The 60,948-nt window shown below is 43.8% G+C and overlaps 1 protein-coding gene across 1 annotated transcript; it reads left to right on the forward strand.

The window, feature by feature from the left end:
* The first annotated feature begins 45,013 nt into the window (after positions 1-45,013).
* Positions 45,014-60,337, forward strand: LOC124711999 (cuticle protein 19-like). The gene is made up of 3 exons (XM_047242284.1): positions 45,014-45,072; positions 53,356-53,454; positions 60,044-60,337. The coding sequence occupies exons 1-3, from the start codon at positions 45,055-45,057 to the stop codon at positions 60,284-60,286; spliced, it is 360 nt and encodes a 119-aa protein (XP_047098240.1). The 5' UTR covers positions 45,014-45,054; the 3' UTR covers positions 60,287-60,337.
* Positions 60,338-60,948: the final 611 nt, after the last annotated feature.

A 60,948-nucleotide genomic window follows, 5' to 3' on the forward strand; every position in this document is an offset into this window, starting at 1 on the left:
CAAAGCATCTATGACCTTGAACTAAAATCTGTTCCACACATTTTATTGGTCTCTTATGCAGATGTAAACAGTAAAATTCCAGTTTTATTGCTTGATTAATTTACGAGCGAACGTACATTATAGAAACAATGGTAATTAAAATTCAAATCCTTATAAAATATATGTCGACATGCATTTTCAAACAAAACCGCACAGACTATCAAGCATTATATTGTACATCATTGTCTCACGTTTTACTATTTTAGCTGTAGTACTTTTAGGAACATATATGTTTAAAAGTACAAGAACGTATTTTTCTCTATGACTGACCTTAAAAACAATTATTTCTTTTGTAATGTAAACATTGCGATTATCTTTGAGGTTTTTCTGTTTTATGTCTTATCACTGCACTGATTGTAATATCTGGATGCTCTTATTTGCCTCTGTGGGTGAAACGTCTGTACTGTTGGAAATTATGTATCTGTTGTCTTGAAAACATACGTTATCAGAATGAGATTTTCACTCTGCAGCGGAGTGTGCGCTGATATGAAACTTCCTGGCAGAGTAAAACTGTGTACCGGACAGAGACTCGAACGCAGGACCTTTGGCTTTCGCGGGCAAGTGCTCTACCAAATGAGCTATTCAAGAACTGCTCACGACACGTCCTCACAGCTTTACTTCCGCCAGTACCTCGTCTCCTACCTTCCAAGCTTCACAGCAGCTCTCTTGCGAACATACGTTATGTTTGTTGCAGAGATATATGATTTTATTTATGTAAAAATTAATATCTTTTCTCTGCATAATTAATTTCAGTTGGGATATTCATTGTTGGTGGCCATTACTGTCTAGATTACTATTTAATTTTGTTTTTGAGTCCTCAGTCTTTAGGCTGGTTTGATGCAGCACACCCTGAACTCCTCTCCAGTGCCAGCCTCTTCATCTCTGAGTTACGCTTGCAACCTACCTCCTCAGTTATTTGCTGGATGTATTGCAGTCCCTGTTTTCCTCTGTAGTTTTTACCCACTACAGCTCTCTCTAGTTACATAGTAGTTATTCCCTGGTGTCTTAACAGATGTCCTATCATTCTGTCTCTTCTTCTTGTCAGTGTTTATCATATTTTCGTTTCCTCTCTGATTCTGCTCAGAACCTCCTCATTCCTTACCTTATCAGTTCATCCTATGTTCAATAGTCGTCTGTTGCACCACATCTCAAATGCTTCGATTCTCTTCTGTTCCGATTTTCCCACAGTCCATGTTTCACTAACATATAATGCTTTGCTCCAAACGTACGTTCTCAGAAATGTCTTCCTCAAATTAAGGTCGATATTTGATATTAGTAGATTCTCTTGTATAGGAATGCCCTTTCTGCCTGTGCTAGTTTTCTTTCGATGTCGTCCTTGCTCCCTCCGCCAAGGGTTATTTTTCTGCCTAGGCAATAGAGTTCCCAAACTTCATCAATTTTGTGATCATCAATCCTGATGTTAAGTTTCTCACTGTTGTCATTTCTTCTACTTCTCATTACTTTTGTCTTTTTCTATTTACTCTCAGTCCATATTCTGTACTCATTAGCCTGTTCATCCCATTCAGCGGATCCTGTAATTGTTCTTCACTTTCTCTGAGGATAGCAGTATCATCAGCTCATCTTATCATTCTATCCTTTCACCTTGGATTTTCATTGTTTCTTCGATGTGTAGACTGAACAGTAGGAGTGAAAGACTACATCGCTGTCTTACATCCTTTTCAGTACGAGTAATAATTTGTTTAAAGACGGCTGAAGTGGCTAGCTTATTCAGAGAAAAATTGCATCATTATTTCACGACGAGTTATTTCCCAAGTACTCTCTTAAGGTTGTCCAGAATTTCAGCAGGTTTTAGATACACCAGAATGCACACTGCCGAGTATATTCCTGCACTGACGCCGCTAACACTTTTATCTTCTGCCAAAAATGTTAAACTTTCTCTTTAGGTTCAAGCAAAAGTAACATTACATCGGCAACACATATAAAGAACCATATTTTCCCTGTAAATAAGAGAATAGGAAAGCATCATACTCTTGACTGAAAAACTGCTGCTATGTGAAGGGCGCCTCTTTTTTTAGGAAATCCTACTTACTGGAAGGCGAACAATATTACAGTATGAATTCATATAACAACGCTATAATTCTATCTCTCTTATGACCACGCGGGCATGAACTGTTGGCAATTTGTGTATAAAAAGACCGAAACTGCAAATAACGTTAAATAGTACAATGAATATCATTTCATATTAATACATTAGTAAAACTAATTACAGTGCTTACATACAGAGCCACATTCCTTGCTCAATGACACTGTCAGTTCTAAATTGTGAAAATTAACAAACATTTACTACACTTCTCAAACTTTGTTGTCGTGCCAACTCTATTCGATAAATACACCAACACAGCGAAAGAAAGTCAAATTATGATAAGGACGCTTGACCGTGACGCTATCACCACACATCCTACTGCAACTTAAGTATATTAAGTATAGCTCACTGGCGAATGCGCAGTGACCTGTTTTCATTCAAAGCGCTGGGCGAATTCATTCGTTTGTTTGGAAGGGGAGGTGGATAAGTATTTTCCACCTTATGGCCGGTCGACGATGAGAGAACTGAGACGCACGTCCTGCGATCTTTCTCAAACGATTTTACAGAAACTGTTCGTTAGTTACTTACAGCTTTGTATGTCGGTTTCATTATGACGTGCCCATCATTTCATTAATGGTCATAGTTGCTGTAATACTGACATGGAAGTAAGACATTGCGCGAAATTCGGAAAAGGGTGCAAAGAAAAATAGAGATCGCTATGATTTTGTATTTGGTGCATATTACATAATATGTTGTTGCGTATGAAATTTAGCTAATATACTGAGTTTTACTTTAGGCTTGGATAGAAGTATCTATCTGTCACCAATCTCGCGAAAACTGATCTGATGTAGCACACTCATTTGCGATCGCTCCACGCCACGGATAAAGCCAGAGTAAATATCCACAACATTCCACATATTTCATAAACGGTTTCAGATATCGAAATGAGATTTTGGTAAATGATAGCACACAAAGAGGGGAGTATTTTGCCATATCGTTATTATGTAAAACTTCATTATCTACCGTGTTATTCCAATAACTACAGACTCTTTTTTGTGAAAGAATGTATTTTTAAGGGCCATTAATAGCTGATGAAACGAGATATGCTATGGGTTTTGGAACAACATATGCAAAAACATTATACGTTTTTTTTTTTTTTTTTTGTACTGAGGATGTGCTTTTTCATAAGCCACTAGCTTTACTTTACTCAGTCCCTCACTTAATAAACATAATAAACCACTGTTTCAGAATTCTCTCGCAATTGCGTCTGCACATGTTAATGAAGTGAGACTGTGTAAACTCCGCTGTGTTTTGGCAAAAGAAATAAATCTTGACATTGGCAACCAGAGAAATGTGTAGGTTTTACTCAAAATTCGCCACTCATGACGTTTCTCTAAACCTTACAAAGGGTTAACAAGCCAGGCGAAAATAAATCGCTACATTATCGGTGGAATTCTTTTTAGATACTAACCAAAGCACAGGTCCCCACCGAGCGAGGTGGCGCAGTGGTTAGACACTGGACTCGCATTCGGGAAGACGACGGTTCAATCCCGCGTCCGGCCATCCTGATTTAGGTTTTCCGTGATTTCCCTAAAATCACTCCAGGCCAATGCCAGGATGGTTCCTCTTAAAGGGCACGGCTGACTTCCTTCCCTAATCCGATGAGACCGATGACCACACTGTCTGGTCTCCATCCCCAAACAACCAACCAACCAACAGGTCCCCAGGAAAGTGTGAGTGTGGAGGGGCCCCACTTAAGATTTACAGAAAATGTGAGCGTAGACTTCAGTTTAGAACGGCACTTTCCCTCTAGCGCTCAGCATTTCCCCTACAGCGTTCTGAGCGACCCCCTCCCCTCTCCCCCCCCCCCCCCCCCCCACATGCCGCTCTCCTCATGCTTCCCCAGCGGACGACCACGGCATTTTGCACGCACTATTCTCTGAATGCCCGTTGTTTCGTGCACGCCAGTGTCACTGAAGCCCGACACATTATCGACACCGCTTCGGTTTGGATAACTACTTCGTGAGAAGTTTGGAAGAACCGCGGCGCTTGCTGCAGGCAGGAAAGCCCTTGGGAAAGTGTATTAAGATGTGCATGTGCTCTGGTAGAGAAGTTCTTGTTCCCATATGAGCAAAGTGTTAATGTCAATCAGGAACCCATCGTTGGGGGGAGGGGGGGGGGGGGGCAAAGTGTCACTCTGCTGCCCGCATCTCGTGGTCGTGCGGTAGCGTTCTCGCTTCCCACGCCCGGGTTCCCGGGTTCGATTCCCGGCGGGGTCAGGGTCTTCTCTGCCTCGTGATGGCTGGGTGTTGTGTGCTGTCCTTAGGTTAGTTAGGTTTAAGTAGTTCTAAGTTCTAGGGGACTGATGACCATAGACGTTAAGTCCCATAGTGCTCAGAGCCATTTGAACCATTTTTTGTCACTCTGCTCCAGAAGGTTGAATTTTCAAATGGTTCAAATGGCTCTGAGCACTATGGGAGTTGAATTTTGCCACTGGCTCAACCGTTTAAAACAGGAGCTGTTGCCATCAAAGCAGCCACATGTACCAGAGTTAGCAGGAAGAGTTGGTTTTCTTACTGCGCTAGAGGACTAACCCCTTCTTTTCCAGTGAGAACTTTTCTACCGTATTTTTTGGCCTGTGGTTAGGAAGTACTAAATCTTTTAGAGTAGCCGCACAGTCTGAAGCGCCTTGTCACTGTCCCACGGCTCCCTCCGTTGGAGGTTCGAGTCCTCCCTCAGGCATGGTTGTGTGTGTGTTGTCCTAGTGTAAGATAGTTTAAGCTAAATTAAGTAGTGTGTGTAAGCTTAGCGGCCGATGACCTCAGCAGTTTGTTCCCATAAGATCTTACCACAAATTTCCGAATTTCATTTCTTGAATTTTTGCTAACTTTGGGTGGGCTGTACATACTTTTAGAACTAGCCTGTCAGTGCCATTTTTCTGTTTAATTGGTAATTCTGCTGTACCTTGTTTATATTTGTTGGCTGTCATGTGCCTTTAATAAATTGTGTGGCAAGTCGTAAGTCCGTTTTGGATAACTACTTCCTACCTCTAAGTTGTCGGAGTTAAACAAGGGGGACTGTGAACATGTTTCCTCATACTTCATTGGTTTTGCACGCAATTCTACTGTACCTTGTGTCAGCGTCTTATTTAAAGTTGTTTACGCTCGTATATCTTAAGTAAATTGTTTGGCTAGTCATTGCAGTTGTAACTCCTTTATTCTGCTGAGTGTTCGAAGTTGAACAGCGAGCAGCTCTGTAACTTTTTTTCTGGATAATTAACTGGCTTTATACATGCGTGTTGCTGTTGTTTTACAGTACGATTGACAGAAGGCTCATGACTGCGTGACATTTACATCTTCTGTTTAAACGGCGCGACCGACGCACGTTACTGGCTAAAGAATTTCGAGGAACTGTGTTGAGAAATGGCGGCCACAGTAGACTAGGTATTTCCTGTCTGAAATTATATTAGTCATCCTGTTGGGAATTAGCTGGCCGCTCGAGACTAAGGGGTTTTTCTACTAAGTATTTGGTTTTGCCAAATTTATGTTGTGGGTTTTGATTTACCGGTGTGTAAGTTGATATTGTTTTTGTTTGTTTCTTCGGTGTATGTGTTATGGTGTTGCTAAGGTCGAAGTCTTGTTGTGGCTTCAACACGTGCTAGTAAAGAAGGTGAAGCATTGGGCGCTGAGTGAAAGCAACCGAGTGAGTTAACTTCGTGTTACTCTTGTGATTACTCTGTTTCCGAACATGACTTGCTGCATATACATTACTGTGTCATTCTGCCTAGATATTGGTTCGCCGCCGGAGTGCTTCCCTTAATCTAGTACATGTTTTTCGCCGTCTTAACGACGCCGTGTTAAGCGTGTGGACGCTTGTTACTTCTTGTTTTGAAACGTGGTAAAATTCCGTTATTAGAATGCTATTAATGTGCCTTGAAATATTTTCTGTATGTGTGTAGCGATGTATAGTTCTTGGTTTGCCTTCCTAAGATTGTTGTTTTATGCGCCGTGCTACCGCTCGGTATTAGTCTTGGCGCCTGTATAAATTCTTTGAGCATTCTCTTGTTTCTGAAGTCCCGGCTTGTACGGCCGTTCGAAAGACGCTTTATCCGTATAATCAAGAGCAATTTCTTATAAGCACCTTGGCGAATGCAAACTCGACCACGAATGTTGTTAGCTCGAGGCCTGTGCTGGTCAGATAATTACTTTAAAAAATACGATATTGCAGTGCCTGTGTTATTCTGATTATGATGCAAAGTTTCTTTGGACACGCATGCATGCATGTTCAAAGGGACAGGCATTACGGCGACTTCAGCCGTTGTGAATGAATTCGCACTTGCGAAAAAGGACAGCGATCTGCATCGGCTGCAGAATGGAAAGACGACAATGAACATTTGTACCGGGCCGGGACTCGAACCCGGATTTCTCACTTATGGCGAGGGGTCGGCTTATCCTTTGGCTATACGTGCACGACTTAAGCCGTCAACCATCGGTCTACGACCTGTAGTCGTAAATCCACTATGTATATTACCGTACGGGTCAGACGTTGTACTTGAAAGTCGCTTGCCCAGTATCGGGAGATAAATACGATATTGCAGCGCCTGTGTTATTCTGATTATGAGTACAGGTCGTAGACGCATGGTTGACGTTATATGGAGGTTTGGCCGTGGGCTTGAGTCCTGCACGTATAGCCAAATGGTTTTCCGGCACGGTAACTCAGCGTGTTTGGTCAGAGAGCTGAATGGTTTCTGTAATGAAAAAAACTGAGTGAAAGGATCAACAACGAACTTCAACGAAAGTCATGTGATGTCCGCTACGGCCAAATACAACGAACAAAATACAAAAAAAAGAAAGGTAGGGCGAAAGCTCACGATAGTCGGGCAATCTGGGTTCCAGTCCCGGTCCGACACTAATTTTCACTGTCGTCTTTCCATTCTGCAGCCAATAGTTGTCCTCATTCGCAATTGCGAATTCATTTAATGCACTTTAAAAATTCTCATACTCAAATTCTTGTTAAATTGTTGCCAACCTGACGTAATTGTTAATGTACTATGTGTTGCTTATACTGTGGCTTGTTGCTTTGGGTTTCAGATCATGAATATTTCGGACCCTTGATATCACACACATCCATGCCCGAGGCAGGATTCGAACTTGCGACCGTAGCGGTCGCACGGTTCCAGACTGTAGCGCCTAGAACCGCTCGGCCACACCGGCCGGCAAAACGTCTTCATGAGAGGGAAATATTGACAACAGGATTACATGTTGTGGCAGAGATACGTTAAAATATAGCCAGAAGGCGTCAGTCAAATATAACATTTCACCTTCATAATAATTAAAAAATGATCATCATTGTTGTTATCATTTGGTATTTTCTCACCTATAAACAGCCTTCCGACTTTATTTTAATGTACCTCTGCCAGAACATATAATCCGGTACTCAACATTTCCTACTGAAGAAGGCATTCTTAAATGTGGTGATGAAATCTTCTCGGGCTCCCATCCGGGTAGCTGCGTCGAAAATCCGCGACGTTTCGATGAATGTCATTCTTATCATCTTCTGGCAGTATACACCAGGAAAGCCTACATTCACATATTTTGAAATGTTTAAACGATGGTAAAGAGGATTTAATAAACCATCCATTTTGCAACTGATTGGCTGTTTATTGTTTCTACAAGAATATTTCATTCTACGGTTGCTGCTCCAGACGTGTATAAATTTTTTTTAAAATATTGGTATTGAAATACTCATATTTCTTCCCATGGTCACTAATCATTCTGTTAGTAGCGGCGAACAATCACCGATTGTGCTGATTTTAATACCGCTCCCATTATTAAGACAACCCTATCTTCTCTTGTCGCTATTAATATAAAACAAATAACATCTAAATGATCACTAAAGGGAGGGAGGATTTATGACCAATGTCTGAAACCTGGAGAAACTAAAGCGTGCAATTAAGGACGCGTTCATGCTGCATCCTCGCTGCTGGCACATCGCACCTCACTGGTAGCCTCGCTGCTCGCTGCCCCCGGGAGTAATTACCGTGTGGCTGCTCACATACGGAGTAGAGTGTCAAGTGTGACACCGCTGGAGTGACCCCGAGGCAGGCAATGACTGCTTAGGTCTCAGGAAGTACAGCGATGGTCGGCCGCAGCGTGAACCACAGACTCAAAAATCTTCAAACGTGTGTGAAATCTTATGGGACTTAACTGCTAAGGTCATCAGTCCCTAAGCTTACAAGCCGGCCGGAGTGGCCGTGCGGTTCTAGGCGCTACAATCTGGAACCGAGCGACCGCTACGGTCGCAGGTTCGGATCCTGCCTCGGGCATGGATGTGTGTGATGTCCTTAGGTTAGTTAGGTTTAATTAGTTCTAAGTTCTAGGCGACTGATGACCTCAGAAGTTAAGTCGCATAGTCCTCAGAGCCATTTGAACCTTACACACTACTTAACCTAAATTATCCTAAGGACAAACACACACACACCCATGCCCGAGGAAGGACTCGAACCTCCGCCGGGACCGAAACACAGACTACCTTCATATCGCCGCCATCGACGACCGTATCGAGTTGCGAGTAGCGTGGAGAGCAGCGATGTTGTACGTTAAATGGGGCAGCAGCGAGCGATGCGGCAGCATAGTCGTACCCTACGGCGGAACGTCCAAGAAAACTATGACAAGGGAGTGCTGCTGCTTCATGATGACGCACGCCTCCACGTCGCAAATACCGTAACGCGGAAGTTATGCCAAGAGAAATGAGAGACACTCTATCACCTGCCTGCGGTCCCTTAAAAATGGTCTTGAAAGATCGACGATTTCTCTCAGATGAGTATGTGCAACAGTATTTTACGGACTTCTTCACGCAGCAGGACAAGATATTTTACCAGAGAGGTATCTTCAACCTCATGCGTCGGTGGGATGATAGCCTCAACGCTCATAGCAATTTTGTCCGACTCACATGGCGGTTCTAGACTTCGAGTGGAAACTTTTTGATCACCCATTATAATATATTAAAAAATTTATCCATTTTATTGCAATTAAATAATTTATTATTTTGATATTAAAATATTTTATATACTTTTATGCTATTGTAGGTATCTGTGGCACATAAAAATTGAGGGAAGGGGCAATTTATGTTAGAGGTTGGGAGGAATATAACAAAATACGACCCTTCCCCTCGTCCCCCTCTCCTTAGATCGAACCATGTATCGGCGCCTGTACTGCTATATACTTGAAGCTTTTTTTGATGTTTCCCGTTCCATGCATTCTCCATATGCAGCCACATTTGCCTGTTTCCTGATCGAATGCCATCCGCTAATTAAAATCGAGTCCATGGTAGTGGTTGGGACTGAAAAGGTTCCCTACTACCAAAAGCTCTTCACCCCGCAGATTCTCGTAATTTATGTTGCTGAGACTCCTCCGCGTCATCTTAAGTCTTTTAGAGAGGTGCAATAGAACCTAACACGACTCTTGCATGAGTTCCAGTACATTATTAATTACCGCTTTTCTTGTGGTAGTACCGAGTGGTTGTCCTCCAAACTCTTCCAAAAAAATCATATTTTGCAAAATGTATCAGGCTTTCTTGACTGACTTCCTGACGGTTCGAACCAGTGTAATTTTCGAGACGGGGAATGTTCTGCGTGTTAGTTTGTGCAACTAGAGTAACTTCCATTTTATAATTTGCTGACTATCGTTATGCAGCCTTGACTTTAGAATGCATTACCTAGAAAGCCCATTAGCGGCGGTGAGGCAACATCTGTCGCATGTGCCTGCTACCTTTCTCTTCCACAGTTGGTGGACCAGACTTGCATGCAAAGAAGTCTTTCAGTACACAGTGGCAACGACAGTAGACTATCAAATAGTTCACAGATGTGAAACACAAACCACTTGTATAGAGTTTCTAAAAAAATTCACGAAGAAAACCGGAAAGAATTTGAAATGTTTGTTGACGCTCTATATGTGCTGCCGAACCACTGAGGGCTAAGGCGGAACGAAGCCTCTCCCTCGTTACTAGGTTCCGGTTTAAAAACACAATACACAATATGTGCTGCCTGTACTGGTGGCTAAGTGCTTGTAATGTAATAAAATAAAAATTATTTGTGACTCTTTTTCTTTGCTATAAGTGTAATGTAACAAAATGAATATGAGCCGTGACTTATATAAAAAAGAAACACACATTAATGAAATGGCTCAGCATAAAAGAGATATAACTAATGTAGGAATGTTATTAACAGTGTAATATGTTGTTTAATTTAGCCCGACGTGTACAAACACTCAGTAAACTAGCTCAGTTCTCAGGGTAGTTACGTAATCGTCGATAATTAATTGTCCTTTTCTTATTTACCCAACACTACAGATATTATTCCAGGCTCATGAGAAGTCGTATGCTTATTGCACCAGAAAATATTTGCCAAGTCTGTTTGATGTACACTATTGCAATACGTAGCTTAACATCGTGGTTTCGTCTCGATTCCCCGATATAAGAGAACAAGAGTAGCATCTACAAATGAAATCCGATAATAGAGCTGGAATCCTGTGACCAGACCTTTTCTGCCTGGGATGTTATCTCGTTATATAAAGAAAATCTGTAAGTAAAATTGTTAAATTATTAGTAGCTGCAACCCGGTCTCGTGCGATCTGAAATAAGGTTCACTGTCCTAATCGACGGCACGTCTCGTAGATGAGCTAAAAGAAAAATGTTAAGGATTTTTCTAAGATGGCGCCTAACAATGAAAATTCTTTGTTAAGGCCTATATCTGCTTAAGACAATCCAGGTATCAGACTACCAACTGATTGACAACATAAACAATATCTTCTGACAAAATAACCATTATATTTTTCGGGTTTTAAGTACAACTTAAATTATCAGCTGGTACAGCAAGATGAGCTTTTCACAAGAACGTCCTCTCAGGTCCGAATCCAAGCAGATAAGATAAGTGAAAGACAAAGGAAAGACAGTTCACGCATATAAGCGCAAGAGTACATGGAATAAAATGTCCATTGTAGTTCTCTCTCTTCTTCTTTGGCGTACTTGTCGATTATTTATAAAATTTATCGTGATATTTAGTTTACATTTTTTTAAACCCAAGTCCACCCAGGAGAAACAGTACGTGCTCTAGCTAGGCAGCAAACAAGACTGCCCTAAGGGTATTCGGAATTTATTAACGAAGGATACAGACAGCACCTGTCTCTGGGTGCGGTTAATATCCGCTGGCACCAGTTTAATAGTCCTCCAGACCGATGCAATTACTGCTTGGCAACAGTGTTTATCTAGCTTGAGTTCGGTACGTAGATATCCTGACTGATCTACAGGTTCTGTGATCTCATAAACTCTTGTGCCTTAAACCGCAATCTTTCCCGCCTGAGTAACAACAGCTGAAAACGGAGATTAAGGAATATTTGTAATGGAGGCCGTAAGCTGTCTTATTTCCTTACAGAGTCAGAAATTTCAAAATCACGCAAGGATGGGTACCGTAACACGAAAAGGCTTTATACTTTGAAAGCAGTTCATTAAAAGTTGCCTTCCAAATCATTTACTTTTACGCGAGTTGTGAATCGAAAAAGTAGAGCCAATACTCCCGCAATCTCGACTGCTAAGCGTACTACTTCCTTTAGGTGGCAACGTGAAGACATATGGTCGATACCTTTGGAGACTTAAGTTACTGACCAGTCATGGGTCTACTTGGCATAGTTCGGTTGAAGCATGCGTCGGTGAACGTGAGACAAAGGCACTCTGTTCTGTTCTGTTTGCTATTTCTGGTCGAGTTGGAACTTCACACTTTTCGAGAGTGACCAGAGGACGCTGGGTGCATTGAGTTGACGTTACGTTCCGATAGTCGTTCCCACCGAGTAACCTGTAAGACTTGTGGTGAGATCGGCAACACTTTCAGGGTCATAGATGATCCTTCAGTTGTGTCCAGACTTAATATCCATTGTTCAGAGAGAGAGAGAGAGAGAGAGAGAGATATTTTTCCTACATGTTCACGGAACAATATCGGTGTTGTCCATCCGTGAGATTAAAGTACAGCACTCATTACTTTCCCACTAATTTGATATTGTTGTCAGCAATCTAGAGCGTATGGACTTTCTTTTCGATCTCTTTCTTGGGTTTCGTGGAACTGTACCCACATGGTCCATCATACGACAAATGTAACTTCGTGCCTGTCACTTTTATTGAGCTAATGATTAGTAATAAGGAATTATCCCAAAGTACTTCAGAATTATTCACATCCGCTAGTCTTTCATAAAACTCATTCGAGTTCAAAGCTTTTTCTATGTGCTCTTACACTTTTACGTGGGACAGTATTTGATCTGATAACAAGTTATCACGTACTTTCTACTTTCAACGAAATTATTACTCAAAAAAGAGCTGCCGTCAGCAGAAATATTTTGAATTCTTTGCGCGCATATTATAGCCAATAATATAAGCCAATGTTGGCGATTTTTCCGGACTTCATGCTGTTCCAAACGATGTTCGGTGTAACAGTTGTATTCCATGTTCCTTTTATATATACGAGTTAACCTGTAAGATAGGACACAATCACGTACAACGTACCAGGGAGTTAGAGGGTGTAATCGTAATCTTGATTTCATTAAAATATTCGTTCGATCCCCCTTTCTTCCCCACTGCGGAACGAAAGCAATTCCTACTACTGAATATTATAGTTAAACCAATGTCAGTTAGCATTAATAATTATTCCAGGGTCAAAATCTTGCATAAAAACTAAAATATTTTCAGGTCACTGTACTGGAGATACATCTCTTACGCACTCAATTTATTTCAAAAAGGAATTGTCAGTCCTTAAACCACAAGGGCAGTAGAAAAAGAAGATTATTAACGAAATTATGATCGTTCGATTCCAGCTCGCCGAGGCAGACGACATTTTAATGCAGCGGCAGAATCTTCAGGGTTGCAGCGAATTAAAGAAGCTGAGCAGGTCATCGTAGGTACCATAAGAAAGCAGTAACCTCTTCATCAAATGTTCAGATGTGTGTGAATGTCTAAGGGACCGAACCGCTTAGGTCATCGGTCCCTAGACTTACACACTACTTAAACTAACTTATGCTAAGAACAACACACACCAGTGCCCAATGGAGGAGTCGAACCTCCGGCGGGAGGGGCCGCGCAGTCAGTGACATGGCGCCTCTAACCTCGCAGCCACTCCGCGCGGCTACCTCTTTGTTAAGACGACCTGCACAGAATACGAGTAATAATTAATAATTGTAGTAAATATTATCTGAAAAACCACACGTATAAAAATGTATTCAAACAAGTTGGTTCTTGTTTACCTGTGCTGCTGTAAACTGCCACACGCTATGCCCACTTCATCTACATCTATACCGTACTCCGCAAGCCGCCTCATGGTGTGGTGGAAGGTACTTTTTGTATCACTAACTGAAACCTTCCAACCCTGTTTCACTCGAATAGCGCTTGGGAAGAATGATTGCCGGTAAGCCTCAGTATTGGGTCTAATTTCTCGAAATTTCTCTTCATGGTTTTTACACGAGACGTATGTAGGTGGAAGTAATATGTTGTCCGTCTCTTCCCTGAAATTGCTCTCTCGAAATTTCTGTGGTAAATCTCTCTGTGATACACAACGCCTCTCTTGTAACGTTCGCCAACGGAGTTTCTTGAGCGTGTCCATAACGCTCTCGTGCCGACTAAACGATGCCGTGACGAAACATGCCGCCCTTCGTTGGATCTTCTCTACCTCTTCTATCAGTGCTATCTGGTGGGGATCCCAGATAGATGAACAGTGCTTAAGAATGGGTCGCGCAAGACACTTTCTTTGTGGATGAGTTACATTTCCGTATGATTCTTCTTATGAATCTGAGTCTGGCATCTGCTTTTCTCACTATTTGTTTTGTATGATAGCGCCAGATTTTACGGCAGATAATGTTTCCAGCTGTTTGTCATCACCGTGTAGCTATACAGTAGTGGATTTCTTTTGCTATGTATGAGCAATATGTCACATTTATTTACGTTCAGGGTCAACTACCAGAGCATGCACCATTCATCAACTCTCTGGAGATCATTCTGCAAATCGTTACTATCTTCTGGCGTTGCTACTTTGTTATAGACAATCACATCATCTGCGAGCAGCCTTAGAGAGCATCTGACGTTTTCTACTAGATACACTGTTATAGAGTTTTGTCATGGCTGGCTCTCCCAAGACGCCGGCCGATGTGGCCGTGCGGTTCTAGGCGCTTCAGTCGGGAACCGCGCGGCTACTACGGTCGTAGGCTCGAATCCTGCCTCGGGCATGGATGTGTGTGATGTACTTAAGTTAGTTAAGTTTAAGTAGTTCTAAGTTATAGGGGACTGATGACCTCCGATATTAAGTCCCATAGTGCTCAGAGCCATTTCAACCATTTTTCTCCCAAGGTTATCAGTAGCTCTAATGGAATGTTGTCTATTCTCGGGGACTTTTTTTTACTTAGGTCTTTCAGCGCTCTGTCAAATTCTTCAGGCAGTATCATATCTCCCACTTCATCTTCATCTACGTCCTCTTCCATTTCCACAATATTGCCCTCGTTGTATAGACCCTCTATATATTCAAACCATCTTTCTGATTTCCCGTCTTTGCTTAGCACTGGTTTTCCATCTGAGCTCTTGATATTCATACTGGTGGTTCTCTTTTCTCCAACGGACTCTTTAATTTTCCTACTGATATATGCCTCTACCTCCTTACATTTGTCCTCTAGCCATCCTTGCTTAGTCATTTTGCACTTCCTGTCGATCTCATTTTTAAGATGTTTGTATTCTTTTTCGCCTGCTTCATTTACTGCATTTTTATATTTTCTACTTTCATCTGTTAAATTCAATATCTCTTCTGTTACCAAAAACTCTCTACAACCTCTGGTTCTTTGACGTTATCCAGGTCCCATTTCTTTAAATTCCTACCTTTTTGCAGCTTCTTCAGTTTTAATCTACATATCATAACCAATAAATTGTGGTCAGAGTCCACAACTGCCACTGGAAATGTCTTACAGTTTAAAACCTAGTTCCTAAATCATTATATAATCTATTTGAAATCTTCTAGTGTCTCCAGACCTCTTCCATATATACATCCTTCCTTCATGATTCTTCCACCAAACGTTAACTATGATTAAGTTGTGTTCTGCGGAAATTTCTACCAGGTGGCTTCGTCTTTCATTCCTTACCCCCAGCCCACTTTCACCTACTACTTTCCCTTCTCTTCCTTTCGCTACTATCGAAATCCAATCCCCCACGACTATTAAATTTTCATCTCCGTTAACTTTCTAAATAATTTCTTTAATCGCATCATACATTTCTTCAATCTCTTCATCATCTGCGGAGCTAGTCGTCATATAAACTTTTACTACAGTGGTAGGCGTGAGCTTCGTGTCTGTCTTGGCTACAGTAATGCGTTCACTATGCTGTTCATAGTAGCTTATCCGTGCTCCTGTTTTTTTTTTTTTTTCATTATTAAACCTATTCCTGCATTACCCCTGTTTGATTTTGTATTTGTAACCCTGTATTCACCTGAGCAGAAGCCTTGTTCCTCATGCCACCGAACTTCACTAATTCACACTATATCTAGCTTTAACCTATCCATTTCCCTTTTTAAATTTTCTAACCTACCTGCCCGATTAAGGGATCTGACATTCCACTCTCCGATCCGTAGAACACCAATTTTATATCTCCTGATAACGATGTCCTCCTGAGTAGTCCCCGCCCGGAGATCAGAATGGGGGACTATTTTACCTCCGGAATATTTTACCCGAGAGGATGCCATCGTCATTTAAGCGCATAGTAAAGCTGCATGCCCTCGGGAAAAATTACGGCTGTAGTTTCCCCTTGCTTTCAGCCGTTCGCAGTACCAGCGCAGCAAGGCCGTTTTAGTTAATGTTACAAGGCGAGATCAGTCAATCAACCAGACTGTTGCCCCTACTTTCCATGAACTAATACAGAATCTGCTTTTTTATACTATAGCTAGTACTGCTTGGTGCGTTTTGTTATAGTTATTTCCAAGTATTGTATCCCACATTAAATCTATGTCTCCTTAAGACGTATCGTTACGTGAATATGATGTAAAATACGACTATGTAGGAAGCCTGATTAAGTGTAGGAGAAGAGACTGATGGCCTAAATCTTGTCAGGATAAGTAAATCATTAATAACAAAAATTATATGAGACCTCAACTTTTCCCGGCGAATTGAATGTTCAAATAACTATTGAATAAAAAGTAAGTGGAAGTCAGCACATGTAGAAACAAATTTGTTAACTCGACACCAAACATAACCTCAATTAGCTGCAACGAATCAGAGAGAGGAACGCGAGTGAAAAGAGAAACCACATCAAAACTGACTAAAATATCAGAGTAATTCAAACGCAATCCCTGCAATCGACGTAAGAAATCTGCAGAGTTCTTAATGTGATGTTCACACCTACCTACTAGTGGGCTCAACAAACTAGCAAGATGTTTAGCTACACGATATGTCGGAGCACCAATATTAGAAACAATAGGCCTCAACGGGACAGCCTCTTTATGGACCTTAGGGAGGCCATATAATCTAGGTGGTACAGCACAGTAAGAATTAAGACTCTTGATAGTCTCCTGTGACAAAGAACTTTTCTTCAGGAGGTTATTAGTCTTTCTCTCGACACTCTTAGTAGGGTCAGCACCGATTCTGCGATACGCCGAATCAGACTACCTTCTAAGATTAAGGCCCTGTTGGCGTCTGTAAAAGATGATCTTGGTTTGCGTAGGGCTGGTGTCTATCGTATTCCTTGCAGTTGTGACACGTCATATATTGGTCAGACAATCAGGACTGTGGAAGACCGGTGTATTGAACATAAGCGTCACACACGCTTACAACAGCCGAGCAAATCCGCTATTGCAGAATATTGCCTTGACACCGGTCATCCTATGGAATACAACAACACGGAGATTCTGGCTTGCACGTCCAACTATTGGGGTAGTGTTATTAAAGAAGCTGTTGAAATCAAACTATCAAGCAAGCTTATAAACAGAGGGACAGAATTAATGCTACCTCACCTGTTGATTAATAGTCACTATCGATATTTCTGATGGTTATTTTTGGTTGTGTGTTGACTCTGCGGTTACTTGTTCTGTGTGTGGCATCTTCCTTGTTTCTCCTCTGTGAACCGAGGTATTAAATTCCCTTGCACATTGCTTCCTCCTTGCAGTTGTGCCTTGAGAATAATAGGGTGTGCTCCTGTCAAAATATCGGCGGTGGTCGACGATGTCACCCGGGAGCAAACCTGTAAGTTATTTGAACAACAAAAATTATAGTTGATTTTTTTGTCACGTCCACTCCAGACATCGCATTACTGAGTGCGAAACGTGAATCATCGAGCTACACATAAGCATAACGTGTTGTGATATGTCAATTGAATATTTATTCTCAATCAATGATTTATATGGAACAATATCGTACGCCCTGAAAATATATCCTTGAACTATCCTCAGAGGATACTATTATGGACAATCCATCAGAATGTGCTCCTTCGGGCAACACACTACCCTTTCGAAGTGTGTGTAAGCAGAAAGAACGCTTCAACACCATAAACGTGTCTTCTGTCTGAATGCGTCAACGGAGAGGAGTTCCATGGTTCGGAACGTCTGATGTTGTTCACAAGCTCAAAGCTTTTTTTAGGTGCCAGATGATACATACATCTGGTAAACACCGCAGTTATAAAAATATCCATCAACAAAATAGATGTAAATATTTATCTTTTTGTTCGACTGTGAAGTCTAAATCCTCAGGTTCACTATTCCAAAATTACTGGTGATTAATTTTAATAAAAGACGTTTATATTACACACAGACGTCTGGCTCTTTACAGTGCTCTGCTACCAAATCTCCTACAAAAAAAAGAAAATGTTCAAATGTGTGTGAAATCTTATGGGACTTAACTGCTAAGCTCATCAGTCCCTAAGCTTACACACTACTTAACCTAAGTTATCCTAAGGACAAACACACACCCATGCCCGAGGGAGGACTCGAACCTCCGCCGGGACCAGCCGCACAGTCCATGACTGCAGCGCCTAGACCTCTCGGCTAATCCCGCGCGGCAAATCTCCTACTATTTGTAAACAATACTAATCATATGCAGCATTAAGTCGTAGGTCAAAAGACACTTTTAAGCTACGTTATTCTTTGCTGAAGGGCAAATGAAAATATAAGCACGTACACTAAAACTGCAATACCAGTAAGGACAGCATATAAAATTTTACTTGTAGTGAGTATACTGTGCTAGTAGACGTTGCTCCTTCTTTCACAAGGCATAAAACTATCTTCTCACAATCAAACAACACAGATATGTGAGATGTAAAACAGAAATCTGCTGCATACCAGATTAAGTTTGAGTGTGTTTGGGGTGTAAAGATCCATAGCGTTGAAGACAACGGCGCTCCGGTTGATGCCGCATTCCTTGATTCTGAACCTAATAAAATGTAACATACATAGAAATTCACTACTATGTAACTAAACTAATGCTGGAAAGAGTATCTCCCGTAAAATATCTAGGAGTAACTGTCCAGAGCAACCTTAAGTCGAATGACCATATAAAACGTATGGTAGGAAAAGTAGTTAGGAAGAATCTTAAGGAAATGTAACTTATCTACGAAATGAGTGGCTTACAATGCCGTTGTTGCGACGATTCTTGAGCATTGTTCGTCAACCTGGGATCCTTACCAGGTAGGACTGATTGAAGAGGAGAGAATATTCAACGGAGAGCAGTACGTTTCGTCAACGGATCGTTTAGTCGGGGCGAGAACTTTAGAGGCGCTAAACAAACTCCAGTGACAGACGTTATAGGCAAGGCATTGTGCAACTCAGAGAGGTTTACTATTGAAATTTCCGGAGAGCACTTCCCGGGAAGAGTATAGACAACTTATTACTTCCTCCCATATACATTTCGTGAAATTAACCACGATGAAAAATTCAAAGAATTAGAGTTAAGACAGGGGCTTACTGACAACTAGTCTTCCGAAGTGCCCATTCACGAATGGAACAGGGAAGGGGAATCAGTTAGTCGTACCAGAGGTACCTTCTGCTACACACTAAAAGGTGGCTTGCGGAGTGTAGATGTACGGTAAATGTAGATGTAGGTATAGAGCTGGGAGCTCTGGCAACAAAAATGGCTTAACATGCGTGGGCATCGAATCGAACTGAGCTTTTATGACAAATATATATACGTGATTCCACGTTCCTTGAATTTTATGCCAGATTTCATCATTCGTAGCAGCTGGAAAGTGATGCTGTATCAATATCTCGACAACTCGTCACCAGGTGTGCACAGTGGATTAGAAAACTGGGCAATGTACTGGCCAGATCGGTAGTTGAACAGCCCGTGTATCAAGGTAGCTCAGAGCAGCACGGTCTTACGTTAACGAGTTGAAAGGTAACGTCATGGAGACTTCGAAGGCCTTAGCTAGTCAAAAATGTAATCTCTGCTATCTAAATTACCGAGCAGAAGTGACCGCTTTATGTACCCAATGGCACCATATACCAGCATGCCGGGCGCTGGGTCCAAGGGGAGATGACTCATTCCATCTGACAACTTTTTTTCTCTTAGGAGCCTCTTCCCCATAGATACGTCCATCGTGGTACCGTACCCGAAACCGACACTCGTCCGAAAAGATGGCATTGGGCCACTGTTGTGTCTAACGTTGTCAGTGGGCACACCAAGGTCGTGATTTCGACTTACCGCGCAGATCTAGGTCAGTCATGGCCGCCTGCCGTGACGTTATTGAGGAGGCCGGACATTTTCGGTAGCTGCAGGCGCCAAGTATTAGTTGTTTATAGAATGTGAGTAGTGGTGTTGTTTAGGTTGTCGTTATCACTTTTAGTGAGAACTGAATACCTTGTGAATTTATTTGAGCAAGCATAATTGTAGTATCGCTCAACAAGACGGCCCACAATCTATTCCTCATACAGCGCATTAGTAGCAAACAAGTAAAATGAGGACCTGAGGAAATTACTATTAACATTGTAGTTAAAACTAATGGCCGAGTCATGACTTACAGAATTATGAAATGAAACATTACACAGTTAGTAACGACGTAAAAGCTGTTTTCTCACAGCGTTTCACACCAGGACACATTGAATGTTTATGCAGGAAGGGGAAGCGTGTTATCTAGACCACAATCTTCTGCCTTTGTTAAAAATTCAATGGAAGTAGAGGCAACTGGCTGAATTCTATCCTCGGCAATTATAGCACCAACAGACTAAGGAAAAGCGTTCGCATTCCTGGTGAGTGTTGTATGGAGCATCCTGCTTCTCTGTTTTCAGAGTAGTAGTCATTATGTAAGACGCTCCCATGTTACTTACAGACTGTGAAGAAAAATATGGAATCATCAAATAAACAACACATCACTATGCTTAATACAGTGTTGCAAAAACCGTTAGCATTCAAAACGGCATTCCTGCAAAATAGTGGCACATTCAAGTAATGACGATGGAGGTAGATACCAATCACCCACCCTTCTCTCCAAAGTAGACCACAAAGACTCAATAATACCGAGATCTGGTGGCTGTGCTGAACAGGGTAGATGCGACAGTTCACCCTCGCACAGATAAAACCTGTCGTGGACAACGCGAGCTGTGTAAACAGGGGCCTTCGCACCTTGGAACACAGCATCACTACTGGGGAATATACATTGTATAATAGGATGGTACTGATCAGTCAAAACCGCCACATAATCATTGGCAGTAAAGCGACCTTCCAGAGTAACCGAAACCCACTATCTTTCACTCTTGGGACGTATATTCAGCCAGAAGGTGAAAACAGTCTGACACAAGACTCATCCGACCATATGACATTCTTCCATTGCTCCAAGGTCTAGGTTTTATGGCCTACATCTCCTTCCTTATGGAGCTCCCTTCGTGTTGATTTGGTGCTGACAGGGTTCACGAGTACGGCATTAAGTTTTACAGTAAGTTTTTCAGTTGTCATATCTTATTTTTCGTCACAGTCCCTTCAATGACCGTCTGATACGATCACTCAATGCACACTTTCATCTGCTTTGTGCCTTAGCCGATAACGCTTACGCTTTTTCTGCATGCGGTATAAATCTTCGACACGACGTCTCGTGAAACACTTAAACACTTAGCTGCGGAAGCACCCACTACACGAGCACCAATAACTGGCTTTCTATTTCACTCATCTCCGATAAAATGCACTCACCTACATCTGCATCTGCGTCTATGCGGTACCTCGAATTTAATACGTTTCGTTTACTAGTCAAGTAATATTACTTTCACGTTTTCTTCAGAAGATACTTCACAGCTTGCACGGAGCGACATAAAAGTTTCTGTCGGCTATCCACACACTTTGGCGAGCACGCCCACTAATATTAGGTGCGCCTTTGAAATATGGTACGCATTTGAAAGACTGCTCTTCATAAGACCCAGTAGATTTTACATTAACTTCTTTATCTTGGTCATGCCATTTAGCAAAATAAGCCCTTTGTCTAGTCGGTGGTTTCTATGCAGTTGCAGCAATGGATACATTACAGGACACCCATACTATTCCGTCACGATCCGTACGATTTGAGAAATACTTTCTGTTAGCCTAAGTTCCTTCCACACTTTCAAGTTTTTCACTGCTGTAGTATCCTCGTCGCCGCTGTAGAGTCTTGTACCATGAAAGAAAGGGAGATGACGTGGTTGTGGGTGGCCGGTATCACTTTTCTACAACACAAATGCACAAGTGGATTAACACGATACTTTATTTACATGAAAAGGAAACTACCTATCTTCAATAGAGTCGATGTGTTGTGGTACAAGCTCTTCTGTAATAGTCCTTTTGCAGATAATACCGGTAATCTTGCTATTACCCTTTTCTGGACGCTGTGTACTGGTGTAGCCTGTGTTGAACTACGCCGCTCCGCGAATGAATGACAGACGCCAACTGGAGTAGTTAGTTCGTGAGACAGTGTCTGAGATAGTTCAAAAATGGTTCAAATTGCTCTTAAGCACTATAGGACTTAACATCTGAGGTCATCAGTCCCCTAGACCTAGAACTACTTAACCCTAACTAACCTAAGAACATCGCACACATCCATCCCCAAGACAGGATTCGAACTGGCGACCATAGCAGCAGCGCGGTTCGGGGCTGAAGCGCCTACAACCGCTCGGCCACAGCGGCCGGCGACTGAGCTAGTGGCTGAGGGCCTCCAGTCAGCTGCTGAAGCCTAAATACACTCCTGGAAATGGAAAAAAGAACACATTGACACCGGTGTGTCAGACCCACCATACTTGCTCCGGACACTGCGAGAGGGCTGTACAAGCAATGATCACACGCACGGCACAGCGGACACACCAGGAACCGCGGTGTTGGCCGTCGAATGGCGCTAGCTGCGCAGCATTTGTGCACCGCCGCCGTCAGTGTCAGCCAGTTTGCCGTGGCATACGGAGCTCCATCGCAGTCTTTAACACTGGTAGCATGCCGCGACAGCGTGGACGTGAACCGTATGTGCAGTTGACGGACTTTGAGCGAGGGCGTATAGTGGGCATGCGGGAGGCCGGGTGGACGTACCGCCGAATTGCTCAACACGTGGGGCGTGAGGTCTCCACAGTACATCGATGTTGTCGCCAGTGGTCGGCGGAAGGTGCACGTGCCCGTCGACCTGGGACCGGACCGCAGCGACGCACGGATGCACGCCAAGACCGTAGGATCCTACGCAGTGCCGTAGGGGACCGCACCGCCACTTCCCAGCAAATTAGGGACACTGTTGCTCCTGGGGTATCGGCGAGGACCATTCACAACCGTCTCCATGAAGCTGGGCTACGGTCCCGCACACCGTTAGGCCATCTTCCGCTCACGCCCCAACATCGTGCAGCCCGCCTCCAGTGGTGTCGCGACAGGCGTGAATGGAGGGACGAATGGAGACGTGTCGTCTTCAGCGATGAGAGTCGCTTCTGCCTTGGTGCCAATGATGGTCGTATGCGTGTTTGGCGCCGTGCAGGTGAGCGCCACAATCAGGACTGCATACGACCGAGGCACACAGGGCCAACACCCGGCATCATGGTGTGGGGAGCGATCTCCTACACTGGCCGTGCACCACTGGTGATCGTCGAGGGGACACTGAATAGTGCACGGTACATCCAAACCGTCATCGAACCCATCGTTCTACCATTCCTAGACCGGCAAGGGAACGTGCTGTTCCAACAGGACAATGCACGTCCGCATGTATCCCGTGCCACCCAACGTGCTCTAGAAGGTGTAAGTCAACTACCCTGGCCAGCAAGATCTCCGGATCTGTCCCCCATTGAGCATGTTTGGGACTGGATGAAGCGTCGTCTCACGCGGTCTGCTCATCCAGCACGAGCGCTGGTCCAACTGAGGCGCCAGGTGGAAATGGCATGGCAAGCCGTTCCACAGGACTACATCCAGCATCTCTACGATCGTCTCCATGGGAGAATAGCAGCCTGCATTACTGCGAAAGGTGGATATACACTGTACTAGTGCCGACATTGTGCATGCTCTGTTGCCTGTGTCTATGTGCCTGTGGTTCTGTCAGTGTGATCATGTGATGTATCTGACCCCAGGAATGTGTCAATAAAGTTTCCCCTTCCTGGGACAATGAATTCACGGTGTTCTTATTTCAATTTCCAGGAGTGTAGCTGCGGTCGAGAGGGCGTTGGCGGCCAGTTGCTTGCGAGTCTGTCTCTGGCCTCTCTTGATAGGTGCGCTTGATAGAGCGCCTACTATCTTCCCACATCTTTGCAGACCGGTGTGCTGGTGGCAGCTTACGCCGGCAAAACTGCCATGCTGCAAGCCACAATTACAACATTTAGATTCTTCTCGTTTCCTTACCATTGTTCCTATGAGCTCGCTACCCAATGTAATGTCGAAGTCTGACTATAGCTGCTGCTTCCATGCTGCAAATATCCTGCAGGGCTACGTCAGTTGAAGCATCATCTCAGTAAATGTAAGTTGTTCGACTATAGATGTTCTTTTACCAAAGGTAAGCTCGCATACTTCTTCGAAGGTCTTAAACAGTTCGCCAACAGCTCTAATTGAGCTGCCTCATCCACGTTGACGCGTTGAACAGCAGTACAAAGGGTACTTCTCTTTCCTGCAACAATTGTCTCCTATGGAATAAGCCAACGCAAACTACAGAAACTGTATTCCCAATTGATTACGCATCAGATTAAGTTTTAATTTAACTGTAATTCATACTATAATAATGGAAGAAATAGCAGAGAAGATAATTTACTTCTAATTATCGCGTTCAGTAGCTCAGCATGTCCCAGTAAAGCTGTGGCACTCAGTACACTGAAATACCAGCAGGATACATTGTCTTCAAATGCAAGAATATTTATTGTTCACTGGGAGGTCAAAGAAGAAGTTATCAGCCTGCTACAAAATAACTCGCTAACCACGACTGTGACTTTCAGACGAGGTCTCACGTAAACATCACCAGAATGACAGCACATGGGTAGAGTCTGAATAAATTTTCGCAAATATCATTTAAAACGTTTCTTCTTCAACTTTCTTAGCATACTTAATATGAAATAGTACTATCAAGTTCTTTCTTTTTATCTATTCCCCACACTTGACAGCCGGGCGGGCTGCTGTACTACAGACTTCGTCCTTTTCAGCAAAATGTCACAGCAAGCTGAGAGCACGGCACAGTGAAAGAGGCTCCAAATTGGAAAGACTGTTACAATCTTTCTGCGGGCAAACCCACTTCCTGACTAAAAATGCATCAATTGGTTGTTCGATCCAGCACAGCAGATCAAACAATAACTGCCTGTCCTCTCTGGCGCTAGCCTCATGGGGCCGTTGAGATCTTGCATAGCACTCAGTATAGCCGTTCTGAATCCAACAATTCCATATTCGCATAACGGTCGTGGGATCCCGAGCAAGTACTGTGTACAACAGTAAATGGTATTCTCCATAGGACATGGTCCTGCCAATGTAGAATACCGATACGTGCTAGAAGCCGTTTCTGCTTCTTCTACAAGGCGTTAACACAATCTTCTCACAAATAACCAACTTTCAAATGCGATTTCTGAATCAGAAGCTCGCTATGTAATATTTCTTCATATAAATAACAGAGATAACGTAACTCCTAACCATTTTGTGCAGTTATGCTGAAATCTTAATCATTTGCATATCCAGGCATGTCGAATACCATGCAAATTTGCTCCTTACCTCTTTCATGGCGTTGCAGTTTTAATGGTCAGTAGTGCAAAAAAATAGTCATTGTAAATGGTGTTTTTCCCAGGATGGCAATTGTTTTGGAATGGAATTTATAATTATTTGATTGAATTGCTTTTACAAAATGCAGGCAATATTGGTAACATTAAAAGATAACTACTTTCCACTTAAAATCTGAAACTGTGAAACAAATTTGGCACTGCACGTCATTCTCTTGCCATTTAAGATATACAGGGTGTTCGAAAAGTCTCGTTACAAATTTCTAGGACTTGAATAGAAACTCATGTACGAAAACTGTTTCAATTCACATGTGTAATGCGTCCACATCTGCTGTGGGAAAGATAAAAGTCTCAGCGTTGCTTGTCCTGGTATGCAGTAAGGCTGACTGGATGACGTATGGTACACTATGTAATCAAAAGTGTCCGGACACCCCAAAACATACGTTTTTCATATTAGGTGTGTTGTGCTACCACCTAATGCCAGGTGCTCCATATCAGCGACCTCAGTAGTTATTAGACATCGTGTGAAAGCAGAATGGGGCGCTCCGCGGAACTCACGGAGTTCGAACGTGGTCAAGGGACTGGGTCACTTGTGTCATACATCTGTACGCGAGATTTCCACACTCCTAAACATCCCTAGGTCCACTGTTTCCGATGTGATAGTGAAGTGGTAACGTGAAGGGACACGCACAGCAGAAAAGGGTACAGGCCGACCTCGTTTGATGACTAACGGAGACCGCCGACAGTTGAAGAGGGGTCGTAATGTGTAATAGGCAGACATTTATCCAGACCATCGCACATGAATTCCAAACTGCATCATGATCCACTACAAGTACTATGACAGTTAGGCGGGAAGTGAGAAAACTTGGATTCATGGTCGAACGGCTGCTCATAAGCCACCCATCTCGCCGGTAAATGCCAAACGACGCCTCACTCTGTGTAAGAAGCGTAAACATTGGACGATTGAACAGTGGAAAAACGCTATGTGGAGTGACGAATCACGGTACACAATGTGGCGATCCGATGGCAGGGTGTGGGTATGGCGAATACCCGACGAACATCATGTACCAGTGTGTGTAGTGCCAACAGTAAAATTCGGAGGCGATGATGTTATGGTGTGATCGTGTTATCACGGAGGGGGCTTGCACCCATTGTTGTTTTGCGTGGCACTGTCACAGCACAGTCCTGAATTGATGTTTTAAGCACCCTCTTGATTCCCACTGTTAAAGAGCAATTCGGGGATGGCGATTGCATCTTTCAACACGGTCGAGCACCTGTTCATAATGCACGGCCTGAGACGGAGTGGTTACACGACAATAACATCCCTGTAATGTAATGAACTGCATAGAGTCCTGACCTGAATCCTATAGAACACCTGTGGGATGTTTTGAAACGCCGACTTCGTGCCAGTCCACGCCGACCGACATCGATACGTCGCCTCAGTGCAGCACTTCGTGAAGAATGGGTTGCCAATTCCCACGAAACCTTCCAGCACCTGATTGAGAGTGGAAGCTGTCATCAAGGCTAAGGGTGGGCCAACACCTTACTGAATTCCAGCATTACCGATGGAGGGCGCCACGAACTTATAAGTCATTTTCAGCCAGGTGTCCGTATGCTTTTGATCACACAATGTATGTCACAGTACATCTTGTGGAGTCGTATGCAAAGTTTAATTTATGAGACTCCTGTAGAGACAGAGGTAGATCTGCTGGTTTTTGCCGCTGCGCTAGAACTGAAGAGACACCAGGCGGGATGGAGGGTATGTACCACAATGTGCTTCGTAGGTACAATGTCTACAACGTTGATGGTGGCCACAAAGAGCCGCCATTGTAACGTGTCAGTACTGTTCTGTACGTGCAATACGCTGGGTTCTTTCGTGTTTTGAAATAATGTAAACACGTAATGATTAAATGTTAATACGAACAAATGTGCTTAAGTAATAAACGGATGTTTCGTTACATTTCCTTCCGAATTCTTGCATATGAAAATATATTCATTTCAGGGGCATTTAGGACATGTTGCGCTGCACAGAGAACTAAATATATAGTCCTATTGCAGTACATATGTGACGAAAGTACCATTAAAAAATCATCACTGATGGAGCAAATTAAGTCTCAAAAGGGAGCCTTTTGTTTTTTCTATAGCGTCTCACCAACATAGTAATTATTAGGGACTGACCACTAATAAGTTAAAGAACGAATTGACATATATTCGGTCTCGGCTTTGTTAATGCGTGGATAGACATATGAGAACAGTTTCACTAATTGTTCCCGGTTGTAGCAAGGTTTATGAAATTAGTAGTAAGACAAGCAATCGTTAAAAATTACTTGCAAACGTTAAGAATTACAGTGTTGAATTAACGAGGTGGTATTTAGTTCTGGCAGTGGTACTGAAGCGGTTGAGGATGAGGTTTTCCGTTCCAGAGAAGTCTCACGTGGCCAACAAAGCGGGTAGGAATCCTATAATTTCTATTAAATGCAGCAATTTGCAGCTCCGCTTTCTAGGTACTTGTTCACTTCTTCTCTGCACAAACACTGTAGCACATTATCGTATAACACGTTATTGTGCTTCCTCTGATAGGTCTGCACGCTGGTCATTACATTTAGGGTATCAGTCAAGGTCCCCAGTAATACAGCGAGAGGAATATTCGGCCTGGTACAGTTTGGAGTAAAACCATACAGAATCACTATAGAGAGTGGATAATTGCACATCGATGCGAATCCGCATTGATCCATACTGCATTCGTAGCACCTGCTACTGGCAAAGCGCTGTTAGTGCCCCACTCCCTCACTGTTCAGGAAGAAAATTAACCATTACCAGTTTTTTACTGGATATCGTAATATCGTGGAAAAAATAGACAACAGACATAGTGTTTATTTTGAACCTTTGAAGAATATGTAGCACCTTCAGAAAGTAAGACACATTTCCTCTCACGCTGAGACCATTGCGCAGTAGGAACAAGTCGTCGCCAGAGAGTACATGCTTCGAGATTCCTGCAGACGCCGTTCTGCTGCGGTATGGATAGCACGTGCATAACAGTGTGTGAGTCAAATGGCGCGGCAAGTGCAAACGTACTCCAAAGCTGAAATTCGCGAGGCAGTACCAGATCCACCGTGAAATTCTGTCGGTATATGGACCAAATGCAGTGCCTCATCCAACTGTAGTGAAGTGGTGCCTATGATTTGACCAAGGCTGCACAGGCGTTGGTGATTGGGTATGCGGTCGGAAAGGGAGGCCGTCAACATCGACCACGGACAATGTCGAGGCATTCGAGGAACTGATTCGCAGCAGTCGCAAGTCTTCTGACGATTATGACTAGCACACAGCGTTTCTCGAATGGCTCCCTGACCAAGAAAGGGATTTCTAGTGTCGAGGGAATGAACGATTGGTAGAATGTTCCGACCGTTGTTCAGAGAATTGGTTACTATATTGGAAAACAGTGTCATGTTCAAATGGCTCTGAGCACTATGGGACTTAACATCTGAGGTCATCAGTCCCCTAGAACTTAGAACTACTTAAACCTAACTAACCTAAGGACATCACACACATCCATACCCGAGGCAGAATTCGAACCTGCGACCGTAGCGGTCGCGCGGTTCCAGACTGAAGCGCCTTTAACCGCGTGGCCACACTGGCCGGCAACAGTGTCATGTATCTGTCACTTTGAAGTGTAGTGCAGCCTTCAGTAGGAGATACTTGGTCTGCCATAATAATGAGTAACTTACCCGTATTAACCACGTTTTACGTGTAACTGGCGCAGTAAGTTGGACCACAGTATTTTCAATAAAAACTCTTTGCTCTACATTGTTAACAAAACTCGTCTAAAATCACATGGTATATCTTCGCATCAAACAACGTAAGCCGCTAACCGAAAAAGTCGTCAGAATTGAATTGAATTAAGATCAGTGATAACGTAGTTCACTTAGTGTTGTTTTTGCGATGATATTTTATGTTCCTTTTAATAATTTTATATCCAGCCTGTGTGTCTTTACAGTAGACTTGTTCATGACCTTGTAGATACATGGCCCTGCCAATAGGTGGTTCACGATGTTTTACTGTGTAGTATCATGCTAAGGATTCTGTCGCTAAATTTTGTTCTTTCCACTCTTATGAACCTATAATACGACGAATTTTAAACGTCAGCTGTAATTAATCACGAGGCTCAATTGAAAGAGAACAGCCCTCGGTCAAAAAAAAAAAAAAAAAATCATGAGACTGTACAAGTCAGCACTTTAAATGTGGAAACTGCCAGTTATGCTTGCCAGTAACTGAAAAAATGTTGCAGAGGTTACCTTACTCCTCCCACTCCATGAAAACGTGCTCGTCACTTGATCAACTGCAGTGTGTACACATCCTAAGTAAGTAGTGGTTACAAAACTTTATTTCAGTTTTATGATGGAGAGCTTTATTATTCTTAAAAGAGAAGCTAGTGCTTAAATTAATGAAATAAATTTGTAATATATGTTACTTTATATTCTGTCAACTTGCTTAGTTGGGTGGGAACGTGCTTGCCTCCCATGCAAACTGGCCGAGGTTCGGTTCCCGACCAGGTTAGAGATTTTCTGCGCTCGTGGACTGGGTGTTCCCTCGGGCATGGGTGTGTGTGTTGTCCTTATGATAATTTAGGTTAAGTAGTGTGTGAGTTTAGGGACTGATGACCTTAGCAATTAAGTCCCATAAGATTTCATACACATTTGAACATTTTTTGACTGGGTGTTGTGTTGTACTCATCATCATTTCACCCTCATCACCGGCGCCCAAGTCGCCCAATGTGGCGTCGAATGAAAGGAGACTTACACTTGGCGGCCGAACTTCCCCGGATGGGGACTCCCGGCCAACGATGCCATACGTTCGTTTTTTACCTTATATTCTATTTTTTTCCTTTCCTGTGCTAACCTCTTCATCTCAGAGTAGCACTTGCAACCTACGACCTCAATTATTTGCTTGACGTATTCCAATCTCTGTCTTCCTCTACAGTTTTTGCCCTCTACAGCTCCCTCTAGTACCATGGAAGTCATTCCCTCATGTCTTAGCAGCTGACCTATCATCCTGTCCCTTCTCCTTATCAGTGTTTTTCACATATTCCTTTCCTCTCCGATTCTGCGTAGAACCTCCTCATTCCTTACTTTATCAGTCCACCTAATTTTCAACATTCGTCTATAGCACCACATCTCAAATGCTTCGATTCTCTGCTGTTCCGGTTTTCCCACAGTCCATGTTTCACTACCATACAATGCTGTACTCCAGACGTACATCCTCAGAAATTTCTTCCTCAAATTAAGGCCGGTATTTGATATTAGTAGACTTCTCTTGACCAGAAATGCCTTTTTTGCCATAGTGAGTCTGCTTTTGATGTCCTCCTTGCTCCGTCCGTCATTAGTTATTTTACCGCCTAGGTAGCAGAATTCCTTAACTTCATTGACTTCGTGACCATCAATCCTGATGTTAAGTTTCTCGCTGTTCTCATTTCTACTACTTCTCATTACCTTCGTCTTTCTCCGATTTACTCTCAAACCATACTGTGTACTCATTAGACTGTTCATTCCGTTCAGCAGATCATTTAATTCTTCTTCACTTTCACTCAGGATAGCAATGTCATCAGCGAATCGTATCATTGATATCCTTTCACCTTGTATTTTAATTCCACTCCTGAACCTTTCTTTTATTTCCATCATTGCTTCCTCGATGTACAGATTGAAGAGTAGGGGCAAAAGGCTACAGCCTTGTCTTACACCCTTCTTAATACGAGCACTTCGTTCTTGATCGTCCACTCTTATTATTCCCTCTTGGTTGTTGTACATATTGTGTATATGACCCGTCTCTCCCCATAGCTTACCCCTACTTTTTTCAGAATCTCGAACAGCTTGCACCATTTTATATTGTCGAACGCTTTTTCCATTCTATATGGAAGTAAAATAAGGCTTTAAAAAATACATTTTGTTGAACAGGGGTCTGACAGGTCACCATTGAAGCTAGCCACACGCGACTTTAAACCGCTCCTGAACGTACGTAATGTCTCAGCAATACTATTCCCGGCCTCAAAGGAAAACCGAAACATTGGTGGTGTTCAAGGTACCATATTGTAAATTGCAGATTTAATTGTTTCAGTGAGGCTCAGTCACCTGCTTATATCTGTATGCATACTGACTGATAGATCCAGAATTCCACAAGAGGAGTAAATTGGATGTGCTTTTCTATACCCTCAAATCCAAATTAGTAAAGCCTACAAACTCCCTAAAAGTGCATCGATTTTTACGGCACTGCCTACCGCTATTTTTTGAAACAATTACCTTCGTATCTTCAACTTCCTTCTTAAAGATATTAATTACGTCGACTCCCAGAATGTTCTTAAAAGTATTCAACACCGAAGATGGAATGGAACAAACAACCGTTAAACAGGGTGTTTCAAAAAGAATATACGTATTACAAAGTATTATTTTGTCGAAACTATCGATCGCTGCGCTTCGGCTCAGCTACTGGAGAAACGAAGACATAGTCTAGTTTATATCAATAGCCACTAGATGTCAGTTGTCTTCTGTTTTGCTTGGTAACCGTCATATGTTCAAAATGGCTGCTCCGCTGCAGAAATCATTTTGTGTTCTCGAGTTTGCGAAGTGCAGTTCCGTGATTACAGTGCACAGACGTTTCAGGTTGAGGTACCAAAATGATCCTCCGAAATCGTGGAAACATTCGCAGATGGTATCGACAGTTTCTAGATACAGAATGTGTATATAAGGAAGTCTCCCGATCATCTGTTTACGGCCCATTCTTCTTTGATGGAAACACAGTTAACGGTCAGCAGTATCTCGATAAGTTACAAAACTGGTTGTTTCCGAGGCTGCACGAAGACAATTTAATTTTTCAACAAGACGGGGCACCCTCTTGCTGGAGTCGCCAAGTGCGTGAATATCTGAATGAAACTCTACCGAACCATTGGATTGGTCATCAAGGAGCTGGCGACTTAGCATGTCTCAGCTGGGCTCCACGGTCACACCGAATTAGACACCCTCTGACTTTCCTGTAGGCTTTCGTTAAAGACAACGTTTATGTACCACTACTCCCACAGAACGTGGAGAGTTGAAGAACCAGATTCGTTCTGCCATAATATCCGTGACGAAGGACATGCTAGCTCGAGTGTGGAAGGAATTTGAATATCGATGTGCTGTTGTTCGTGTCGCTGATGGAGGCCATTTGAACATCTGTAATCTGAACTTGAAAGGTTCGTAAATATGTACGTAAAGTTTCATATTCGTATGTCTTAAAGTTTGATAAACATATGCATTCGAAATACGTATATTCTTTTTGAAACACCCTGTATTTTGACTGTGGTACTGGAATATATTCGTAGACAACGGCGAGAGCATACAATCATTGTGCTACGAGTGCATTCCAGCGCTGGCATCCTATGGATGAGGAAGTTGATGTCTTAGCGAAGCGAACTGCATCTACAGGAAGTGTTCTCGATTTGAACTTACCCTATACAGACTATTTACCTGAAGTCAAGAGACACAGAAAACAGCAATGGCAAAGAGATGTGGAACGTGTTCCAACAAACGAAAGGCGCATATTATGCGTTACTAAAACCTCAAATTCCTAAAAGCTCGTGTTTTACAAGGACGCATTTGGACCGATCTATGATTTCCACCTTCGTTCCATTGCATTTTAACCATCCCTCGTTTCCTGTACTTCTGTATAGAATCAACATTTACGATTCCTCGTGTGATTCGAATCATAAGCTCATGTAAACCACATCTCGCTTTAGTGTTCCAGACTTGATAATGAACGATCAGAATCAGCGTCTTCTGATTTCTGAAGGCATTCGCCTGTATGAAGTGCCAGTTCGTTCTCTTAGGACTATAAACTTCTGAAAGTGATATTTTCACTTATCTGTATCACTTATTATCCAATTTAAGAAATAGTATGAGTCAATAACATAAATATGTCTGGTTCATTTATCATTCTATACTGAAGAGCCAAAGAAACTGGTACACCTGCCTAATATCGAGTAGAGCCCCCGTGAGCATGCAGAAGTGCCGCAACACGACGTGGCATGGACTCGACTAATGTATGTAGTAGTGCTGAAAGGACCTGACACCATGAACACTGCAGGGCTGTCCATAAATCCGTTAGGGTACGAGTGGGTGGAGAGCTTTTCTGAATAGCACGTTGCAAGACATCCATGATATACTCAAGAATGTTCATGTTTCGGGAGTTTGGTGACCAGCGGAAGTGTTTAAACTCAGAAGAGGTTTCCTGGAGCCACTCTGTAGCAATTCTGGACGTGTTGTGTGCCGCATTGTCCAGCTGGAATTGCCCAGATTTGTCGGAATGCACAGTAAACGTGTTACCCGTCAAAGTCTATCTAGACGTAATAGGGATGCCATATCACTCCAAATACACATGCTCCACACTATTATGGAGCCTCCACTAGCTTGAACAGTCCCATACCGATATGCAGGGTCCATTCATACATGAGATTGTCTCCATAGCCGTACACGTCCATCCGCTCGATACAATTTGAAACGAGACTCGTCCGACCAGGCAGCATGTTTACAGTCATCGCAGGTCAAATGTCGGTGTTCACGGGCACAGGCGATTTGTAAAGTTTTGTGTCGTGCAATCATAAAGGGTACACGAGTGGGCCTTCGGCTCTGAAGCTCCTTTCCATGATGTTTCGTTGAATGGTTCGCACGCTGACACTTGTTGATGGCCCAGCATTGAAATCTGCAGCAATTCGAGGAAGGGTTGCACTTCTGTCACGCTGAATGATTCTCTTCTGTCGTCGTTAGTCCCGTACTTGCAGGATTTTTTTTTCCGTTCGCAGCGATGTGGGAGATGTGATGTTTAACCAGATTCCTGATATTCACGGTACACTCGTGAAATGGTCGTACGGGAAATCCAGTCTCTATCTCGGGGATGCTGTGTCCCATCGCTCGTGCGCCGACTATAACAGCACGTTCAAACCCACTCACATCTGGATAACCTGTCATTGTAGCAGCAGTAACCGATCTAACAACTGCGCCAGATATTTGATGTGTTATATAGGCGTTGCCGATAACAGCGCCGTATTCTGGCTGTTTACATATCTCTGTATTTGAATACGCGTGCCTATACCAATTTCTTTGGCGCTTCACTGTATTTGTTAAACATCTGTAATGGAAAATATTTGATTGTAGCTCTCAATTATCTAAATGTACATGCGTGTATTTTCTATGCACAAATATGTAGTCTATATCAACATGTGTCCTCGGTGGCTAAACAAACAAATATCAACAATACGCCCGGATAGCCGTGCGTGCTAAGCACGTCACTTCTCGGGCAGGAGTGTCAACCCCGGAACGAACCTGCCCGGTGGATTACCGACGAGGGCAACCGTGTCTCACAGTATGGATGTGGTTTTCGGCGCTTCCTCACATGCGTGTAGGTGAATATCAGGCTGGTACCCACGTCCAACCTCAGTTACACGAATCGCAAACCTTTAAATAACATTCGCACATTTTCACATGGATAACACTAGGCGCTGCCAGCTGGGGTACACAAATGCCGTCCCGGTGGATACAGGGGGTGGGGACAGGAAGAGCATCCAGCCAGGCACCTTATAACTTTAAAAAAGCCACATCCTACGATTTACATGCCAGCGCTGTGAAGGAACGAGTTAAAGGCAAAAGAAAAAGAAAAATCGTGTATGACTGTGTAATCAGCTTTAAGAAATAGTAGCCAGAGACGATCATTACCTACTGCTCAGAGCAACTCTACTGTATCGAGTCTTGTACACACCAAGAATCAGAATATCAACTCAGGTCTCTATGCAATAGATCCATGGGTGTCTACCAATATCAACGCATTATTGCTCTGTATGAAAATAATAGGGGGAACATAGTGAATAGCTGAAAACCCAGTGGAGCCCTCATTTTATCTCTAGCGAATCGTGATTTAGTTCAAAGGGGGGCAACCAGCGTGTTCGGGAAAGAGTATTGAATACGAACCACAGTCATAGCACAATAGTTTTCCGACTGTTATTTCGTCGACTATTAGTTCGCAACAGGAAGTTAAATTTATTAATTCAATTTTTTTAATCAATTCCACTTGGTACAACTGTCTTTCCACTGTTCCGATTAATAGCTTTCACCTTATTAAGTTCTTGTACGACAATTCACAGGGGGAATAACATTAAATTATGCAATCACTAATTTCACAGTCCCATCGGCATGGCGAAAACAGTCCACTATGAAGGCATATGACTCCATGGTCTGAACGTCGCATATTCAAATCCACCTTGCGAAATGCCGGTCCAGAAAAAATATGAAGGAGTTCAAGATATTCACATTTTAATTTTATCATCCAGCCACGTACCGAAAAAATTTACATGTTAAACGTAGTTATACACTAATTGCTCGCGCAAGTGTGCACACACCTTCCACACGTACACGACACAAACATGCTCGTACAAGATCAGTTTGAGAACATTTCGAACTGAGCCTACGATGCGCTGGCTTTGACAAACTATTTGTTTACGCTACAAAAAAAAAAGAAAAACAAGACATGTGGAGCACAGAGTAAAGAGTGGTTAAAAAAAAGAAAATATTATTCCGATATTAACTATTCACTCTAGACACACTACGGAAGCTGTGTCACAGTACTGCTGTGTTCATTCTAGTTTTTCTCCGTGTACTATTGCATTCTTTGACTTGTCCTGCATTACAGTACAGCTTTTCTAAAGCATGTAATTTAACAGGACCAAATTAAATCCAAACAAATCACTGATACATGTTTGTACGAGCTTTCCTATTCTTGGTACACACACTCAGGCACGCACACGCTTGAATGCTTGCATAAGTCTGAATAATCGAAACTCGATGAAGCTTCAAGCTCCTTATAAAGTCCTGATCTTTGCGCAAATTTGTCCTCCACAGGCTCAAGCAAGCTTGCACAAGCACGCTAGCGAATGGGTGCTTGTCAATATGCAGTTACCTTTTTAGGCACCTTTAGCTGCTTCTACAGACGCACGTTCCCTCTCTTGTGCTCGAGACGACAATCCCTTCTCTCCACTTCTCTCCAGTCACCTTTGTTGCCGTTTTCCACTAGCGACCTGTCGATACACTAATTCGAGCTCGATCTTTCTCGCATCACATAGCATAGATTACAATTTCCGGACTCTTACGTGAAACTACAATTTTAGTACTACTATGCACGCAGAAATGTTATAGCCACTTAACTAACAGATGTGGAGTAGGTAACATCAGAAAACATTGAAAATAACAATTTCGTAAACGGTAGCTACAGAACGTTTATATAAATAAAAATACAATACGTAAACCAGTGCAACACTCTCCCAAGTGAAAAGAAAAGAATAAAAAGAAAACAGTAACATAATTACTGTAGTAGTATCTTCAGAAGTGGAATGTCGTGTTTGTGTTGAAACAATGAAGAAAGAGAAGGATGAGGTTTAACTCTGTGCCAGATCACAGCATACTGTTCTTGCATAAATGAGGCCGTCTCGTCCGACCGACGGAGAATTTCCTCAACCACCAGGATTCGAAATGGTTGCGAACAAGTCGAGCAGCACTGCATCAGCGTTGCTTAGTGACTATGGTTGAGGAGGCGTGTGACTGAATTTGGTGGTATTTCTGAGAGTACACTTCCCAATATATGCATCTTCCTAACCAGCAGTCATAAGAGTGAAGAATAGCAGGAAGAATACCAAATTCAGTACAAAGAGCTACTAACTCTGGCGGCAACAATCTAATACTGTTGATCTTCGAGTCAAATTGAGGTCATTCCATACTGCTTCATCTAGGTGGCAAGGTTTTTCAAGCTTAGTGACTGTCCATGCCATGTATGGTACTCGATGACCCAATCACAGATTTTTTCAGCTAATGAGAAATCTGTAGAACGTGATGATTAGGACAACAGTCAAATATCACCTTTGTCGAGGTGACAACATGCGGTCTTGTGTTATGTTGTTGAAAGATAGGGTGTACGTTAGAAAGGTGGTGCTGCTGTCAAAATTACCGTCTACGAGAGCCCGGTAACACATCGGAGCATCACATTAAGTACTACCCATATTTCGATGACGAAAGCAATGTAGCCAACGTTTGTTCTCCTTGGAACCACCACACATCAATATGTCAGTCATGATATTGTATGCGTAGCCGGATCTCGTCTGAAAAGACGACGTTATGTCAATACTATGTCACTGCTTTGTGTGCACCACTGTCATCTCCATCTGCTACATGCCAAAGATGCCACAACATAGGTTACCGTGTTGGCAGTCTGTGGTGGTCCAGACTTCGTTGCTCTGTCCGTATGGATACTATCTTGCTGCAAATGATCCTATTTCCAGAGCCAAGGTATGTGAGGTAGCTGCACGATCCTAAAGGCAACGTGGTCAACACACGAGGGTTGGAATTTTAACAGTGGCAACTATTTATTTATAGCTCTTACAAAATAGACACGTGTTTCAAAGTTTCACTGACTTTCAAAGCATTCACCATTATTATGTATAACCCCTTGCCAGCGATGTAGAAGTCGTAGGATAATCTTAGCAGTGCCAGCTGTGTTGACAGTTCGAGCGGCGCGGTCTATTTCCCGACGAATTTGTAACAGTTCTGAAGCGAATGCCGTGAAGTGTTTCCTTCAGTTTAGAAATCGAGTTGAACTCATGAGGGCTTAAGTCAGGGAAGCGCAATAGGTGGTATAGCACTTAGCAGCTCCATCAGTCAAACAAATCAGTAACAGCTTGCTCTGTACGTGCTTGAGTATTGTCCAGCAAAATGATGGTCAGGTCCTGCAGAAAGTGTCATCACATCTGTCTCTATGCTGTTGATTTTTGGTACACAGTCTACGACCAGCTTAGAGACAGATGTGATGACACTTTCTGCAGGACCTGACCATCATTTTGCTGGACAATACTCAAGCACGTACAGAGCAAGCTGTTACTGATTTGTTTGACTGATGGAGCTGCTAAGTGCTATACCACCTATTGCGCTTCCCTGACTTTTAAGCCCTCATGAGTTCAACTCGATTTCTAAACTGAAGGGAACACTTCACGGCATTCGCTTGAGAACTGCTACAAATTCGTCGGGCAATAGACCGCTCCACTCAAACTGTCAGCACAACTGGCACTGCTAAGAGTATCCCATGGCTTCCACATCGCTGGCAACGGGTTATACACAATGCTGGTGACTACTTTGAAGGTCAGTGAAACTTTGAAACACGTATCTATTGCCGGCCGCGGTGACCGAGCGGCTCTAGGAGCTTCAGTGCGGAACCGCCAGACTGCTACGGTCGCAGGTTTGACTCCTGCCTCGGGCATGGATGTGTGTGATGTCCCTAGGTTAGTTAGGTTTAAGTAGTTCTAAGTTCTAGATGACTGATGACTTCCGATGTCAAGTCCCATAGCACTCAGAGCCATTTGAACCATTTTTGAACGTATCTGTTTTGTACGAGCTGTAAATAAATATTTGCCGCTATTTAAGTTCCAACCCTCGTATTTACCTCTCAGGTACTAGTCACGTGGGGCCGTTGAGACCCTGCATGGCATTATTCAGGATCGTCCTGAAACCTTCGATTCCATATTCGAATGACAGTCGCGTGAGCCCGAGCAACGACAGCAGCAGTAAAGCGGTACGATAAAGTACGTACTCGACTGCCCACGTTAATGCCGCTGTCGATTTCTAGTACATCCTGTTTGACTTTTTTTTCTTTTTATACGAGTAGTGCACATTGAAATCCTGCGCCATAGTGCCATACCACTCCGCTAGAGAAGCCGTTGAGCCGCAGCCTATTGATAAAAGTGGAGTATCATGCGGAAATTCGTGTTCGGCAGTAGAGGAACTGCTGCACTTGTGTCAGGACGCTCCATGCGGCTGTAGATGTAGTCTGGGTTGTTCTGACACAGCTGCAACATCTCTGCTGCTGCAGAAACAGAATCAGACCTACCGCACAACACCTGAATTTATCAATGGACTCCTCTATCTCCTCCTGCTTTTCTTTCGTTTTCTGTCCTTTACTTCCCACTTCATTTCTCAACGTAGCCTGCAGAATTTCATGGAAGGCTTCCTGCAACCATGTGACAGCGAGATTGTCCCTTACAACAGCTGTTGGCCTGATAGTTAGAATATGCTCAACCTAACACGAATTAGAGTAAAACAAGAGTTCTTCCTGCTGAAGTTAATATGGGAGAGTGATTTTGTTGTATGTCTTTCCTTGTAGTAGGCGGTTAGAGGAACTTCGACTGTTCAGTATGAAATGAAAATTAAAACACCTGCAGCTGTCCTTTTCGCATTTAATTTATATATGCAACCAGTTTCGGTATTTCATTACAAAGTCTTCAGGCTCGTTTACCAATGTAAATTGGGTGGAATCCAATCTCGTGAGCAGTCACAACAGGAGCCAATATTAAATAACCGGTGTCTGCAGATCTCTGGTTTACACGACACTACTACCTCGTTCATCAACGGATGACTTGGATTCCTCCCAATCTACGTTGGCATAGGAGCCTGAAAACACTGAAACTGATTGTGTTAATAAACTAAATTCAAAGGAGGCGGATGCAGGTGCTTTAATTTTCATTTTCGTGTTGCATTTGGTGGCGCATTACTTTCTCAACACGGACAAGTAAGTGGTGGTCTTCAGTAAGGGGGCTTAACAATAATCGGCTCAGTTGAACAACGAAAACTATAAGGCGATATTTCTGACGAATTCTGCCTTGATCCTAAGGAGTTGACCAGCCGAGTTTAGGATTCCATTTTTAACCATAGTACAGTTGGTGGCCATGCACGTACAGGATTCCATTTTTAAGCATAGTACGGTTGGAGGCCATTCAGGGAGAAAGATTATACCATAGTCCGCATCACATGACGAAGATGACTAAGTGAATAGCCGAAAAACTTACACAATAAAGGAATCGTCAACCTCAATGAGCTCCCGGCGCTGAGAACGATCTACATTATTCAATGATCCCAGTCACTTTGAATTTGAATTCATCACTCTTTGCTGGTACTGTCTTGTGGCAGAAGTGTCCACCATTATTTGTTTCGAGTGCTTTGTCAGCATGCTACGGTACTGTGCCACGTAGATCTCACTGTGTACCAGGTCTGACGACATGTACCTGCAAACAAACAAACAAAATATAAACTTTTTGTTTTGGAAAGAGAAGTTCCACAACAACGCTCTTTTTTCGCGATTTGTTTCGCAGCCCCATTCTCAAGGACTCCTACATTATCAAAAGTATCCGGACGCCTATTAATCGAAATTAATATTGGGTGTGTCCACCTTTCGTCTTTGTGATGACTTGAACTCTGCTGGGGACGCTACCAATGCGGTGTCTGAATTTCTGTGGGGGAATGACAACCCGTTCTTCTGGGGTCTTAAGCAAAGTCGACGGTCTAACTCATTCCAAACTTATTCCATTGGGTTCCGTTTGGAGAGCCAATTCGTTACAGGAATGTTACTGTCGACAAACCACCCACAGATGTTGCTTTATAACAGGATACAGTGTCATTGTGTTCCAGTAATGGTCTCCGAGCTGACCCTCTACTGCACGCAGCACAGCTCCAAAATGTGTTCATATCCTTCAACATTTAGCGTTTACTTAAGAGCAAAAGACGACCACGCCGTAACAACGAAAAACATTCCAGAACCGTGACGCCACCTCCTGTGCACATTACTGTTGACATTGCACCTGAGGACAGATAACGTGCTCCAGGCATTTGCCAAATCCAACTCTTTCATCTGATTGCCATAGAGTACAGCTTGATTCATCACTTCAGATCACGCGTTTCCAGTCATCCACTGTCCAAGTGGCGTCACCTCAAACGTCTCTTAATAATGACTACAGAAATGCTCGACCAGTCATTGTGCTAGCTGTACTACTGACTTCAGGGTCACGAGTGATTCCTTCTACTGATCTCACGAGAATTTTTTACAACCTTATCTCCGCAACGCTCAAAACACACTATCGGTCAGTTAGTGTGGTCTGCCAACTCTTGGTTTAGATGTGGTCGTCCCTTCGTGTTTCCATTCCACATCACCAACAGTCTACTTGGGCAACTTTGGAAGGGTTGTAACATCCCTGACGCATTTCTTAATCAAGTGACATCCAATGGTTTGTCCACCTTCGAAGGCCTCCTGACCGACCCAATCTTCTGTTACTGCATCACTACTGCGACACAATACGCCCCGCCTCCTTTTACGAGGGTTGTCCAGAAAGTGAGTTCCCATCGATCGCTAAATGGAAACCACTGGGAAAATCCGGTAAAGCTTTGCACAGATGTGTTGGGCAGTGTCTCTAATATGCCCATCGATCGTGTCACGTTGCTCTTTTCAGTTTTGAGTGAACAGTGAGAACGTAAAGAGGTGTAGGGAATAGCGTCTTCCGCCAACTATGAGGTCCTGGTTAGAGATTTCACCTGTGTCATGCAGCCCACGTAACACAACTGTCGAGCAGTTCCTTCTTCATGCCAATTCTCAGCCAACACTGCAGGGGTAATGAAGACGCTCCTGTAGCGTTTCCGATGAGAAGTGTTTGATCACCCACAATACAGTCCATAATTGGCTCCCCCTGAGTCTCATCCCTGCTCACAAAAACCGCTGGCTATGAAGACAAAACGTTTCCACAGACAACGAGCTGCAGACCAGTGCAGATAACTGGCCAAATGCACAGGCGGCTGCTTTCTACAGTATGACGAGGATATTGGAAAGTTGATACAACGCTACGACAAAACTCGAGTTTGGAGGGGCGACTATGTAGAGAAGTAGGTGGAAGGTGTACCTTAACTGTTGCAAATAAAACGTTTCTGATTTTCACTGTTGTTTCCATTTCGCGACCGATCGGAACTTACTTTCTGGACAACCCTCGTATACTGCTGCTGCCTCTCGTGGCACCTAGTAGGCAATTTCGGTTTACAGTGTCTGGATACATCTGATCAGCGGTCGAGAAAAGTCACAGCAAATCACGTTATCAGCTACACTGTCCTTAAAGTTTAGTAGCACAAACATATTATAATGGAACAAGTGACGAAACTTTGGCAGGAAAGGATACAAAGATATGGAAAGATAATAGTTCTTCGTATTCCCTCCAACCGACGTTTCATCACTTATTCTGTCATACTAAGTTTGTGCATGGTATACTGTCTTAATTACATTAATGCGACCACCTATCAAAAGCATGAATAACCATCTTTTGTAGCGTGGACCGCTGGGATACGTAGAGGAAAAGAGCCAGTGAGGTTCTGGACAGGGATGTGGAGCCATGCCAACTCAAGTGCCATCGCCAGCTGCGCTAGGTTTCTCGGGTGATGATCCATTACCCGAACAGCCCGATCGAAGTGGTCGCACCCATTCTTGGTTGGGATTAAATGCGGGCAGTCTGTTGGCCAGGTGAGTACTGTAAACTGATCCTGGTGCTGTCCGGCCCCGGTAGCTGAGTGGTCAACGCGACAGAATGTCAACCCCACGGGCCTGGGTTCGATTCCCGGCTGGGTCGGAGATTTTCTCCACTCAGGGACTGGGTGTTGTGTTGTCCTAATCATCATCATCTCATCCCCAACGACGCGCAAGTCGCCGACGTGGCATCGAATCGAAAGACTTGCACCCGGCGCACGGTCTTTCCGACGGGAGACCCTAGTCACACGACATTTACTTTTTTTTTATCCTGGTGCTCTGTGAATCACGCCCGTACACTGCGAGCTGTGTCTGACGTTGCATTGTGCTGCTGGTAGATATCATTGTGTTGAAGAAAAACAAACTACATGTAGGGGTTGACATGGTCCCCAAAGATAGGTGCACGTTTATGTTGATCCATTGTACCCTATAGAATGACGAGGTCACCCAGCACATGCCACGAAAACCATAATGCTTTCTCTTTTTAAATATTGCTGTTCGGTGTTTCTTTTCTGTCCAATGGAGCATAAAACTTAACTCAACTGAAAAGGTCGCCTGTCGCCTCTCAGTGGACGTCCAGTTGCGGTACTGGTGCGCAAATTCCAGCCTTGGTCGCTGATGAACAGCGTTCAGCATGGATGCGTGACCCAGACGCCTGCGTAGCAACGTTCTCGGAACGACCGTTGAGGAGACTCTGTCGGTAACCCTTGGTTCATCTGGACGACCAGTTGCTCAACAATTGGACGTCTGTTCGCCATACAGATCTCCACAAATGTCGTACCCCTGTCGTCTCTGGCCAACGGTGCACCACTGTTGCCTCGGCACCGGATTTCGATAGCGCTATTTGGCATGCACCGAACGCTTTAACCATGGAGGCAAGCGAAGACTTAACAAACGTAGCCGCTTCTGGAATGCATCCACCCTTGGCGCGAAAGCAAATAATCATGCCCTTTTGGACGTCAGATAAACCACTCCGTTCCCGAATCACAACAACTGCACTGTGTTCCGTGTCTCCCCGACACGCTTTTATACCCTCTACTGCTAGTGCTGCGGCTTTGACGTTGATCATGCACGGTGGTCAAATTAATGTGACTAGACTGAGTATTGGCTCTAAGCACTATGGCACTTAACATCTGAGGCCATCAGTCCCCTAAACGTAGAACTACTTAAACCTAACTTACCTAAGGACATCACACACATCCATGCCCGAGGCAGGATTCGAACCTGCGACCGTAGCAGCACCGCGGTTCCGGACTGAAGCGCCTAGAACCGCTCAGCTCCAGCGCCCGGCAGACTGAGGATTATGCTTGTGCTTCCAGGAAGTTGTAGGTGTTTGCTCCCTTTCAATAAAGCGATCTGCCATGACTTCCCTCGTCCGCTATCCGCACATTTTCATGTAGCAGCGCTTGAGAATGAAGCTGCGACTCTGAAACTTGTTGCGAAGAAAATGAAATAAAGTTAAATAAGACGAGAAAAAAAGTTTAGTTGTAAAGTTACTGTTTCCAAAACTCCTAAGGGCGCGCAAATAGACTTCTCTATCGAAGATAATGGAGAAGATTATGGAAGAAAGTAATTAGATAACTTCGTTTGATTGTAGTTGATAATTAATTTTTCATGACTACAGACCGTATTTTTTGAGGAAATAAAGGTCGGCTAATTTTAACACCTTCACTATTTGTGAATGGTGGGATCCATGTGGTTCCCAAGTCGTGCAGCGACCGTAAACCACAAAATTACCAAATATGCAGCAACCAGTAGCAAAATCATATTTTATTTATTCACTTTTGCAAATCGATTTCAACTGATTAACAGCCATCATCGGTGCTTTCAACCAATATGTGCCCTGAATAGTAATACACAGATTTATGTAATCAGTTGAAATCGATTTGCAAAGGTGAATAAATAAAACATGATTTTGCGACTGGTTGCTGCATATTTTGTAACCTTCACTATTGCCTCTGAGGTTGTCTTTCGCAGCAAGAGATGAATCGTAAGTTAGAAGAGAAGCAATTTATGCCTCAGGCTAGGGCCTAACATCCAGAAACCCGGTGTCGCCAATATATACATATATAGAACTGATTGTCGTCACTGGCAGCAGAAAGAGTACTACGAACACAATTGTGCTCCTTTACGAACATTGCTAAGAGCAGCTAAGAGAGCAATTAGATTTTATGTAATTAGGGCGAAATTGAGCTCCTGGTGCCACTGTGCGGAACAGTGCGGGCGGCCATTACCAAAAATGCGGCAGCATGCGAGGTGAAACGGCGTCGGGTGGGAGGGGGTGGGGGGTGTGGGTGGTGTGGGAGGAGAAGCACGGGTACCGGAGCGTACCAGCCGCGGCCCGCCCTATATATACAGCGAGCGGCCGCGTACGTCGTCAGTGCCCCCACATCTACCTCACAGCCGCTCGACGCGACGTCAACCACTCAGCATGGTGTGCAAGGCTTTGGTGAGTACCTGAGAACAAACGAGGCGCAGCGTAACGTGCGGCGGTGGGTACTTCGGACCGCTATTTGGCCCTCCCCACTCCCGTGAACAGAACGAGGGAGGACATTGCTGTATGTGTGGCTGTGTACGTACTTTCATCTCTCCTATCTTGTCGTTATGGTATTTAACTGAGGTGAACGACAGAGGCAGTATAATTATTTAGTGTCCGCCTGAAACAATAGTTCTTTGAATTTTTCCAAATGCGTTTCGTGAAAGAATAGTTTATTTTTGCTTCATTCACTATTATTTAAAATTGTATGCTGCGTCAAGAAGGATTCGAAGTAGTATCCCTGTCTGCTGCGAGCTGTGGCAACCATTTGTGCTGCACGTCTCACTGCCCAACTCAAAACTTCAACCTGCCATTGGTTTCTCTTCTTACTTTTTATGGTGTCACCGCCAGATACCACACTTTAAATCGGCCGCGGTCCGTTAGTATACGTCGGATCCACATGTCGCCGCTATCAGTGACTGCAGACCGAGCGCCGCCACACGGCAGGTCTAGTCTAGAGACTCCCTAGCACTCGCCCCAGTTGTACAGCCGACTTTGCTAGCGATGGTTCACTATCTACATACGATCTCATTTCCCGAGACGACAGTTTAGCATAGCCTTCAGCTACCTAGTTTTCTACGACCTAGCAAGGCGCCATATTCAGTTACTAACAGATAATATTGTGAATCATGTACCGACAAGAGCGACGTTCATCATTAATGGATTAAAGTTGAGTATGAAACTAATTACGTCCGCTTTCTGAATTCTCATTCCTTGTCACGTTCCAGACATCACGTCAGTATAGTTCTTCCCTCTTCACGCCAGCCTGCGTGAGCTAAAACGCGTGCATTTCGGCCTCCTCTAGTAACACGGTGTTGGCTCTTCTGCCAACCCAACACTTTTCATCTACATCTACATCATACTCGGAGAGCCTGCTAAGGTACGTGGCGGACAGTACTTCTGTTAGCACCAACTGACCCCCACGTCCCTGTTCCACTCGCATATAGCGTGTGGGAAGAATGATTGTCGGTAAGCCTCTGTAATAGCCCTAATTTCTCGAAATTTCTCCTTGTGGTCTTTCCGAAAGATGTGTTTTGGGGAAGTGGTATGTTGTCTGGGTCTTCCCGGAAAGTGTTTTCCCGAAATTTTAATAGTAAGCCTCTCTGTGAACCACAAAGCCTCTCTCGTAACGTCCGCCAGTAGTTTGTTGAGGATCTCCGCAAAGCTCTAGCGGACTAAACGATCCTGTGCGAATCGCGCCGCTCTTCTTTGGATGTTCTCTATCAGTGGTAGGTAAACACCACAACTCATGGAGCTCAATACAAGATAGAGAGAGCAACCAACGGGAGGCGAGTCCATCATGCAGGCTCGGATTGCACAGCTTACAGCACACTGTCGAAGAAAGGCAAGATTTTGAGTCCCGGTCGGGCAAACAATTTCTCATAAATTTTCAGCGCAGCGAATACGCCACTAAAAAAAGAAAACGAGTTATTTCAGCGTCTTTTTTCCACAGAATACTATGCTAGATTGCTCAGGATCTCTATAGCAGTCTACTGCTGACAGGAAACTGAAACAAATCTAGCAGCACGTCTCAGTATTCCTTCGACATCCTTAATTAATTCTACCAAGGAAGGACCTCAAACAGTTCTTAAGAAGTCATACATAAATACCGCCTGAGATCATCTTGACAGATACATCACCATCACAAGTCGTGCTCACTGCTGAGCGTCGTGACCGCATGAACAAAACGTCTCCATCTGTTACCAGTTTCTCTTAGAGCCTGGTGAAGAGATAGACCTGAAATCTTCTTGATTTGACCTATCTACCTGCTCGCTGTTCTCCGTGTCGGTCTCTTGCTCTCCATTTTCCCTTTCATGAATATTTTTCCTGGCTCTCCTCCATCTCTTCTCATAAGATGGCCAAAGCACTGGACAATTTTTTGGGTTGACACGAGAAGAATGGAGATATTGGGTTGCTCAATAATGGACAAATGTGTTCTTCATTCAGTCCACTTTATGCGCAGCATCCTACGGCAGCACCATAGCTCAAATTTATCAATACGCTGCTTGTCTCTAGCCTTAATGATCCATGTTTAGCAACAATAAAAGAAGACGGAAAACACGAGTGTTTCAGCAAACTGGGACGATCACATAGATAGTGTTGTGGAGAAAGCACACCAAGGACTGTAATTTATTGGCAGAAGTCTCAGAAATCGCAACAGGTCTATTAAGGAGAGTTCTTACACTACGCTTGTTCCCCTCTTCTGAAGTATTGCTGTGCGATGTGGGATCTAAACCAGATAGGTATGATGGAGGACATCGAAAAAGAAGAGCAGCTCGTTTTGTTTTACAGCCAAATAGGAGAGAGAGTGCCAACGATATGATACGTGAACTGGGGTGGCAGTCATTAAAACAAAGCTGGTTTTCGTTGCGGCAAGACCTTCTCAAGAAATTTCAATCAACAGTTTTCTAAAAACGTTCAAATGTGTGTGAAATCTTATGGGACTTAACTGCTAAGGTCATCAGTCACTAAGCTTACACACTACTTAACCTAAATTATCCTAAGGACAAACACACACACCCATGCCCGAAGGAGGACTCGAACCTCCGCCGGGACCAGCCCCACAGTCAATGACTGCAGTGACTCAGACCGCTCGGCTAATACCCGCGCCAACAGTTTTCTCCTTGGAGTGTAAAAGTATTTTGTTGGCCCCCACGTACGTAAGGAGAAATTACCGTCATCATAAAATAAATCAGAACTCGTACGGAAAAAAGATTTGTTAAGTATTCGTTTTTCACCGCGCGCTGTTCGAGGATGGAACGGTAGATAAATAGCTTGTAAGTGGTTCGATGAACTCTCTGCCAGGCACTAAATCGTGAATTGCGTAGTAATTACGTAGACGTATATGTAGGTGTGAATGTAAAGGATGGAGAATAAAAGCGGCCATATTCTTTTCAGAGGATCCATCCCGGGATTTTCCTTGAACATCTGAGCAACAACAGAAACCTAGGCTTAAGTGGTTGGACAGGCTATTTGCTACCTCGCTGCGTCAGTGGGGAATTCCTTCTCGAGCATTCGTATTTCCAGCGTTCAAAGTTATTGAGTTGCGTTTGACACCACAAAGCGGCATGAATAAAAAAAATAATAATAAATAAATAAATTAATTAAAAATTAAAAAAGGCCAGGACTCGAGCACTGACGGTGCCTTACAAACGTAATCATATACGTAGACAGTTCATCCATTCTGGGAATCGAGGATATTGATGATTTTTGCCTGTTACCTACATTCATATTGGAAAAATATCGGTCCCAGGGATTCAAAGACTTTCAAGAATATTTTAATTTCAAGTCTGAAGTCTGATAACAAATGTCAAAAGAGATATTTTTTCATATGATATAATTACAAAATAACGATTTCGGAGTTTTCCCTTTACTTGTATCGTGAAACCTTGCTTCTTGCCAAATTTCATGATTCTAGGTCAACGGGAAGTACCTTATGTATAAGTTTCAAGTATTCAAGTATGTGACATAAATGGCCGTATCTTTTGACTGAATTGACTTAGAAGTATAAAATTCTTACACCGCCAAAGGACCATAGACCTTAATATTGCGACATAAATTTCAATTTGGTTTGTCTACTCGTTTGTGAGAAAAAGGATTCTTAACAGTCGGACAGACAGACAACAAAACGATCTTACAAGGATTCCGTTTTCACGGAACCTTAATAAGACTTATAAACGATCAAAAGACACGGCTGATAAGTTTCTCTTTCCACCAACAACAATGTGAAGAAAAATGTAGTTCACACGCTAAAATCTGAGAAGATCCTTTTACAACCCCAGGCGTCTACAAAATGGTGTAAGACAGACTGGAAGGGCTATTAAAGTCAGTTATAAGAAGCATCTGCTGCAAAAGAAAGATGGCAATGTTATAACTCCTCCATTGCAGAGTATTTGTTTCCGAGAAAGAAACAGTAATTCTAATTAAATAGGTAATAGGCTGAGATTAGATTTGTTATAAGAACATGAAATATTCAGGCATTTAGCTCAAAGAGATGATAACATCTTGAATAACCAGCTGCAGCTTGCAAGAAAGAATTTCCTCGACAGCCTGAAGCTGCTGCTCACGGCCACATAGAATGTTTACCGGTCTCATTTGTGTGACCATTTTTACACGTACATAGCGTTACTATCAGCCTTTCCGCCATATTCCAGTAATGTTTTGGGCTTAATCTGAATTTTGGAATTTGTTGGTTGTTCTGCTTCATCTGTTGTTGGTAAACGTCTCTAATGCTAAGCGGAATTTTTTCCATTTTTAGCAATTAGCTTTTAAGAAATTTTAGTTCGTGGTCTTCTCTAACTCCCTTCTTTACAGTATTTATTACTATTAATAAAACTACTTACTACATACATGGCGAAATGTCTTTGCAAAGTTACTCTGTTATAAGCTGCTGTTTCTAAACGTTCTTAATGCTAGGCTGAATTTTCTCGATTTTCAGCAGCTATGTTTCAATAAATTTTATTTCATGCTTCCCTCCCCCCCCCCCCTCTTTTGCAGTATTTATACTTTTAATAACGCTTTTTTAATACAATCAGGCAAAAAGTCATTACAGTCTTATTCTGTTATTAGAATGTTTTCAGATTCCAAACTACACATTCAATCGATCGATTTACTCTATCCAGTGTTACATTTTCGAGTCCACTGGAAGTGTTTCTGGCGTGAAATTGTTTTCTTTATCTGAGCGTAAAATGACCACCGTGTTACCAGGAAAAAATTCCTGGTATCACATCGATGGCTCTACATTTTCAGAGTAGCACTGTGTCCGCCGCATCCAACAGTGCTTCCAAATCGAACTAACGAGGAGCCATTTCTCCAGCAATGTCTCTGTAGAGACGCGCGACCACGACCCCTCAGTTATACTCACGAAAATTATCTTCTATTAGCAGTTCTTTTGTCGCTGATTTTCCGTGGATTCCAGACTGCCCGTGTCGTTGGAAGGGCCACGTCTCGATCTTGACCATGTCATAACTCATAGCGATGGTTCTCTGTCTGCGGAGGAATTACTGGCCTGTAATTCTTAACGAATTGTTTTGACTGCTACTGACTTCACTTTTTTTACTTGAAACGTCTCGTATTTTGATATTCACGTCGTTCCACCTCGGATGTCTTATTCGCTAAAGTACAGGGTGTCCCAAAAAAGAATGTCCCGATTTTAAATAGAACTATTTATTAGGAAGAAGGGCTTAACACCAACAATTTACATACTACATTACTCGGAAAAGACAAAAGTTTATAAAAATCCATCATAAATGTTCAATATGTCCTCCATTGGCTACACGGACGACATCTAGCCCATAACCGAATTCATCCCAAACTGAGCGTGAGGTGTCTTCTGTCACTGAAACTACAGCAGCTGATATTCTGGTTTTTAGTTCATCAATGTCACGAGGTAAGGGAGGAACGTAAACACATTGTTTAACATATCCCCACAGGAAGATATCACATGGTCTTAAGTCAGGGGACCTAGGAGGCCAAGAGTGTAAAACCCGGTCTCGCGGTCCTGTGCGCCCTATCCAACGTTGGGGCCACAATGCGCGTTACTGCACGCTCCAAGTCAGCGCTCGTAACGACATCTCGCGGATTTTTCTGAAACTCTAGACCATGCCGATTGTATCTAGCGCTGTTACCAGTGACATTTGTCTCAATATCATTACAAGTCAAAATCGGGTCCTTCTTTTTGGGACACCACGTATTAAGCAACTACCACTTTTCCACATCACAGACTATGCCATGTACATTCTTATGAGCATTCTCTGTTTGAATTCAGTACATTAATCAGATCCAAGCCAAGTGTCTTCAGTTGTACCTACCAATTAACAGTTCCCTGTCTGTGACCTCATCTTGTTAACTCTACGTAAATACACAGGATATACGCCCTGACGCGTTAAAAAATCCCGTTGGTAGGTTTGCAAAATGGGTAAGCAAATGAAAACTACACAGATCGGATTATTTCAAAAGTTATCGCCATAAATGTTACACAATACGTCCATGATTGCACCCGGGCGTGCACTTGTTCGTCCGAAGCAAGTCGACAGCCACGTGACCACTCTGTAAAAATTACAGCGCGCCGTAAGCTCCGATCGCTCCACAATGTTGATAGACGGCGTCATTCTGTTGCAGGATAGTGCCTGCACAAATGTTGTCAGGGTTGTTTCGACCACGCTGCAGAAGTGTGGCTGGGAAGCCCATACACGTTCTCCATATAAACCGATCTCTTCCGGCTATTTCCATACCTTTGGAGCCCGGAGGAAAGAATTTCATGGCCGCCGATTTGCTTGGGACGAAGAGGTGCTCTCTGGGCACAATCGTGGTTCCGTAGACAACCACAAAATGTTTTCCGTGAAGGCATTGAACGTCTTGTCTCACAGTAAAATCTTAACAGTTATGGCGATTACTTTTTAAATACACTACTGGTCATTAAAAGTGATACAGACGCGAAATTTAACCGACAGGAAGAAGATGCTGTGATATGCAAATGATTAGCTTTTCAGAGCATTCACACAAGGTTGGCGCCGGCGGCGACACCTACAACGTGCTGACGTGAGGAAAGTTTCCAACCGAATTCTCATACGCAAACAGCAGTTGACCGGCATTGCCTGGTGAAACGTTGTTGTGATGCCTCGTGTAAGCAGGAGAAAGGCGTACCATCACGTTTCCGACTTTGATAAAGGTTGCATTGTAGCCTATCGCGATTGCGGTTTATCGTATCGCGACATTGCTCCTCGTGTTGGTCGAACTCCGATGACTGTTAGCAGAATATGGAATCAGTGGGATCAGGAGGGTAATACGCAACGCCGTGCTGGATCCCAACGGCCTCGTATCACTGGCAGTCGAGATAACAGGCATGTTATCCGCATGGCTGTAACAGATCGTGCAGCCACGTCTCGATCCCTGAGTCAACAGATGGGGACGTTTGCTAGACAACAACCATCTGCACGAACAGTTCGACGACAGAATGGACTATCAGCTCGGAGACCATGACTGCGGTTACCCTTGACACTGCATCACAGGCATGAGCGCCTGCGTTGGTGTATTCAACGACGAACCTGGGTGCACGAATGGCAAATCGCCATTTTTTCGGATGAATCCAGGTTCTGTTTACAGCATCATGATGGTCGCAACCGTGTTTGGCGACATCGCGGTGGACGCACATTGGAAGCGTGTATTCGTCATCGCCATACTGGCGTATCACCCGACGTGATGGTATGGAGTGCCATTGGTTACACGTCTCGGTCACCTCTTGTTCGCATTGACGGCACTTTGAACAGTGGACGTTGCATTTCAGATGTGTTACGACCCTTGGCTCTACCCTTCATTCGATCCCTGCGAAACCCCAAATTGAAAACGTCTGATCGATGGTGGCCGAGCAACTGGCTCGTCACAGTGCGCCGGTCACTACTCTTGATGAACTGTGGTATCGTGCTGAAGTTGCATGGGTAGCTGTACCTGTACACGCCATCCAGGGTATGTTTGACGCAATGCCCAGGCGTATCAAGGCCGTTATTACGGCCAGAGGTGGTGGTTCTGGGTACTGATTTCTCAGGATCTATGCACCCAAATTCCGTGAAAATGTAATCATATGTCAGTTGTAGTATAATATATATGTCCAATAAATACCCGTTTATCAGCTGCATTTCTTCCCTGGCCTGCACATCCTCCAGATCTCTCACCAGCTGAAAACGTCTGGTCAATGGTGACCGAGCAACTGGCTCGCCACAATACGCCAGTCACTACTCTTGGTGAACTGTGGTATCGAGTTGAAGCTGCATGGGCAGCTGTACCTGTACACGCCATCCAAGCTCTGTTTGACTCAATGCCCAGGCGTATCAAGGCCGTTTTTACGGCCAGAGGTGGTTGTTCTGGGTACTGATTTCTCAGGATCTATGCACCCAAATTGCGTGAAAATGTAATCACACGTCAGTTGTAGTATAATATATATGTCCAATGAAAACCCGTTTATCATCTGCATTTCTTTTTGGTGTATCAATTTTAATGGCCAGTAGTGTGAGTGACAGTTTACTTACTTTTTTCCCATATGTCTCATTGGCTGCCCTTCATTGTAGTTAAAGTCTTTCAAGGATGCTTGAAAGGACTCTACGCTCTAGTCGTGTTGTACTTCCCCCCCCCCCCCCCGCCCCAGTAGACAGGGTGGTGAGAAGAGCTGACTGAGCGAGGTGACACGTGACGTGTTGACAGGTCGTGGCAGCAGCAGTTGCACTCCTGGCGACGGCGGCGAGCGGCTACCCCGGCTACGCAGAGGGCGGCTACGGGCACAACGTGCAGCTCGACTACCATGTGAGTACCCGTGCCTACAGCCGCGGAAGGAAAGTACTGGCGGTGCGCAGTCTCGCGTTGCCGCTCCGTCGCGCCACGCCGTCTGTCTAGCACCAGTCACACCCACCTGCTTTACGTATCGCTCTCTAGTGACATAATACCTGTGGACCAAGTGGCTTAGAGCTCGACGTACCGGAATACTCAAAGCAGGTAGCAAGCGAGTCAGGCGAGAAGCGAGACGCTACGTGCACTGATTGCTACCCCACATGCGAGCTTTAAAACCCCGCTGTTAGGTGCGTGTTGTATAACTGCCGTCTTCCGTAGACCTCTCATTTTACGCCTAGCGTTCTAGTCTCTGATCACTATAATTTTCATCTCCTTTGCAGCAAAGAATTGCCAATTTTTAAACGAAGGTGACACAGTATGTAACGGTTGGGATTAGTAACTGTTGCAAGCGTCTCTCACTTAACTATGCCCCTAAGGGCACGTTACATTTTGATGTGTTTAGTTCGAGTTGGCGTTCAGCAGTAGTCCACAAAGCAAGTAAATATTACAGGGTCAAATAACTTGCATGTTAATGAATGTTTCGGGAAATTAGAACGCACAAATGCTTAACGAAATGAAACGTTACATTCCATGACGCTGTGCTGATTCAGAAAAATGCTCACTCTGAAGTACCGGGTGATCAAGAAGTCAGTATAAATTTGAAAACTTAATAATCCACGGAATAATGTAGATAGAGAGGTAAAAATTGACACACATGCTTGGAATGACATGGCGTTTTATTAGAACCAAAAAAAAACCATATTGCTAGACGAGTGAAAGATCTCTTGCGCGCGTCGTTTGGTGATGATCGTGTGCTCAGCCTCCACTTTCGTCATGCTTGGCCTCCCAGATCCCCAGACCTCAGTCCGTGTGATTATTGGCTTTGGGGTTACCTGAAAATGGTTCAAATGGCTCTGAGCACTATGGGACTCAACTGCTGAGGTCATTAGTCCCCTAGAACTTAGAACTAGTTAAACCTAACTAACCTAACGACATCACAAACATCCATGCCCGAGGCAGGATTCGAACCTGCGGCTCCAGACTGCAGCGCCTTTAACCGCACGGCCACTTCGGCCGGCGGTTACCTGAAGTCGCAAGTGTATCGTGATCGACCGACATCTCTAGGGATGCTGAAAGACAACATCCGACACCAATGCCTCACCATAACTCCGGACATGCTTTACAGTGCTGTTCACAACATTATTCCTCAACTACAGCTATTGTTGAGGAATGACGGTGGTCATATTGAGCATTTCCTGTAAAGAACATCATCTTTGCTTTGTCTTACTTTGTTATGCTAATTATTGCTATTCTGATCAGATGAAGCGCCACCTGTCGGACATCTTTCGAACGTTTGTATTTTTTTGGTTCTAATAAAACCCCATGTCATTCCAAGCATGTATGTCAATTTGTACCTCTCTATCTGCATTATTCCATGATTTATTCAGTTTTCAAATTTATACTGACTTTTTGATCACTCGGTATATATACTGAAGCGCCAAAGAAATCGATATAGTCAATCATATTCAAATACAGAAATATGTAAACAGGCAGAATACGGTGCTGCGGTCGACAACGCCTATATAAGACGACAAGTGTCTGTCGCAGTTGTTAGATATGTTACTGCTGCTAGAATTGCAGGTTATCAAGATTTAAGTGAAGTTGAATGTGGTGTCACAGTCGGCGCAAGAGCGTTGGGGCAGAGCACGTACGGGTTCGCGATGAAGTGCGGATTTTGTCGCACGACCCCTTCACGAATACCGTGAACATCAGGAATCTAGTAAAACATCAATTTCCGACCGCTGGGGCCGGAAAAAGATCCTGCAAGAACGGGACCAACGAAGATTGAAGAGAATCGTTCAACGCGACAGAAGTGTCGAAGGCCCACTCGTGTACCCTTGACAACTGCACGACACAAATCTTTACGCCTAGCCTGGGCCCATGAACACCGACATTGGGCTGTTGATGACTGAAAACATCTTGCTGGTCAGACGAGTATCGTTTCAAATTGTGTCGAGCGGATGGGTATAGAGACAACCACGGACCCTGCATGTCAGCAGAGGACTGTTCAATCTGATGGAGGCTCTGTAAAAGTGTGGGGCGTGTACCGTTGGAGTGATATGGGACCCCTGATACGTCTAGACACGTCTCTGACAGGTGACAAGTACGTAAGGATCCTGTCTGATCACCTCCATCCGTTCATGCCCATTGTACATTCTGAAGGACGTGGGCAATTCCAGCAGGACAATGCGACACCCCACACGTCCAGAATTGCTGCAGAATGGCTCCAGGAACACTCTTCTGAGTTTAAACACTTCCACTGGCCACCAAACTCTCCAGAGATGAACATTATTGAGCATATCTGGGACGCCTTGCAACCCGTGCTGTTCAGATGAGATCTCCACCCCCTTGTAATCTCAAGGATTTATGGACAGCCCTGCAGGATGCATGGTGTCAGTTCCCTCCAGCACTACTTCAGACATTAGTCGAGTCCATGCCACGCCGTGTTGTGGCGCTTCTGCGTGCTCGCGGGGGCCCTACACGATGTTAGGCAGGTGCACCAGTTTCTTAGGCTCTTCAGTGTATAACACCACACTCCAGACAGCTCCAAAGCTGACAACGACTAATTGTGAACATTTCATCGAGTACCAGGTTGCGGTCGTGTGTCTGAAAACAATCAACAAATGAATTACTTCACTTAAATTACGTTACTGGTGCTGAGTGAATCCACACCGATTAATTATTTACAGTAATCTTTGCGTTCTCTGACTATATGTTCATTCCTCGTAAGTACTGCTTGACTTCTAACCAAGTAATTAATTTTTACCTTTTTAATTATTATATTAAATAAATTTGTTGTTATACTAGTGTTGTCCATTCGGTAAATGTAACCATTATTATTATTCATCAGATAACCTTCCATTAGGAACGTGGGTGCACTCAGCGACTGTGATATGATTTACAAATGACAGAGCACAGCAATCACTCGTCCTTTTTTGCAGGTTTTATTTGGCAAATCTAGATTTATTCAGTGTTGAAAGAACTGTGACAGACGCCCCAACAACGGGGTTCTGGCATGCACTGATACTATAAAATAGTGCACTGATGATGGCTAGGCACTAGCCGAAATCTGGATTTGCCAAATAAGCCCTGCAAAAAAGGACGACCGATTGCCGTGCTCTATCATTTGTAAATTATTAATATTGTTCCTTATCTACTGGTCTACTGTTACATGCAATGGCTTCAGTGATATTAATTTCGCTTTGTGATTCCATTATTTTCACTAAGACGGCAGTCAGCCGTTCAAATGGTGCCATTACGTGGCGCAACCCTATTCGGGTGTAAGTACACATCTGCAATGATTGTTGTAGTAGGGGGGGAGAATTATCCTAAGTTTAGATAGCCCGTCAAGTTGGTCATCGGTTATCTTCCGTTTTATTACAGCCTGAAGAGCAAGAAGGGATCAGTACGGTTTCCCCCATCTATTTCTTTTTCGTAATCCACCCTGGTTGAAACGGAGGAAGTCGTTGTGTTCGAGGTACCTCGTTACATTTGATATCGGAATATGTTCTAACAAGGAAACATCAGCAACTTGACCTCGTATTTTAAGGAGAAAAAAAGCACACATCGAGATATCAGCCCCAGGAATTTATACCGGGCGAAAATTAGTTCTGATAGAACGCGGTTATGACTTTCTGAAACCACAGTTTTTAAGCTTTCGCGCACACCTATTGTTTGTCACTTGTTCCGTCTCCCTACAACCTGCCTAATGCCCGAGTGCGGCCCGGCCCTCGTCGAAGTGAGTTAAAGCTTTGTCAAATATTGTTTTGTGACTGATGATATGCTCTGTTCATTATGTTAAAGTGCGCGATTTCTAACCTGCAGCTGGTGCCAGAGATCTCTTTGCTTTGAACATCTCTATGTTGCAAATTCTCAAACGAATGAAAGAAATTAGTTTGTCATTAACAAGTAGCGAAGCAATGTTTAGTTATTATTATTACTGACGTGGGTTATTTCCTTTGGATTTTGAATCTGGCACTGTTAAAGCAAAGTTAATTTGCAGGAAACCCGCAATTCTTGAACGAGATTGGCGTGATTAAATTGTAAATCAAAAATCATTAATTTTGTTTCATAACAATGCTTCAGTTGCTTATGTGTATTCATTTTTATATATGTGATAGTACAAGAATATCGTTCAAAGAATAGGGAATGTGTCTGAGCGTATGTCTGACATGTTACGTACCCATGTTACTCACTACATTTTGCGTAGAATATGATGTGTTCTTGAACAAGATCTGAAACACGCCGGGCAGAGGCGACCACCTCCCCCCCGCCCCTAGCCATTCTCATTCTCCCACCCCTCTTCTCTCGCTTGCAACTTCTGGTGAATACAAGGGCTCGAGTTATTACTTCGTTGTACAGTGCACTTCTCTCGCTTGCAACTTCTGGTGAATACAAGGCCTCGAGTTATTACTTAGTTGTACAGTGCACTGCTTGAAAATTGCTAAGAAACAGAGATATCGTCGGACAGGAACAATCACAGGCAATGACGACATGAAACACAGTACGTACGTAATAGAGATGAAGTGGTTTATTTATAGTGAACAATGGTACAGATTTCACCACATGGGAAAGCAGGCTAACGGACATAAATTTCATCTTTGACGCAGGTTAGTACCATCATAAAGGTCGATATCGGACTCTCAATACGGAAGATGCCGTCCTCGGGCAACAAAACACATTTTGCACACATTATTGATGCTGGCTACCAAACTATTAAGGAGTCTTTGGGGGATATTGTCCCTCTCCTCTCTCAAGACGGTTTACAATTCTTGCACAGTTCAGGGAGGATGTCTATGTTGCGAAACACGTCTGCCATTAGCATCACTGGAATGGTAAGGGTGTAGGTAGGCCCGTGGAGTAAGCAGGCCATTCCATACGTTCAATATCTTCACTTTCCCGTGTGTTCGAGACCTCAGCGGTCCTCTGTGGTTGGCCACTGTCGTCCGTAAAAAGAAATTCGATACTTACTGCAGTCCTAAACACACGAACATACGGACATGATGCAGAACAATCTCCCTGCAATATAGCCGTGATGTAACGGTACCTCGCGCAAAGATATACAATGGTGTTCGCCCATTGTGCATACATCTACATCTATGTGATTTCTCTGCTATTCACAATAAAGTGCCTGGTAGAGAGTTCAATGGCTCCACTCTCGAACGGCCCGCGGGAAAAACGAGCACTTAAATTCTTTTGTGCGAGTCCTGAACGTCTGCCCACACCATAACGCCTATGCCATACCGTTGACGGTCACGAACACTTTTTAGTATGTGACGAGTTCGCATCTCTCTGCACACTAACTGGTGGCCAGAATCGCTTGCCACAGTGAAGCGGGATTCGTCGGAGAACATCACTCTGGATCACTGTTTCTGACCCCAAACAAAATGCTCCCTACACCAACTCTTTCTCGACTATGGCGTACCGAGCGAGGTGGCGCAGTGGTTAGCACACTGGACTCGCATTCGGCCGTCTCCGGCCATCCTGATTTAGGTTTTCCGTGATTTTCCTAAATCGTTTCAGGCAAATGCGGGGATGGTTCCTTTGAAAGGGCACGGCCGATTTCCTTCCCAATCCTTCCCTAACCCGAGCTTGCGCTCCGTCTCTAATGACCTCGTTGTCGACGGGACGTTAAACACTAACCACCACCACCACCACCACTATGGCGTAGTTGAAGTGGGAAGCATTTAACATGTTTCCGAGCATACAAACCAGCCTGATTTGACAGTCACAAAATCGTCCCGTTTGATGTTTGTGCCTCGGTAGTGGTTACAAGGCCTGCAGCGTTCTCCCTAGGACTGAAACGTCTGCCCCTTTCATCCACTAGGGCTACGTGACGGTTGTCTTGCGGTGCTGCTTTCGTTTACCATTTCCAACTTCAGCGGCGTTTTTTAGTCGCTAGATGACACTGCTGGACACACCCATTATTGTGGCCAAAGTAGTGATGTACTGACCTGCTTCGAGCCGTCCAATTGCTCGCACACGATCGTAGAATGATGCCTTGCAGACACTTGTCGTACCACACGGAATGTCCCACTAATCGGCTCCACAATAACCTTCATCAAACATCGTACTATATGAACTGTCGAAGGCGTACAGAGCGTGCACAGGCTTCGCTGCGTTGACATGTCCCGCTCTCTACATTTCCTTTCGCCATCACTGGTCGGCGTAGTTGTTCGGTTGTTCCTTAAGAATTGTTAGGCAGTGTTCTTCACTCTCAGGCATTGGGCGACTGCGATCTCCAAACAACTGGTGCGTACGGTTTGTAACCTGTAGCTGGTGGTGTACTTCCAGATGGTAACCGCGTACTATTAGAACAATGGCAGAAATTTTCGGTGCTGGTGTCTTGCGCGTGTGCTTCTTTCTCTTCAAAATATGAGGTCGAGTTGGTGATGTTCCCTTGTAAAGTTCTACATACTGCGTTCTCCGCGGTTGCTGTTGATTGCCTCTGCCGTGCAGCCACTGGCCTGCGTAACTTGCTCGTTGTTCTGTCCTGTCTGCCCAGGCGCCGGCCAAGTACGACTTCGAGTACGCGGTGCACGACCCGCACACGGGCGACGTGAAGCAGCAGTCGGAGTCTCGGCACGGCGACGTGGTGCAGGGCCACTACTCGCTGGTGGAGCCGGGCGGCGCGCTACGCACCGTCCACTACTCGGCCGACCCGCACTCGGGCTTCCGCGCCGTGGTGTCGCGGCCGGGCCCGCACGGACACCCCGAGGTCACCTACCACGGACACGGCCACCACTGACGCCGCACCGCTCGCCGCTTTTGTAGAAACCTCCGCAAATAAACTCGCACTTTGCACTGCAAAACGATTCTCTCATTTCTGTTCCCTTCCGCCACTGCATCCCACTGACAGACAAAACACGTCCGCTGCTCCTGAAATCACTGTACCTCATTAGAGTACGGAATAACACTTATTGGGAGAGAAGCCTGTGGCTCTTTCTGGGATAAGCGGCTTATCAAATAAAAGGATACAAGCGTGTTATTTTTTTTTTTTTTTTTTTCTTTCCTGTCTAGCAGTGAAAGAGAGCATTCTGAAGTCTCTGACAATTGCTTCTAGGAGTCACTTACATGTTCAAAAGTTGAAAACACTGTCAACGTTGAAAGTTCTCTGTAAATAATACACTACTGGCCATTAAAATTGTTACACCCAGAAGAAATGCAGATAATAAACGGGTATTCACTGCACATATATATTGTCCTAGAACTGACATCTGGTTACATTTTCACGCAATTTCGGTGCATAGATCCTGAGAAATCAGTACCCAGAACAACCACATCTGGCCGTAATAACGGCCTTGATACGCCTAGGCATTGAGTCAAATAGAGCTTGGATGGCGTGTACAGGTACAGCTGCCCATGCAGCTTCAACACGATACCACAGTTCATCAAGAGTAGTCACTGGCG

Source organism: Schistocerca piceifrons, chromosome 8, assembly GCF_021461385.2.
Source record: "Schistocerca piceifrons isolate TAMUIC-IGC-003096 chromosome 8, iqSchPice1.1, whole genome shotgun sequence".
Taxonomy (NCBI): domain Eukaryota; kingdom Metazoa; phylum Arthropoda; class Insecta; order Orthoptera; family Acrididae; genus Schistocerca; species Schistocerca piceifrons.

What these genes read in the sequence shown, in the direction of transcription:
- LOC124711999 (XM_047242284.1), top strand. An exon ending in ACGTGCAGCTCGACTACCAT is followed by an intron (nt 53,455 to 60,043) that starts GTGAGTACCCGT and finishes CTGTCTGCCCAG; the next exon opens with GCGCCGGCCAAGTACGACTT.